Source organism: Lithobates pipiens, unplaced genomic scaffold (genome assembly GCF_037356315.1).
Source record: "Lithobates pipiens isolate NorthernLeopardFrog02 unplaced genomic scaffold, aLitPip1_a1.2 Scaffold_8, whole genome shotgun sequence".
Classification (NCBI taxonomy): domain Eukaryota; kingdom Metazoa; phylum Chordata; class Amphibia; order Anura; family Ranidae; genus Lithobates; species Lithobates pipiens.
This window is the reverse complement of record NW_027507903.1, coordinates 352,179,868-352,251,956: the sequence shown is the minus strand read 5'-3', so window position 1 is coordinate 352,251,956 and position 72,089 is coordinate 352,179,868.

Here is a 72,089-nt window from a genome sequence, read left to right as displayed (position 1 = left end):
TTCTGTACACACGATCAGACTTTACTCCATCTGACTTTTGTTGCCAGAAAGTTTGTCCGTTCGCACAGCCAACAAAAGTCAGATGAAAACCAAAATGTCCGATGGAGCGTACACACAGTCGGATGTTGCTCCAAAACAGCTAATTTGCATGTTTGTTGTCAAAAAGTCTGATCGTGTGTATGGGCCTTTAGAAACTTTATATCAGTGTGCCTAGTAGGGTTTTATAAACTAGATAATTATGGGAAGAGACAAGTTAATAGTAGTTTGTAGAGTATTTAATGTCCTTCACTCACAAAATGCACTCTATAATCAAGAGCACTGGATAGAAATTGCCTATTTAAAATCCAGATGGATTTCCCCCTTAAGCATGGACATCCAGGACAGATAAGTTAAAATGGCCACGCGCTGAAATCTGGGTGTGATGACGTCACATGGATACACCCACTGATGTGTTTCATCACATGATACAGTGACATCCTCATAGGGACACTGATCTTCCCAGTGAAGAGCTGTGCAGGAAGACATGTCATCAGGGGGAAGTGAAACAGTACACTGATCTTCCTATTGAAGAGATGAAGAGCTGTGCAGGGGGACATGTCAGCAGGGGACAGAGAAATAGCAGTACCCTGATCTTCCTAGTGAAGAGCTGTGCAATAGGACATGTCAGCAGTAGGCAGAGCAACAGCCATACATTGATCTTCCCAGTGAAGAGCTGTGCAGTTAGGTATGTAAGTAGAAGTCTGACCAATGGAGTACAGGCAGGCTATGCTCCCAAGTGGAATGCAAAGAAGCAAACCAACCACACTGGTATAGATGTACTTCTATGCCTAGCATGGTCAATTTGAAATAAAGAAGCAAGGGGACTGGCAGCATCACCAGGTACTTCACATGCAGGAAGCAATGCAAAGAGAAAGTGAGGCCCGGAGTGCATGGACTGCAAGGAAATTTAATGGAGGGCGGGGCATGACAGGGATGGATAAGGGCAGCATGGGGTTAAGTTGGAGTTGAGGCGAAGGCCGATAGGTGGAGCTGGGACAGTCTATGGTATGGAGGGGCGGGGCCATATAAAGGGTGGAGTGGGCGGAGCTGAAATCAGTCCGACGGAAGAGACACAGAGAGGAGGCAGTTTTTCTCGCTGCTCCTCTGAAGATGGCTGAAGTGGACCGGCTGTTGGCGGAGCTGCGGCGGCAGGCGGAGGAGCGTGGACCGGACTGGCTGCAGGCTCGGCTTGGAGGACTGGTGGGAGCGGACGGAGTGGACGGAGCGGACGTTCGGAGGGGTGAGGTGCTGCCGCGCGCGCGGAGGTCTAGGCCTCCGGCGCGTTTTTCTCCTGGGCCTGACCCTCGGCCGCCTCGTATGGTGCGCAGCCCCGGGGAGGATCGGTCCCTTCCGCCTGCAAAGAGGTCTCAGGGGACTTCGGGGGGTGCTGAGCGGTCTTCACGCCACGGCCCGGGGGGGGGGGAGGGGCGGACGGGCCTCGTGGATGGCGGGCGGCCATCTTGTCTGCGGGGGGGGGAAGGGGAACTTGCTGCTGGACGCTCTGCAGTGGGGGGAGGGCGGCTAGGGATGGCTCTGCTGGGGATCCAGGTGCTCCGGACGGGGGGTAATGTCGCCAGGCCCAGGCAGGTACGAGGATCGCCTGCGGGCTGCTCTGCCCAACATGGATCTAGGAGCGTCCGGGGGTCTGCTGCTCCGGGGGCTGGCAGGGCTGGTCCTCATCGCCAGGCTGCCGTGGATGGATCGGCTGTGGGAGTGGCTGCTCCCCTGCGGGCTGCAACGTCGGCCTCCGGGGTCTCTTCCCCCGGGGGGCTTACACCCCCGCCTACTTGGGGTCCTGATGATCGTTCGGAAGGGGAGGTCTCGGACGATGACGACCTGCCGGGTCCTAGCGGTTCTGTCGCCGGTCCGGCCGTGAGGAATGCCCCTGGGCCGCCAGGTGAGTCCCCTGATGCGTCGTCCTTGTCGCATGCATTGCAGGGTTTGTTGGGGGTGGTGCAGGTGGGCACGGAGCGGCCAGTGCCGACGGTGGGGGGGGGGAATCGGGGGGGGCGGGCGTCTCAGACGGGGGGGGTGCCGGGGGGGGACTCTGCCGTGGGTTTTGAGGGAACTAATGGATGGGTTGCGGGCGTTGGTTGGCCGTTTCGACCGGGGACAGGCCACGCCGCCCGTGGCCCCGTGGGTGGCTCCCCCGGCGGGGGAGCCGGGGGCGGCCCTGGGGGCAGCCGGGGCAGCTTCCCCGGCGGCTCAGGTGGTGCCCGCGCCGACGGTGGTGGCGACTGCGGTAGCGGACGGAGGGAAGAAAGATGCGGTTGTGCGGGAGGACATCGTGCGGTTGGCCGACGCGGCGCGGTGCGAGGTTTACGTGTGTTTTGAGGGCCCGCTGGGGGCCCATTTCAAACAGGAGGTTCGGGATAAGATCTGGAAGGGGGAGTTTGTGGAGATTTTCTCGCTTCTCCCGTTGGAGAAGTTTAACTTGGATAGGGTCAAGCCCGACGATTCCAAGAAGGAGGACGAGGAGAAGCGGCGGTATCGGTTGATTCCACGCACGTTCTCCAACTGGCTCCAGGCGTTTGCCATCTTGGCGAGTGTCATCGGCGAGAAAAGCCCCGAGCATTGCTCGGCTCTTTTCTGTTACATGGATGCGATCGGCGAGGCCCATAGGGCGTATGGGGGGATTGCGTGGCTCCGGTACGACGAGCAGTTTCGGCAGCGTAAGGCGGTGCGGCCGGAACTGCGATGGGACCATAAGGACATCAGCCTCTGGATGAGGCTGATGTCTTCGGCAAGGGCTGCGCCTCCGTTTTTTCAGGGGGGGGCCGGGAGTGCGCCTACCTCGGGACTGTCGGCCGGAAAGAAGTGGGGGGTTTGCTGGCCATACAACGAGGGTGCCTGCAAGTTCGGGGGCACGTGCAAGTTTAAGCACGAGTGTTCCGGTTGCGGCGGGGCCCACACGTTGTCCCGCTGTTTCCGTAAGGGGAAACGGGCCGGGGATGCCGCTCAGAAGAGGGAGGACGCCGGTGATGCTGGCAAGGATGCTTCCTTTTCTAATGAGGTATCCGGATAGGGCGGCGGCTCGGTTGTTGGAGGCGGGGTTTCGGGATGGCTTTCCGATTCCGTGCTCGTTGCCAGGGGTGCCGCGGGTCGCTAAAAATTTGAAGTCGGCGTTGGAGCGTCCAGGGGTAGTGGACGAGAAGCTGCGGAAGGAGGTGGCGCTGGGGCGCATGGGGGGGGCGTTTGCGGTTAAGCCGTGGCCCGACTTGGTGGTTTCCCCGTTGGGGGTGGTCCCCAAGAAGGAGCCGGGGAAGTTTCGGCTCATTCATCACCTGTCCTTTCCGAAGGGGGGCTCGGTGAATGATTTCATCGACCCTGAGGTGTGTACAGTTTCTTACACGTCGTTTGACGCCGCTGTTCGGTGGTTGCGGCGTTACGGGCGTGGGGCACTGATGGCCAAAGCCGATGTGGAGTCGGCTTTTCGGCTGCTTCCGGTTCATCCTGATAGCTTTCGGCTGTTGGGGTGCTGCTGGCGCGACGAGTATTTTATCGACCTGTGCCTGCCAATGGGTTGTTCGATCTCTTGTGCGTACTTCGTTTAGCTCCTTTTTGGAATGGGTGGTGCGGGATGTGGCGGGTCTGGAGTCGGTCATTCATTATTTGGATGATTTTCTCTGCGTGGGCCCCCCTGCCTCCGCTGTGTGTGCGATTTTGTTGTCCACGTTGCAGCACATCGTGGGCAGGTTTGGGGTTCCCCTGGCGGCTGATAAGACGGAGGGTCCGACGTCTGAGCTGAGTTTCCTGGGGATCGTGATTGATTCCCGGGCGATGGAGTGCCGGCTGCCAGAGGCCAAGCTGTTGGATTTGCAGCGGGAGATTCGGGAGATTCAGGGTCGGTGTAAGGTCCAGTTGCGGACCTTGCAGTCGCTTTTGGGTAAACTGAATTTCGCCTGCAGGATTATTCCCATGGGGCGGATTTTTTGCCAGCGGCTGTCGGCGGCGACGGCGGGTGTCAGCATTCCCACTCACTTCGTGCGGCTGGGGAGTGAGCACCGAGCGGATTTGCGGGTCTGGCACGAGTTTTTGGCTTCTTACAATGGCAGGGCCATGTGGATGGCGGGCCCTGTCAGTAATTTTGATTTGGATTTGGTTACGGACGCTGCGGGTTCCTCGGGTTACGGGGCATTTTTCAAGGGCAGGTGGAGTGCGGAGCCTTGGCCGGAGTCTTGGCGGGCGGCGGGGTTCCTGGGCAACCTGGTCCTGTTGGAACTCTTTCCGATCGTGTTGGCTATGGAACTGTGGGGGGAGGAGTGTCGGAATCTGAAGTTGCGCATTAATTGCGACAACATGGGGGTGGTGCAGGTGGTGAATCGGGTGTTGGCTTCTTCCCCTCCGGTTATTCGATTGATGCGGCGGTTGGTCCTGCGTTGTTTACAGCTTAATGTCTTTGTTTACGCTGTCCACATTCCGGGCGTGGAAAACGAGTTGGCTGACTCCCTGTCTCGTTTTCAGTGGGACCGGTTCCGGGAGCTGGCGCCGGACGCGGAGGCGGACGGGGCGCCTTGCCCGGAGTGGATCTGGAAGCTGCCCTTGGAGTCGCTGCCGGATGGATTCGGCGGTCGGTGAGTGGGTCCACCTGGTTGGCCTATTCCAAGGTTTGGTCAGAATGGTCGGGGCTGGTTCGGGAGGCGGGGGTGGTCGATCGGGGCTCCGATTGGCGGTTGTTGGTGATCTATTTTGTGGCTCGGAATATGGAGTGTGGGGCGTCGGTGTCTGCAATCGGTCGGAAGTTGGCGGGTTTGGCGTTTCTGTTTAAGCTGTTGCGGGTAGAAGACTGGACTAAGGATTTTTGGGTGCGTCAGGCGTTGAAGGGTTATCGCAGGCACGAGGAGGCCGGTGACGTTTTCTACCTTGCAGGCAATTTGTGCTCAGTTGGGGGTGGTGTGTTCTTAGGATTATGAGGTGCGTTTGTTTCGGGCGGCCTTTTCCTTGGCTTTCTATGGGGCTTTTCGCGTTGGGGAGTTGGTTAGCCCGTCCAAGCGCGTGGCCGGGGGGTTGTTGGATGGGGAGGTTCGCTTGGGGGCGGACAGGGTTGGCCTCTGGCTGTGTAGGTCCAAAACGGATCAGCTGGGCAAGGGGGTTCTAGTGTCGCTGTTTTCTTTGCCGGGATCCGGGGTGTGCCCGGTGTCGGCGGTACGGGACTTTCACGCTGTCCGATGTGGGGGGGAGGGTCCGTTCTTGTGTCACGCAGATGGGTCCTTCTTGTCGAGATACCAGTTTGTTTCGGTTTTTCGTAAGTGTTTGCGGGCGGTGGGTTTGGATGGGAGAGAATTTGCGTCCCATTCGTTCCGGATCGGGGCAGCCACGGAGGCGGCCCGGTGCGGTCTGTATGAGGCGGCGGTTCGCAGGATTGGGAGGTGGGAGTCGCGGCGTTCCGTTCTTACGTCAGGCCGCACTTGGTATTGCTTTAATGGCAGCGCTGTGGCCTCTTTCAAAAAAAAAAAAAAAGGGTAATTTTATTGCACTACCTGTACTGAGGGTTACATGCGTTGTTCTGATTTCATACACGTCTGTTCATATGTGGGGTTTTTTGTTCTGCTTGCTGCCTTCGTTCCCTCCCTTGGGGCTTTTTCTCTGTGGGTTGTTGGGGGGATTGAGGTTGTGTTAAGTTCGCTGGGGTGGCACTGTGCCTGGGGTTGGGGTGCTTTTTACACTGTTGGTTTTTCTTTCAGATGGAGGTCCGGCTCGCCTCGTCTGGATCGTGGGCCACTCATACGTGTGTTGGGGGGCCAGGAGAGGAGATCAGCATCCGGAGGGCAGGCAACTTGGGATTTCTAGGGGGGAGGCGTGTTTACGGTGGTTGGGTGTCCCTGGGATGCGCTGGGGTAGTTTGGTGGAGGAGGTTGAGAGACATGTGTCTCGGGGGGGTCCCCCGGCGGTGCTGGTGATTCACGCGGGGGGGAATGACCTGGGGGTCAGGAAGATCCGGGATTTACTTGCGGACATCAAGTCTGACTTCCTGCGGCTGCATTTCCGCTTTCCGGGTACGGTACTGGTATGGTCGGACATCGTGGCGCGGACGACCTGGCGTTGGGCCCGTTCAGTGGTGAGCATTCAGAAGACCCGTATTAGGGTTAACAAGGTGATTGGGCGATTCGTGGCCGCTCAGGGCGGGATTGTGGTTCGCCACCGGGAACTAGAATGCAATGTGGGCATGTACCTTAGGCGGGATGGGGTGCATTTGTCCGATGTGGGGATTGATTTATGGTCCTTGGGTTTGCAGGAGGGTATCCGAAGGGCTTTGCGGGTGTGGGGTGGCCCGCAAGGGTAAGGGTGTCACCCTTTTGGGCTGTGGCGGTGTGTGTCTGGTGGTCTTTGACGGTTGGCGGTAAAAATCAGAAGTCATCTGATATGGGGTGGGGGGCCCATTGCTAAGATGGGTCCCTCCAGTGTATTCCTGAACGTTGGAGGGAATACCGGTATGGTTGTCACTGCGGAGGTTGTCTCCGAGCGGTCACAGCTGGAGGCCTGGAGAAGTGGGAAGTGGGTACCGCAGTGACTTGTTGGGTTGGTAAAGTTATTGGGTCACCGTCAGAGATCACCAGACCGGGCATGTTAGCTATATGCTATTCGTTACCAGATGTGTGTTATTGGTTATATGTTTATGTTTATAAGTATATTTTATATTGTACATGGTTTCGGTTATATATATATTTATGGAGATATATATTTATATATTTTGGTTGGAGTATTTTGAGGATTGTTGAAAGACATTATGTGCTCTACAAACTATTACTACCTTGTCTCTTCCCATAATTATCTAATTTATAAAACCCTACTAAGCACACTGATATAAAGTTACTTATGAAAACACACACATTGCTGCTAGTAAAACACTATCTTATTTATTTCCCATTAAATTAGGAAAGCTAACATAAAGTAATAAAAGGACATTACAATATCACGCAGCTTACATTCAGAACATACAATACAATAATATGAAAGATACTTTCGGTATCCTCTGCGAGGCTTTGCTGCATCAGCTAGGCTCAGACCAGGACAGGGCCTTCACCATTAGGTTTAGGCCGGAGCCATCTCCCAAAGTAGGCCGAGTCACCACATGGCAGGGTCCCACAGCAAACAGGAAAACATTGTCTGTGTGTGAGCCTTTTCATACAAACATACACACCCACTCGTAGCCACCCCCATTTGCCTTCCATCCAATAGATTTCGCCAAGAGGCATTCCTTCACATGTATGTCCATTCTTCAGGAAGCATGCTGTATTGTATTTTACTCCCTTTGAAGCCTGCAACCACACACACATCACAGCAGGGGGGGTCCGAGTCCAGCTATTGTTCTTCTGATTACAAAGCTTTCATGTGCTTCATTCATTTGAGGCTAAGTGGCTACCTCAACAATGAACAGATAACATAAGTATTATATGAATTCAATCCCACATATGCCGCTTTGCGCCTGACAGGCGCATACCACCCCTCTTCAGAGACGGTTCCTATTAAACAGTCCATAACTGTCCTAACGTGTGAACCAGTACCTATGGAACAGTCCTTAGCTGTGTAATGTGTTGTGGTTTTCAACATGTGCTTCAGAAACAGCTCCCGTGGAACAGTCCATAATGGTCTTACCGTATTGTGTTTTTCAACATGTGCAGAAACAGGTTCTATGGAGCAGTCCATAATTGTGTTACCGTGTGGTGCTTCCCAACACGTGCCGCTTTGCCACTGAGTGATACACCACCATCATTCTTCAGCGACAGCTTCCATGCCACCATTCTGGATCTTCGGTATCTTCAGGACGGCAATACGGGCAGGGGGTGTCCATTCACTCACCAGCACACATTCAGAGTAACAGATCAACCAGCTTTCAAATACCGAGTCTTGAGGAGGGCCTTTCTTGCCCATATTACTAGCCTACAATACCCATAGGTCACACTCTACCACAAAAATAAATCAACTTATTACCATAATATATACATATGTATGTATTACGCACCCCGCTCCCAACCTCCTATAACCTTTTACTGTAAATACGGGTCGGGATTAGGCAGGCTTGCTCGCAGCGGCGTTGCAGGGCTCTGACTTGGCAGCAACGTCTCCACTTTGTACACAGAGAGCTCACCGTCAAATCGTCCCTCAACTTGCATAGACAAATGGGAGACCCTTCTAGATAAATATCGCTTAACTACACATATAAGTTTACAACAATTACCAAACCCACACAATTACACCCCTGTGCCTGGATTTCAGAGATCATGCCCATTGTATACCATGCACCTCTACCTACGGTTAGGTTCAAGGAACCCTCTAGTCCCTTGACTAACACTACACCGGTATTCTTTAGGACAAAGAAACAAAAACTCGCCTATGTCCTAAATAATACCTGGGTGCCTTCTTCCCAGCAATGACTTCTCCATCCAGAATACAGAGAGAAATAACTTCCCAACATTATTCGTTCATCCCCATGTATTGACCTGGCCTACAAAGGACATCATGGTCATGCTTCCGACAAAGGGAAATATCAACCTGCCTCCAGCGTTCATCTTCTCTGATCACATGTGTGATATAGCCTCAATTGCAACAAGATAGAGTCCCCAGTCAGTAAGCCCATTGATGCCACCAAATATACAGACCAAGTCTGCACTTCTGTATATGAGAACATACAGCATAACACCTTTCACAATCCAACTTAGTACCACCCATACAGGCATTCGACCACTACTTTGGATTAGTATAAGCAACGTGTTTTGGCAAAATCTTACTGAGCGGTGATGCTAACTCATCAGGCCACTGCCCCTCATACAGAGACGGTACAATCAGCTTGATGTTGGCTGATATTTCCCCCTGCCACCGAGTGCACGCCAGAGCCAATGACAGGTTTCTGTCCTCTCTACCAACCTCTCAACATGGTTGACAAAATCCGGAGCCACTCTAACCTGAGTGTTTCTGTAACTTCATTGAATGTTATCAAGGATGCCACCAATCTCCCGGGGTAACAAAGTCACGCTCCTTCTCTGAAGCTATGGCTGTGAGTTTGTTCCTCAGGAGGCTGATGTCCCCTCCATTAACACCACCCATCCCAGCTATGGTTCCCCCCCCAATATAGTGCTGAATACATCCCTCCTCTTTCGGGTTACTCCTCAGCAATAAGCATCCTGCATGGACCTCATTCTCATCTCTGGGAGTAAGCCACTGGTACAATAACCGCACCTGATTCAGTGTATACTCAGCACATATAGGGTGCTAGGTTTTTGTCAACCACCATGAGATGTTGCAGCACCATGTGGTGAAGTCCTACGGTACCCTGGTAGCCAGCGTTTGTTCCCTTTATTTTAACAGAGCATGCTCCTGTGTGTATTCACTGGCATTATCTGTGCAGGGTTTCAACCTCTCAGGTGAGACACCAACCGGGCGTATCTTCCTCGTGTCTAGTTCTGGTGTCCCGCATGTCCTGTAACCGAAAGCTTCTCTCTGGGACCACTAGGATTGAGACACCACCCCTACGAGGAAGTTTTCACCCCATTGATGTATCACCTGGCACCCTTTAGTCTGACCAACAGCCACCTTATTATGCATAAGCGCCAGTATACCTCCTGGGTACCTGCACCATATTGTCTCCGTTACATTAATACATGTAATACATTAAAACCTTTCTTCTTTCAATTCCTCCTTCCAACAAAAAAAAAAACACATATTTTACATTTTCATGTTTTGACGGATTGGATGTGTCATAATTCTTTCCCAACCTCCAACCCATTGCACATGTATAAATAACATGTTTGCATTCATCAGGAGAGACTTCAGCAAAAATATTTCACAAGTTCTCTTGCTAGGCACAGTCTTTCAGATTCAGCATTAGCACCAAATTGTCCATACGAAAAAAACAGGTATTAATCTGAATCTTTCAGTTTTCCTTCTCTCCTGATGTTTATCGGAACTAATTTGTGGTATGGTGTGGCACAGACAAACTGCCAACCAGATGATCATCTGTCATCCATGTTCCAGAAGCCTCTCCAATTCTCGCTCCACTTGGATTCTGTAAATGAAAAACAAGAGCAGTATCAAATTCTTATCCACAATATCTGATCGCTTACCATGTTTACTTATAGTTCCCTCCTTGGAGCCCAGGACCTCAGTATTCCTGGCTCCTGCAACTCTGACCAAACTATCCAAACAACCATGACCTCTTTAGGCTACACCCACTGTAGAATGGATCCCCATGGTATGATCAAAAAACGTTTAAAACTGAACGTCAGTGTTGCTTCTCAAAAACTTCAAATTTTACAAACTAAAAAAACAATGCATCTATCTGTATCTTTACGATGTATGCACTACCCCTTTTCAGGTGACTGGTTCTAACTGAGGGCATTGTCAATTCCCCCCCTTTCAGGTGGATTAGACCTGCTACTTTTCCACCTGAATAAAAATATAACTAACATAGAGGATTAAACCAATATCAAAAAAAAAAATTTTAGAAGAGAAAAAAAAAAAAAAATAATAAAAAAAAAAAGTAAAAAAATTAAAAATCTGGCCATGATCACACAAACAACATGACAAGACAACCACCATAAAACAGTGACAAACACTCAACTTTTAGTTAAGATCCATGGACTTTTCTCCTGCAAAGAGTGCTTATTCCCATCTGAAATACAATTAGTTAATGGGGGAAAACGAAAAACAAACACAAAACAAAGCATATGTATCATCACAACATTTTAGCTTCATTTGTAACTCTTTTTAGCACTATTTATTTTTCATTGTTTGCAAACAATTACTAACTACTGAGCTCATGGTACCATGTGATAATCGATTATGCATTTACAATAACCTAACCCATGTTCTGCTATATTTTACCACTGTTGTTTTCACTTTGACAGACCTGCAAACAAATGCAAATGTTAGTATCTAAAGCCATTTAACTTCTTCCATGGTCTGTGGAAAAAAAACACAACGACAGTGATTACACACAATTATCATGACAATTGACTTTTTAAGTCCCCAAAGCCTTTCCCATTAATGCAATATAGTTGCCATACCTTTCTATACTACGCAGTGGTATTGGAAACCTTTGCCATATTACCCAAGAAAAATGTCAATGCCATTTGTGTCCAATTACATACAAGCCAAAATGGTAGATTAGCCCAGGGCGCAAATACTGGAATGTTCATCCAGTCTTGTTGCTGGCTGTGCTTAGGGTGTGAACTGTCATTTCTTATCTTTCCTTCAGAACTGTGTAATCTGTCCTGGCTGCTATCTTTCATATCAGGCCTTTGAGTTACGCTGTCCCTGTCCTGGGTGCAGGTTTTCATTGTAGGTACCTGTATTGCTGGGATTTCCTGTTCCATGCTAGCAATTTTAAGGACTTTATGAAATCTATGTCTATGCCTATTCCATTTCCTATGTCTGAACTTTCTCTGCCTTCCTGTACCTCTGCTTATTACGGATACATCTGCCTTTGACCCATACTCCCTTTCCCTGGACTCTTGACAGAAGTCTCTGAGAATATTGACAAAATTTTGGTAGGATCTAGCATTCCTCAGAGCCATTCTAGTTGGATAGCTTACATAACACTTATTGGCCATTGAGTATATGAAACTTGCATCGTCCTCCAATAAGTCAGGACAGTTGAACACTTTCATATACAATGCAAGATACTCACTGCAGAACAAAATTGGGTCATCTCCTCTCCTAAATTTCATTCGTTGCAAATCACTCATACCATTATCACGACTGTCCACAATATGCTGCAACTCTTTCCTCCGCACCTCTGCATCTGCTACGTTATCATTAACTTGTGCCGATAACTGACCTACCAAAGGTCCTGGTAGCCATGCTTTCAGAAGAGAGCATGCATCCTCATTACTCAAATGGAATTTAACTACTAGAGCTTCAAATTTATTGGACAGACTCATTGGTGATTCCAGGGCATTAAATTCACCCAAAATCTGGCACAAAGTAAGTCTCTCTTGGATTGTAATCAAACTCTCATTCTGCCTTGAAGCTATAGGTGCCATAGCAGACTGTGTTTCATCACGGCCCTTCTCCTCATTGATCGTGCAGATATCGGCCAATTGGCATGTTCCTTTGTGCTCATTGAGCGATACCATAACTTTCTCTGTAGTAAGAAGCTGGGAGCGTACATTTGCTAATTCTCTTTCTAAAGACATAACCAACTCTTCCATCTCTGACAATTTCTTTCGCAATGACTCTACAACTTTGCTCTTCATATTACAGTCCATCCTGTAACTGTGGAGCTGTTCTTGTAGTTCACCGTTTCTCTCTGACAAATCTCTTGCTTTTGCCTGCAATTCATCCATCTCATCACTGGAGGCTGTTGCAATCTTTAGAAGGTTTTCACTGACTTCCGCTATGTCCTCACCCAGATGCCTCCTCTCTACTTCCCACTTCCCCCCCATTTGCTCAGATATAACTTTAATTCTGAGCAAAACTGCAATTTCATTAGCCAACTTTTCTTTCTTAACTTTTTTTAGCTGTTTGCCCGATACTCTGCTATTATGTTGCTGACACTGAGATAATAGAATCTTATACTGGCTTTCAAGAGTTTCATCTGCACATGAATGGTAACTGGCAGAGGCATACTTTTTAACATATGTATACACAAGTTCCATTTCACAACCATACAATCCACACAATACACACTTCTATTTGTACTGACGTACCAACACTGCATTGAGTACTAAATCAAACTCAATTATCGCTAGCTCTTACAACTCACACAAAACAAAAACAAATCGTTCTTCTAGCATTCACTATTCTTAATTCGTTACCACTTTTACCTGATATCATTCAAAACCATTCAATTTTTGCCTATCCATAGTACAGATTTACCACACTTAATGTGGCATTATCAGCTGCCTGGTATCCGAGCACTTCTGTCCTGTAAGTTCTATGCAGCTTTTAGGATTGCCACATGTTATCTGGGGTGCCAAATGAAAGACATTATGTGCTCTACAAACTATTACTACCTTGTCTCTTCCCATAATTATCTAATTTATAAAACCCTACTAAGCACACTGATATAAAGTTACTTATGAAAACACACACATTGCTGCTAGTAAAACACTATCTTATTTATTTCCCATTAAATTAGGAAAGCTAACATAAAGTAATAAAAGGACATTACAATATCACGCAGCTTACATTCAGAACATACAATACAATAATATGAAAGATACTTATCACACAGTCCTCTGCGAGGCTTTGCTGCATCAGCTAGGCTCAGACCAGGACAGGGCCTTCACCATGAGGTTTAGGCCGGAGCCATCTCCCAAAGTAGGCCGAGTCACCACATGGCAGGGTCTCACAGCAAACAGGAAAACATTGTCTGTGTGTGAGCCTTTTCATACAAACATACACACCCACTCGTAGCCACCCCCATTTGCCTTCCATCCAATAGATTTCGCCAAGAGGCATTCCTTCACATGTATGTCCATTCTTCAGGAAGCATGCTGTATTGTATTTTACTCCCTTTGAAGCCTGCAACCACACACACATCACAGCAGGGGGGGTCCGAGTCCAGATATTGTTCTTCTGATTACAAAGCTTTCATGTGCTTCATTCATTTGAGGCTAAGTGGCTACCTCAACAATGAACAGATAACATAAGTATTATATGAATTCAATCCAACAATTGTAATAAAGGCTGTTATGGCCATTTTACTCCAAAGCAAGGTGTGGTCTCTTACTTTTGGGTAAAACATGGGGGGTGGAGGTTGGAGTGGAATGGGTAACAGGTAATAGTGGGGGGCCTTTAGACTACCCTGGTCAAGTGAGGCCCGGAGTGCATGGACTGCAAGGAAATTTAATGGAGGGCCGGGCATGACAGGGATGGATAAGGGCAGCATGGGGTTAAGTTGGAGTTGAGGCGAAGGCCGATAGGTGGAGCTGGGACAGTCTATGGTATGGAGGGGCGGAGCCATATAAAGGGTGGAGTGGGCGGAGCTGAAATCAGTCCGACGGAAGACACACAGAGAGGAGGCAGTTGTCCCACCCTCCCTCCCTACTTTTATGAGTTTTAGGTGTTTGGTGTTGTTGTTGTGCTTTTTCTTTCAGGTGCCGTTGATCGGATGTCATGACAGCTGTACGGTCGGAGTTGGACGTTGGCGGTGTGTGTCTGGTGGTCTTTGACGGTTGGCGGTAAAAATCAGAAGTCAGCTGATATGGGGTGGGGGGCCCATTGCTAAGATGGGTCCCTCCGGTGTATTCCTGAACGTTGGAGGGAATACCGGTATGGTTGTCACTGCGGAGGTTGTCTCCGAGCGGTCACAGCTGGAGGCCTGGAGAAGTGGGAAGTGGGTACCGCAGTGACTTGTTGGGTTGGTAAAGTTATTGGGTCACCGTCAGAGATCACCAGACCGGGCATGTTAGCTATATGCTATTCGTTACCAGATGTGTGTTATTGGTTATATGTTTATGTTTATAAGTATATTTTATATTGTACATGGTTTCGGTTATATATATATATATGGAGATATATATTTATATATTTTGGTTGGAGTATTTTGAGGATTGTAATAAAGGCTGTTATGGCCATTTTACTCCAAAGCAAGGTGTGGTCTCTTACTTATGGGTAAAACATGGGGGGTGGAGGTTGGAGTGGAATGGGTAACAGGTAATAGTGGGGGGCCTTTAGACTACCCTGGTCATGGGTTACTTTCTATCTTTGGAGCCACATGCATATATTAGAAATCTGAAATGTTGGGGTAACATACTTTGGGTACTGTGCATCATTGGTTTTTGAACTACAGTTTTTGGAAAAAAAAAACCCTTGGTAATTTTTCCAGGAACATATTGTGTTAATGGACCCCCAATGATACACATGGTACTATTTATTTTTTCTATCCAGAAAAATACCTGCCTTAATGTTCTCTTTATTGTTGATTTAATATATATTTTACTTCATGGTTTGTTGATTGGAAAATGACAAATGGACACACAACCTAAAATCTATGTAGCTTCTGTCTTTGTTCACCTATCTTTGCTTAATCCTGATGTTTCCTCTCTAGTAATGTTTTCTACAATACTGTTTTTCCACAAAGCCATTTACTGTCCTGTGGTCATGAATTGCAGGCCATGAACACAATAATCCACCCACCTTCCCTACCAGATTGGTAACAGTTTCTACCAACATACTTTATTTTCTCTGACTTTCATGGAAAGTTTAAGGTTTTCAACCATGGTTCCTGGAAATCTAACTGGCCCTGACCAAGTGCATGAACAATGCTGTACTTTTTCTAGCCATCTTGTGTTATTTTGTAGTGTTTTTACATAAACATTTCACACGTTACCCATAAGCAATAAAATAAATAGAATTTTTTTTTAACAGGAACATGCATGCACTTCATGTACTTTATTTTTTGTGACATAAATAAACAGTGTTTGACTTTTGTTCCTGGACAGCATTAAAGAGCCTTGTTCTCACACCACAGTGGCCCTTAAAGCGGTTCTTCACCCTAAAGCGGAAGTTCCGCTAATCTGATCCCTCCCCCCCTCCGGTGCCACAATCGGCACCTTTCAGGGGGGAGGGGGGTGCAGTTACCTGGATAATCCAGGTATCTGCACCCACTGCCGGCCAGACCGCCGCAGACCCCCGCAGACGCCCCCCCCCCCCATTGTGTTCTGGGAAACACACAGTTCCCAGAGACACAGCGGGGGACCATAAGAGATGCGCAGCGCGACTCGCGCATGCGCAGTAGGGAACCGGGCAGTGAAGCTGTAATACTTCACTTCCCGATTCCCTGACAGAGGATGGTGGCGGGGGCAGCAGCGAGACGAGCGATCGCTCGTCATCTGCCGCCGACATCGCTGGACCCTGGGACAGGTAAGTGTGATTTTATTAAAAGTCAGCAGCTGCAATATTAGTAGCTGCTAGCTTTTAATATTTTTATTTTAGGTGCAGAACCGCTTTAATTTTGGAATTTAAAAAAACAAACAAAAAAAAAAAACAGAACAAAAACCCCAAACATGGTAGCTACTGTATTAACCAGAAAGCAACTTGAGTGGTTTTGCTTATCTCATAGGATGGAACAATGCGTTTGTCAAAGGGACTTATGCTGAGTGAAATTCATACAGTGTCGCAATGTTTTATCCATTTTCAGATGTGTTTCCATTTCGCCATATGGCAAACAGTTCAAACACTGATGAGCTACATGTTTTCCTTAGCAATATGTTGTACTTTGCTTTTTGTAGAAAATACTAACATTGTGCAAGAATGTTGAATAAACGTTTTCAGTTTATAGATTATTGAATGACTCCATTTTTATTTGGACTGCTACATTCAGTTCTTAATTTTTATTGATACTGTGAAGTGGCTTTAAGTTTTTGAATTATACATCTAAACTTGCAGTACATAAAAAGCTAATTAAACCTAACTTGAAGATAAAAGAAAATGACTTTAGGCCCAGGCCAGCAGGCCTCTTTATTACTTTCATTTATCAATAAATCACGTTTAAAAATCTGAATTTCCTATATTTCTACCTGGGCAGCTATTCATTAGAGGCAATGAATACATTAATGCAGGACTACAAAATACAGAACTCGTCTATAGATGCAGTAGAGTAGAAAAATATCAGATAAGCAGAGGCTAGTTAGGACCAAGACAGAGCGATTCCAGCTGAGTAAGTAATTCATGTAATGCTTATTTTATGGAGGTAGAAAGAGGGGTATTAGGTTTGCTTTAATATGGAATGTTGGGACAGAAGGACCCATGGTCATCTGAAATACAAATGTGAATAAACTGCTCAGATACAACACTATAGCAGTAAACAGTTCCAGCAAATGATTGAAAATGCAGAGGTTGCTTGGAACAATGAGGCCTTGGTGGCTGTTTCTCATGGTCTCTTGGATACCATCAAGGATGAGATTGCAGCCTGAGATATGCCCATTGAGCTGGAGAAGTTGATCACGTTTGCCATCCTCATTGACTTCAGACAGAGAAAGACTCTATTTTAAAGAGGAAGCAAACCCTGATGGGTTTACTTTTTCTTTGTCTCCCTGCAAAGGTAAAGCATAATGGGCTACTATGCATCGCATAGTAGCCCATTATGTGTCACTTACCTGACACAGGAGCCAGTGATGTCATTGCTGTCCTCTGTAGCACAGAGCGTCCATCTTCTTCTGGGTAACGCTGTTCCGGCCACTCACAGCGCTGGAGCAGCGATGACGTCACTCCCGCGCATGCGCATGGGAGCTGGCACTAACGACATATCGCCGTTAGCAGTGGAATGCTGATAATGGCGATAGTGTGCCTGTGTGCCACTGTCTACGGCGCATGCGCTGTAGACAGCGATGCCTGTCTTTTTGTAAATGTCTCCTAAACCGTGTAGGTTTAGGAGCTATTTCTTGGACCTACAGGTAAGCCTTAATCTAGGCTTACCTGTTGGTCAAAGTGGTTTGTAAGGGTTTACAACCAATTTAAGGAGCATTTGCGGATGCCTCCTATACATTTGTACCGAGCTTTTCAGTCCCGCCCTTGCCTCTCTCTCCTCCCATGCCTCCTGGTACTGAATCGTGTGTCAGTCAGTGAAGTGGAAATCAGGCAGTTGGGCTTCACATGTCTCTCTGCAGATGAGAGAACCCTTAGGAGGAGGAAGAGATCGTGCCTTTATTGTGGCCAGGCAGGTCACTTTTTGAAGTCTTGTCCTACTCATCCAGGGAGCGCCCAATCCTTGAGGTCCTGTGACAGACAGATCTTAGGTGGCGTTGTTTCATCCCCAGTTATCCAGAAGAACAAGCCCCTGGTTTTGGTTACGCTTTCTTGGGCTGAGTCGTCCGTTGAAATACAGGCTCTAATTGACTCTGGGGCTGCAGGCCTGTTCATTAATGCTGCATTTGTTTCGAAGCACTCGGTTCCGCTGCAGCTGCATGACACTCCACTTGCCATTAAGGCTCTTGATGGGAGACCTCTACAACCTGCCCATGTGACTCATGAGACTGTTCCATTGTTCATGACCGTTGGGGCTTTTCACCATGAGATAATCCAATTCCAAGTTATTTCCTCACTTAAGTTTCTGCTGGTTATTGGTTATCCTTGGTTACAGAAGCACAACCCCTCTTTTTATTGGCTCCGTGCTGACGTTCTCTCCTGGTCACCACAATGCAGTAAGATATGCTTCCAGACTGTAGCCAAGGTCCTGTGCATCTCTTCACTCTCCTCCCTGCCGGAGGAGTACCGTAATTTTAGCGATGTCTTTGACAAAGGTCAAGCTGATAGTTTGCCTCCACACCGGTCATATGATTGCGCAATTGACCTTCAACCTGGTGCCATACCCCCTTGTGGCCAGTTTTACACTTTGCCGGTGTTGGAGGATAAGGCCATGGAGGAGTATGTTGCAGACTGTCACATACCTGGTTGTTGAGCCCGATATGTAGAGGGAGGTCTCTCTTATGTTCCTGGCTCATGGCCCCTGGTAGAGCAGACAGGAAGCACAGGAGTACAGGACAGCAAGAGTGCCTGGCAGGATAAACAGCTGGTGGGCATATCTGAAGCTCCGGAAGTTGCTGAGACAACTGGAACAGCAGGTGGGGTACAGCAGACTGGAGGCTGAAGCAGGCAGGCAGAAACTCACAGGATGCAGGAGGATGGTCCCAGGGATTGGAACACAGGAAGGTCAGACAGGCCAGGTCATACACCGATGAGCAGTAAAGGAGCAGATACAGGAGGCTGAAGGAGAGTCACAGAACAACCAGGGTCGGCAACAGACTGGTGCAGATGAGCCAGAGGATCAGACAGGAGCGAGGTTGTGAACAGGCCAATGTCAGGTGCAGGCGAATGGCAAAGGATAGTCACAAGGCAAGCATAATACAGGAATGGATCAGGAATACAGATAACTCTCAGGGAACGCTGTAGATCAGACAGATTCTCTTGTCATGGCAGAGTTTAAATAGTGCACCTGGCACCGGTAATCATGCTTGCACACGCTCGCGCAAGTACATATGCGCATAGGTGAGCATTTGCGCATATGCACAGGCACCTGCAAGCGCGTACACACTTGCATAGCGCTGATGCTCCCAGCAAGCCTTTCCTGACACAGACGCACTTTCTCGAGGTTTCATCCGCAAAACCTCATCTCCTGGTGGTGCTGGTTTCTTTTTTATGAAGAAGAGTAGTGGTGAACGGAGTCCTTGTATTGATTAAAGGGGTCTCAATCGTTTCATGTTTAAGAATGCCTATCTGATTCCGTTGATTGTGGAGTTATTTGACCGCCTCAAGGGAGCAACGGTTTTCAAAAAGCTTAATTTGAGAGGGGCATACAATCTTGTGAGGATTAAGGAGGACGAAGAGCGGAAAACTGCATTTAATACCAGTTTAATACCATAACAGGCCATTATGAGTACCTCGTAATGCCTTTTGGCCTTTGTAACGCTTCGGCAGTTTTCCAGGAATTTATTAATGATGTCCTTCAAGATTTGTTGCAGTTATGTGTGGTGGTTTGCCTCGACGATATCCTCATATTTTCCAAGTCCTCTAGAGCCACCACACAGATGTCTTTTGTGTGCTTCAAAAACTAAGGGAGAACCATCTCTATTGTAAACTGGAGAAGTGTGAATTCTATCGTGAAAAGGTTAAAGTCCAGGGTTATGTCATTTCCACTGCTGGTTATTCGATGGGCTGAGAGAAACTTTTAGCAGTCCTACAGTGGCCCCCACCCGTGGGTTTATGTCCTATGCATCATTTTCTTGGCTCTGCCAACTATTATCAGAAGTTTACCGTATATACTAGAGTATAAGCCGAGATTTTCAGCCTCTTTTTTGAGGCTGAAAGTGCCCCCCTCGGCTTATACTCGAGTCATCGCTGTCTGCCTGCTCGATCAGCGTGTCGAGCAGACAGACAGCGGACATTCTAAAATTCAAAAGCCGCGCCTCCGCCTCCGCCTTCGCCTGTGATAGGCGGAACACTGAATTTCCCAGCAGTCAGTGTTCCGCCTATCACGGACATCCGCTCATCCTCGTACTACGGACGAGGATGAGACGATGTCCGTGATAGGCGGAACACAGGCTGCTGGGAAATTCAGTGTTCCGCCTATCACAGGCGAAGGCGGAGGCGCGGCTTTTGAATTTTAGAATGGCCGCCGAGGCGCCGACGAAGAGCGGCGATCCTGGCAAGGCACGGGACGGAGGCAAGGCAAGGCACGGCACGGGACGGGACGGGACGGAGGCAAGGCACGACACGGGACGGAGGCAAGGAGGCAAGGCACGGCACGGGACGGAGGCAAGGAGGCAAGGCACGGCACGGGACGGAGGCAAGGAGGCAAGGCACGGGACGGAGGCTCGGGACACAGGCTCGGGACACAGGTAGGCTGGACACACACACACACACACACACACACATGGACACACACACACACACACATGGACACACACACACAGGGATGGATGGATGGAGACACACACACACAGGGATGGATGGATACACACACACACAGGGATGGATGGATGGAGACACACACACACACAGGGATGGATGGATGGATGGAGACACACACACACAGGGATGGATGGATGGATGGACACACACACACACAGGGATGGATGGATGGATGGACACACACACACACAGGGATGGATGGATGGATGGACACACACACAGGGATGGATGGACGGACACACAGGGATGGACGGACACACAGGGATGGACGGACACACAGGGATGGACGGACACACACACAGGGATGGACAGGCATGTCTCACCCTCGGCTTATACACGAGTCAATAAGTTTGCCAGTTTTTTTGGGGGTAAATTGGGGGCCTCGGCTTATATTCGGGTCGGCCTATACTCGAGTATATACGGTATTTGCATCTTCTCATCTCTGGTCAAGCCCCTGACTGATGGTCTCCGGCGTCCATTAAGGCCTTAGGGAGTCTCAAAACTGCCTTTGTTTCTGCTCCTGTGTTGGCACATCCTGATTTTACATTACCTTTTATCCTTGAGGTTGATGCTTCTGAGACTGGAGTTGGTGCCCTTCTGTCTCAACGTCCTACCTCTGAGAGTACTATGCATCCTTGTGTCTACTTTTCCAAAAAATTGTCACATGCGGTGTGCAATTACAAGATTGGTGACAGAGAGCTGTTAGCGATAATTTTAGCCCTGAAAGAATGGAGACATCTCCACGAAGGTACCACTGTGCCGGTTCTCATTCTTACTGACCATAAGAATATCACATTCTTGTCTGAGGCTAAACATCTCTCTCCCAGAAGGGTGCAATAGGCTCTTTTCTTGTAAAGTTTCAATTACATTGTCTCTTTCTTACCCGGTACTAAGAATGTAAGGGCTGACGCTTTGTCACAACAATTTTCCTCCACTTCTAAGATGGACTTGGTTCCAGTTCCTGTGATTCCTCCTGATTGTATCCTGGCTATGGTTTGCACCAGTGGCGGTCCGTCCATAGGGGCCCTCCCTCCTGTAGTGTAAAAAAAAAAAAACGGGCCCTTTAAGACGATAAAAAAAAAAAGTAATTTAACATAGTGTACTGTTTTTTTAAAAGAAACTGTGGAAAAAAAAGAAGACATTTTTTTTTTTAAAGCACCCAATCCCAACGAGCTTGCATGCAGAAGCGGACGCATACGTGAGTACTGCGCCGTCTCCTGACACTATGGGTGTAAGGAAGCGTAATACAGGGGACGGATTGGGTGTATTATATTAGGGGCGTGGTTTATGAGAAGTGAGAGGGGCCAAAAAGGATGGGCGAAGTCTGACGCCCCCCCATCCAAAGACTTTAACCAGCCGCCACTGGTTTGCACCAGTCTCGCTTCTCCTTTGAGTGACAAAATTCTTGCTGCTCAGGTCCATGCTCCTCCTCGTGACCTCTGCTTTGTCCCAGAGAGTCTCCATACTGCCGTGCTCTAGACTTACCATACTCCCAAGGCTTCTGGCCACCCTGGGAAGAATCAACTCTTTTAGGCCATTTCCCAACAATTCTGGTGGCCTAGTCTACGTGCTGATGTAACGTATCGTAGCTGCCCGTTCCGTGTGTGCGCAGAGTAAGGCCGCGTACACACGGGCGGGCTGTTCGCCCAACTTAGTTTGTCAAACAATCCGACAAACAGTCCGCTCAAAATTTGCATGAGCGGACTTGACCACACACGATGAACGAACAGTCCGCTGAAAGCGTGCACGATGATGTGAACGGCACGTACGACGGGACTAGAAAAACGACGTCCTATACACTGCAATGCAACCTTCGGCGTGTAAATCCTTTCTGAGCATGCGCGGAACTTAGTTTGACGAACAAGCCTACACACGAGCGGACTGTCCGCTCAAACCAAGTTTCAGCGGACTGTCTTACAGGAATTCCGAAAAACTTTGTTCGTCAGACTGTCCGCTGAAACTGTCCGCTGAAGCCCACACACGAGTGGACTGTCCGCTGAAACACTGTTCAGCGGACAAAGTTGGGCGAACAGTCCGCCCGTGTGTACGCGGCCTAAGTATCAGGGAATTAGTATACCAGACTGTGTGTACTACACAGAGGAAACCCAAAATGCATGTAGGTGAAATAACAATAGTATTTAGTATAATAAGTGACAAGAAAGTGAAAACAAACAGTGCACTACCAACCACAAACAACAAGTAATATATGCAATAAATTTGAAATACCAGAATCCTAAACAAAAGCCAGGCTGAGGTCATACACCTGGGAATCAGTAGATGGGTAAGGATGGGAAACCAGCAGGAGAGGGAGAGGACGGATGGATGGGCTGCAGAGCAGGGATCTTTAGGTAACAGGAGACAAGAGGGACAGGACCAGGATGGGCTCAGGATCGGGAGGGATCAGGTCAGGTAGATGCAGGCTCAAGGTCCGAGTACAGGCAACAAGGTCAGGGCACATGGAGAGAGCGATACCAAGGCAAGCATGTGAGGGCTTGCCGGGTATTTATAAGACTGCCAATGATTAACCTCATGTAACAGCTGAGCGCAGAAGGTGCTGTCTGCTCCACACTACTGGAGTACATCCACTGGTGGACACCGGTACTACAGCCCAAGGATCGCACAGTGCCATCAGGAGGTAGGTCCTCTTATTACAGGCCCTGGGTGTTAGAAGACACCCGCTGTGGACACTGGTACTGCAATCCAAGAGACCAACAGCGCCACCAATGGGTGGACCTTTTCATGACATTAAGACTCCAGGACACCTTCCAGTGGGCCTCTTACAACCCATACCCAATGGAGAGAGGTCTTGGACTCACCTGTCTATGGATTTCATTGTGGAGTTACCCAACACCCAGGGCAACACAGTTATCCTTATGGTGGTTGACTGGTTCTCGAAAATCTCTCATTGTATTCCACTTAAGAAGTTGCCCACTTCTAAGGAACTGGCTTCCATTTTTGCTCAGGAAATCTTTTGCTTACATGGGCTACGAAAGGTTATTATCTCGGATGGGGTAGTCAGTTTGTGTCCCGTTCTGGTGAGCCTTTTGTGCACAGTTGGGAATTCAGCTTGCTTTCTCCTCTGCGTATCATCCACAGTCTAATGGGGCCGCAGAATAAGCCAATCAGTCCTTGGAGCAATTCCTACGTTGTTATATTTCTGACCATAACAACTGGTCAGACCTCTTACCGTGGGTGGAGTTTGCTCATAATAGTGCCTTGAATTCTGCTTCCTGATTGTCCCCATATGGTGAACTATGGTTTCCAACCTCCCATGTTGCCTGACTAATTTGTTCCACAGAGTATTCCTGTGTTAAAGGAGCATCTACGTGGTCTTCGTTCCACTTGGGCACAAGTCCAGGAGGCTTTGCGACAAGCTAATGATAGGTACAGACTACATTCTGACCGCAGACGCCTGCCTGCGCCTTCCTAGCAGGTTGGGGACAGGGTCTGGCTGTCATCTCGCAACCTCCAACTTCATGTTCCCTCTCTGAAGTCCACACTTCGGTTTATTGGGCCTTTCTATATTCTTCACAGGATTAACCCAGTGGCTTACGCGTTAGACCTTCCTTCTAATATGCATATCTCAAATGTATTTCATGTCTCCTTATTAAAACCTTTGGTCTGCAACCACTTTTCAACCTCGGTGCCACGTCCTCACCCTGTACAGGTTGAGAACCATGAGGAGTATGAAGTACAGTCCATTGTTGACTCTCGTAGGTTCCGTGGGCACATACAGTACCTGGTGGATTGGAAAGGGTACGGTCCGGAGGAATGCTCTTGGGTCTCATCCTCGGATGTACATGCTCCTGTCTTCCGTGATTTCCATAGACGTTTTCCCCTCAAGCATGGTGGTCCTTTCAAGGGGGAGGGGGTCATTGAGGAGGGGCTACTGTTAGGGCTAGGCTCAGCCCTTCCTTCTCTGAGCTGGCTGCTCAGCTGTTGGCTAATTGCCAGCTCCTATCTCTCCACAGTGATTCACCTGTTGATGATATCCTGCTCGTCAGTCCTGCCTACTTAAGCTGTCCAGCTCAGATAATCTCTGCCTTCGCCTTGGACAACATCACAGAGGCTAGCTTCTGCGTTCTTGTTAAAGACTTGCTTGGCTGACATTCCTTCTGGCTCCAGATCCTGCTTGCTGTTCCACTACATTCATCTCTGGCTTGCTGATTTTCTGTCTTTTCTGACTACCTGTCCTGGTTACTGAACTTTGGCTGTTTTGACTGCGTTTGTTCTATTTACTTTTATTATTATACAAGTGTGATTTAACTGTACTTCTGTCTCGGTCTGAGTCATGGTTTCTGACATAAACAGAAGCTGTAACACACAGGTTAAAATGGCAATTAAAGGTTATTTTCTCACATTTGTGGCTTTGTAAATCACAATTAGTGTATGTGTATAAATGGTCAATGAGTTTGTTAGCTCTCACTTGGATGCCCTAAGCAGGCTAGACACTGAGCCATGAGGAGGTAGAAAGGAACAGTCAAAAAACCTGTGTAACAAAGTAATAGAACTTTATAAAGATGGAAAAGAATAAAAAAGGTACCCAAAACTTTGGATATGCCAGTCAGTACTGTTTAATTGCTTATTAGGAAGTGGAAAATTCTGGGCTCTTTTGATACCAAGCCAAGGTCAGGTAGGCCAAGAAAGATTGCAGACACAACTGGAGGAAGAATTGCTCAGGATACAAAGAAAAACCTACAGGTAACCTCAAGAGAAATACAGGCTTCTCTGGAAAAAGATGGTGTGGTTGTTTTCCAGAGCAGCCTGTATTTCTCCTGAGGTTACCTGTGGGTGTTTCTTTGTATTCCAAACAATTCCTGTGGCAGTCGTGGCTGAAATCTTTCTTGATCTACCTGACCTTAGCTTGGTATCAAGAGATGCCCAATTTTCCCACTTCTTATTAAATGAATGAACAGTACTGACTGGCATATTCAAGGTTTTGGGTATATTTTATATCCCTTTCCATCTTTTTAAAGTTTCATTACCTTGTTACACAGGTCTTTTGGCAGTTTTTTTCTGCTCCCCATGGCTTAGTATCTAGCCTGCTTAGTGCATCCATGCGAGAGCTAACAAACTCAATGACTATTTATACACAGACACTTATTGTGATTTAAAAAGCCACAAATGTGGGAAATTAACCTTTAACCAGTTGCCGACCGCCGCACGCCGATGTACGTCGGCAGAATGGCACGGGCAGGCATAAGGGCTTACATGTACGTCCCTTGCCTCCCGCGGGTCGGGGGCCCGATCGGGCCCCCGCCCGGTGCCTGCGGCGGTCGGTTTTCGTCCGGGAGCGATCCGGGACGAGGGGGCGGCCATTCATTCATGGCCACCCCCTCGCGATCGCTCCCGACGAATAGAAATCCCCCGTGACATCACTTCCTCTCCTGTAATGTAAACACAGGAGAGGAAGTGATGTATTCTCTCCTCCGTGTCGGTATTTTTCGTTCCGGAGGAGAGCGGATCGGTGAGTTGCACCAACACTCTACACACACAGTAGAACATGCCAGGCACACTCACACCCCCCCGATCACCCCCCCAATTACCCCTGCCCCCCAGTCACAGTGACACCAATGTCATTTTTTTTTTTTTTTTGCATTGGTGTCATTTGTGACTGTAATAACTGTTAGGGCAGTTAGGGTTAGCCCCCTTTAGTTCTAATGTACCCCCTAACCCCCCCAATAAAGGTTTAACCCCGTGATCACCCCCCGTTGCCACTGTCACTAAGGCTGGGTTCACATTGCAGCGGTTTATGAGAACGAATGTGATTCGCACCGCACTGCAGTGCAAATCACATCCGATCTCTGTGCGATTCGAGTTCAGCCATTCGCCGCACCCGCCGCACCCGCCACATCCGCCGCACCCGCCGCAAATTCGCACGGGACCCTTTTTTTGGCCGGCAGCAGAATCGGATCGCATGGGTGTTCACACCATGCGATCCGAGTTTGCAGATCGCACTGCGATATGCGAACTGATCTGGGGGTGTCAGTAACATTTCACTGACACTCCCAGCAGTTCGCATAGGGCAGTGTCAACTGCCGCCAGGAGGCATGCGATGCGGGAACCCGCCGCGGATTCGCGGCGTTTCCGCATCGCTCCAGTGTGAACCCAGCCTAATAAGCGATCATTTTTCTGATCGCCGTATTAGTGTCACAGGTGACGCTAGTTAGGCAGGTAGGTATTTAGGTTCGCCGCAGCTTTTTATAGCGCCAGGGACCCCCATATACTACCGCATAAAGCCCCCTGATTGCCCCCTAGTTAACCCTTTCACCAGTGATCACCATATAACTGTTACAGGTGACGCTGGTTGGTTAGTTATTTTTTTATAGTTTCAGGGCACCCGCCATTTATTACCTAATAAAGGTTTAACCCCCTGATCACCCGGCGGGTGTCATTTGTGACTAATAACTGTTAGGGCAGTTAGGGTTAGCCCCCTTTAGTTCTAAGGTACCCCCCTAACCCCCCCAATAAAGGTTTAACCCCGTGATCACCCCCCGTCACCAGTGTCACTAAGGCTGGGTTCACATTGCAGCGGTTTATGAGAACGAATGTGATTCGCACCACACTGCAGTGCAAATCACATCCGATCTCTGTGCGATTCGAGTTCAGCTATACAGATAGTATGGCTGAATTCGTGTCGCACCCGCCGCACCCGCCGCAAACTCGCACGGGACCCTTTTTTTGGTCCGCAGCAGAATCGGATCGCATGGGTGTTCACACCATGCGATCCAAGTTTGCAGATCGCACTGCGATATGCGAACTGATCTGGGGGTGTCATTAACATTTCACTGACACTCCCAGCAGTTCGCATAGGGCAGTGTCAACTGCCGCCGGGAGGCATGCGATGCGGGAACCCGCCGCGCATTCGTGGCGTTCCCGCATCGCTCCAGTGTGAACCCAGCCTAATAAGCGATCGTTTTTCTGATCGCTGTATTAGTGTCACAGGTGACGCTAGTTAGGCAGGTAGGTATTTAGGTTCGCCGCAGCTTTTTATAGCGCCAGGGACCCCCATATACTACCGCATAAAGCCCCCTGATTGCCCCCTAGTTAACCCTTTCACCAGTGATCACCATATAACTGTTACAGGTGACGCTGGTTGGTTAGTTATTTTTTTATAGTTTCAGGGCACCCGCCATTTATTACCTAGTCTCACTAGTGTACCCCTAAATTTAGGGGTGTCTACTTTCCAAAATGGGGTCATTTGGGGGGGGTTTGTGCCATCTTGGCATTTTATGGCCTTCAAAACTGTAACGCCCTTAGAAAGCCTGAAGGCGGTGCTTGGTTTTCGGGGCCCCGTACGCGGCTAGGCTCCCAAAAAGTCCCACATATGTGGTATCCCCGTACTCAGGAGAAGCAGCAGAATTTATTTTGGGGTGTCATTTCACATATGCCCATGGCATGCGTGAGCAATATATCATTTAGTGACAACTTTGTGAAAAAAAAAAAAAAAAAAAAGTTTGTAATTTTCCCGCAACTTGTGGCAAAATATAAAATATTCCATGGACTCAACATGCCTCTCAGCAAATAGCTTGGGGTGTCTACTTTCTAAAATGGGGTCATTTGTGGGGGTTTTGTGCCATCTTGGCATTTTATGGCCTTCAAAACTGTAATAGGTAGTGAGAAGTGAACTCAAAAATTTACGCCCTTAGAAAGCCTGAAGGCGGTGCTTGGTTTTCGGGGCCCCGTACGCGGCTAGGCTCCCAAAAAGTCCCACATATGTGGTATCCCCGTACTCAGGAGAAGCAGCAGAATTTATTTTGGGGTGTCATTTCACATATGCCCATGGCATGCATAAGCAATATATCATTTAGTGACAACTTTGTGAAAAAAAAAAAAAAAAAAAAGTTTGTAATTTTCCCGCAACTTGTGGCAAAATATAAAATATTCCATGAACTCAACATGCCTCTCAGCAAATAGCTTGGGGTGTCTACTTTCTAAAATGGGGTCATTTGTGGGGGTTTTGTGCCATCTTGGCATTTTATGGCCTTCAAAACTGTAATAGGTAGTGAGAAGTGAACTCAAAAATTTACGCCCTTAGAAAGCCTGAAGGCGGTGCTTGGTTTTCGGGGCCCCGTACGCGGCTAGGCTCCCAAAAAGTCCCACATATGTGGTATCCCCGTACTCAGGAGAAGCAGCAGAATTTATTTTGGGGTGTCATTTCACATACGCCCATAGCATGTGTGAGCAATATATCATTTAGTGACAACTTTGTGTAAAAAAAAAAAAAAATATTTTTTTTTGTCATTATTCAATCGCTTGAGGCAAAAAAATAAAATATTCAATGGGCTCAACATGCCTCTTATCAATTTCCTTAGGGGGTCTACTTTCCAAAATGGGGTCATTTGGGGGGGTTTTGTACTGCCCTGCCATTTTAGCACCTCAAGAAATGAGATAGGCAGTCGTAAACTAAAAGCTGCGTAAATTCCAGAAAACGTACCTTAGTTTGTAGATGTGACAACTTTTGCGCAAACCAATAAATATACAATTATTGACTTTTTTTTACCAAAGACATGTGGCTGAATACATTTTGGCCTAAATGTATGACTAAAATTGAGTTTATTGGATTTTTCTAATAACAAAAAGTAGAAAATATCATTTTTTTTCAAAATTTGCGGTCTTTTTACGTTTATATCGCAAAAAATAAAAATCGCAGAGGCAATCAAATACCATCAAAAGAAAGCTCTATTTGTGGGAAGAAAAGGACGCAAATTTTGTTTGGGTACAACATTGCATGACCGCGCAATTACCAGTTAAAGCAGCGCAGTGCCAAAGTGTAAAAAGACCTCTGGTCATTTACCAGCAAAATGGTCCGGTCTGAAAGTGGTTAATACCCAATTTAACCTGTGTGTGCCTCCTTCTGTGTCTTTACCAAGGCCAAACATTCCAGGGTATGTAAGCTTTTCACCAGGGCCATTTGGGTGATTTCTGTTATCATTATGATCATTATGATTTTAAAAGGATCCAAAAAACTATGTGATAATAAATGGCTTCATGTGATCACGATCCTTGAATAAAAGAACGTTTTTTGGCATGATTAGTCAGGGTGTGCAAACTTTTGAGCACAACTGCATATATATATATATATATATATATATATATATATATATATATATATATATATATATATATATATATATAAAATAAATCAGATACTTTAAAAATGTGTTGCACTGAATGTAAACCTCCAAAGTGCAACTCTTTCTTACTATAAACAATTTAGATCCAAAGGGAGAAGAACTGAATGGAGCAGCTGCCAGAACAAGTGGAATCTGCTTATCAGAGAGTGATTATTTGTTAAATGTTACATGAATAAAAACTATCCTGTACATAAATAGACCATATGTTCAATTTATTTTCCCAGAAACGGTAAGGAAAACAAAAGAGCACTCAAAGCAGAAATGCAATAATGAAACCATGAAACGTCTTGGGAATAAAGAGTGACCATAACAAAGTTGTACAATAAAATAGCAAGCAAAGAAATCAAATAATTACAACGCTGTAACAATATTTAATGTATGAACTTTATTTGACATTGCTTTATTTTAAATTTTATACAATTTTATACGTGTTAAACATTTTCAAGGGAAGTCACGTGGATTACTGCAAGATATGGTAAAGCACTACAGTGCCTTGTGGTGACCCGTGTTACAATAAAAAAGGTGAATCTTTTTCTGTCCATTGCGATGCTTTGGCCATCCATTTAAAGTGGGTGTAAAAACTGAAGGTTTTTATACTTTCATGCATTCTATGCAAAAAATCTTCTGTGTTCCCTAAGCCCCCGTGATCTAGTGATGTTCATGAAAGACTTGGTTGGATGAGTATTCTCCCTCTTCATTGGCTGAGAAAGCAGCGGAAGCCCATTGGCTCTCACCTTTTGTCAATCACAGCCAGTGAGCCAATCAGGAGAGAGCTGGGTGCGGCCGAGACAAAGCTCTATGTGTCTTATACCAATCGGATTTTCCATTGGGAAATGTTGGATGTCAGGCTGTTGCCGGAAAATTTGACTGTGTGCATGCTCCATTGGACAATTGTTGTCGGACTTTCCGCCAACAAATGTTGGCTAGCAAATTTTACATAAACAAATGTGTGTTGTTGGACTTTCTGTTCGTGTGTACACAAGTCCATTGGACAAAAGTCCAAAGTTATGGAAAATTATGAAATCTTTAAATGAAGCACATTCTCTTCTTCTTTATGATATACTAATGATGCTGCTTTGTTGCTGATATTCACAGAGTTCTGACAAACATATTTTTTTTTTTGTGATCTCCAGAAAAATATGTTTTTTTGTGGGGGTTTTTTCTAGTGATCTCCAGAATATATATTTTTTTTGTGATCTCCAGAATAATATATATATATATTTTTCTATTGATCTCCAGAATAATATGTTTTTTAGTTTTTTGTGTCAAGTTACCACAACACCATTATTAGCTTGTATTTTTTAACCTCAAAAATACAACTGGTTGATGTCCCCAAACTGTCCTTTTGTAAAACATATAGCTAAGTATTTGTCAAAACAAACATTTTTAATTCAATAGGGAGCACAGGTTCCTATCAAAATAAAGAGGAGAGCAACCATGGAAAAATGGTTGGAGTTGGTGAAGCCTTTGTACCCCGAGGCAGCTACTATTTTACTGTCCAAATTGGTAACCTGAGGCATCCATTTAATAAGGAGCACAATACGGTCCAGGATTCCGAGAGATCGGGAGCAGTAGCAGATGACATATATGTCCCAAGGCTGTGGTCTTCCAACAGCCTGCGTTTTTTACCAGACCACACCGAACCCAGGCCATTACTCTCAACACTTCCTTCCAGACTTCCGTCCATACTGCTGTGGTGGGTAGAGTGGCTGTGTTGTTGGTGGAGTTGGTGGATGAGCATGGTCCAACTCACAGAGGTGCGTTTGACGTCCCCTTGTTTAGGGCCTGAAGAATTATTTCCTTGCATATAGTGTGCTGGTACTCCTCCATCTGTTTTAATTCATTACCCGTCAGGGATCCAAATGCCTCCTGGCCATCAGGGGCCATGCTAATTGCCGCTGTAGCATGGCAAAGAAAAATAGCCATGGCCTCCTCCAGGTTCCTGGACTTCCTGGCCCTTTTGGTTGGAGGACAGAAGAGAGGAACCTGTGATTCTTTCAGGCTGCTTTCCACTGCCTCCTCTTGGCTGAGGCTGAGACTTTCCTGTGTATGAAAATGGTACACAGTGGTTTTGGTCATCAATCACACACAATTTTTAGCTCATGACTGTTGCAAATTGAATGTTAACAAATAGAAAAGACTATCATTCTGACCCCAGCATTTTTCATTCTTGTCCCAATCATTTTTGACTACTAATGTCTATTGATATGTAAACCACTTTGTTAAATCAGAAATTTGTGATCAATAAATTCTAGTTCAATTTTTGACAAGAAATATGTTCAAAAATGCTATACCTGGGTCAAGCTGGGCTCCTCCACATCTTTCTGGGTGTAAGGCCTAGGGTGGACCTCAGGAGCCTCAGCTGATGTTGAAGGAAGTGTTGAGAGTGATGGCCTGGGTTCCATCTGGTCAGACAGAAAATGCAGGCTTTTTTAGTACCACAGCCTGGGGACATATACATCATCTGCTGCTCCAGATCTCTGGGAATCCTGGACTTTCTTGCGCTCCTTATTATATGTCCTCCTCAAGCTACCAATTTTGCACTTTAAATAGTTAATGTCTGCCATGGGATACACAGGCTTCACTAATTCCTACAGTTTCTCCATCGCTCCCTTCCTCTTTATCTTGTTTCAATAGTCCTTGCATTTTACTTGCTAGAGACATGGCAGCTCCCTATATTTTTCTATAAACTCTATGAAATCTGGGGCCGTAAATTTATCAATAGGGATGAGCTTCGAGTTCGAGTCGAACGTAAGTTAGACTCGAACATGGGCTGTTCAATCATTTGACAAAGATCAAACATTATGGGCCGTTCGTGCCAAATTCGAGTGGCGCGTCACGGCCCATAATGCATTGCGTCATCGCAGTGCATTGCTGGCTGGTGATTGGCCAAGAATGCACTTATGCACTATGACCCGCATGCTTTGGCCAATTACAGTGCTGTCATTGAAGAGAGACATAATTGGCCACAGGCAGGGTGCCTGTGGCCAATTATGACTCAGGGGGTTAAGTACACGCCCCACACTATATAAGGCATGTCAGCCGTGTGTAGTGTGTTGGTGGCATTTGTTAAAGAGAGAGACAGAGAGACTGTCATTTAATTTAGTTTCAGCAGGCAGGCAATTCCTTCCTGGTGTTCTATTGCTAATATACTTCAGGCAAGCAGGCGGGACAGTTAGATAGCTGCAGTGTATTGTGTATATATATGCATGGTTTTGTATATATATATATATATATATATATATATATATATATATATATATATATATATAGCACTAACCCCCGCAGGAGTTGCTGGTTATTTTTGTGCTTACCTTTACCTTTCGTTCTCCTTGTGACACGTCTAGGGGATGTCCCGTGGTAGATGCCCCAGTAAATTGAGACTGACAATAGATCCAGTTGAATGGATTTTGTTTGCAAAAGTCAACCATTGAACAGTCTTTTAACTTGGGATCAGAGGGCTGGAAAGGAAAACTCAGGTACTCTCAATGTCAAAGTCTATAAACATTAAGGAACTTGCTTACTTTGACTGCATCCAGAGAATAGCCATTCGCAGCTAGATGAGCACTAAGATTGGACAGTCCCTCTCTCACAAGGCCTAGCAGCCAACAAGGTGCTTACTCAGGAACAAAGTCTTTATCACCGACGTTGTAGCAGAACACGTAGGGAAACTAAGCTGTAGAACACTTGTAGGATACCTGGATCTTTCAGCCTGCTTGGCGATATCCACAAGACTGGATTCTCTCAGTTACTTCAGCTCTTCCAGGCTATTGTTAAGAAAACCAACCCATACGTGGTCTTCTTCTAAAGAGTCCTCCCCTGGAGTGCTTGAAGTTCAATGGGTCTTTCCCGAACCGGAGACAGCACCCATCCACCTTGGAATCCTTCCTTATGCCGCGTACACACGACCGGACTTAGGTCTGACAGACTTTCGACGGAGTTCTGACAGAGTTCTGACGGACTTTCCGAATGAACGGACTTGGCCACACACAATCACACCAAAGTCCGACGGATTCGAATGTGATGACGTACGACCGGACTAGAATAAGGAAGTTCATAGCCAGTAGCCAATAGCTGCCCTAGCGTCGGTTTTTGTCCATCTGGCGGAAAAATTTGAAACATGTTCCTTTTCTAAAGTCTGTCAGACTTTTGCAAATCAAAAGTCCGCTGCAGCCCACACACGATCGAATAGTCTGCCGGAATTGTTCCGTCGGACCTTTGATGTTGAAAAGTCCGGTCGTGTGTATGCGGCATTCGTTCCCTTGCCTTGGGCTAGCCAGCCCCGAGGCATTAAAGTTGGGTGGATCCGCACCTCAGGCCATAGCCTTCCTGGGGGCTGGTCAGGAGGACTAGGACCATGTAATCAGCACAGCATACTGGACCGGAACCCCGAACCACGTGACGTCCCTGTCTTAAATACCCTCTCCTAGAGGGCACAGCGCGAGGGCCACTCCCACTCACCTGACTCTGAGAGGGAATAATTTAAGCGCCTAACCAGACCCTAGTTCCACGCCTGCCACCAGAGACAGTGCCCCCTGTGGCCAGGCTGAACATCCCACAGTCCAGTCAGACTGACACAGAGCCAAATTTAGTCAAATAGACCCAAACCAAACTGTGGTTTGGGTAAAGCTTTTAACTTTGAAAAACATAGCACGTGCTCTTCAGGAGCCCACCGATATATATATATATATATATATATATATATATATATATATATATATATATATATATATACGCTGTATACATTTAAGCTTCATCTCACTGCAGACCGTTCCTGGTGTACTGTCGCTAATATACTTCAGGCGGGCGGGCGAGACAGCTGTAGTGTATTTACTATATATATAAATATATATACATCCCATCTTTGTATTGGGCACCACATGCTTGACCAGACATATGTCGACCTGCCATGCAGTCCGTGGCAAGCATACATAAAATACCCACAACAAAGAACAAACCTCTCTCCTCCACCCCCTCCTCTTCTTCTTCCTCCATGGCCTCTTCCTGTGTTTTGTCCTCGGAACCAGCGGTGCTCCGTAGGCATTCAAGGGGTTACGCAAGTACGCAGGCAAAAAGATGCCATGCGGTGCTTGTGCTGGTATGCTTGGGGGACAGGAGCCACACTGGGGAAGAGATTCTGTCAGCTCTGCAGGGGCAGGTTGAGAGGTCGTTGATGCCACGCCAGCTTAAACATAGTCTAGCTATTCAGACTTACATATCTCTCGCAGACCTGAGAACTGAGCTTATCTGGTGTTGTCAGCCATTGGATTCCACTCATTACAGGCATTCTCCAAACAGTTTAGTTTCCAAGATATTCTTTTTATTTTTGTTAAGACAAATTCTGTTAAGACAGCAAAGTTGGGACCCTTGAAGAAAGCACAACAGTTCCCAGCAGACAAGAGGTTAACTTGTGCAATTTTATTATCTTACCAGACCCACTGCGTCCTCCTCTGGACCTCCAGACATGTGCTTAGGGTCAGTTCAATCCTCAGACAGGGATAGGAATTGTGGAGATATTTCTCTTTCAATCCCCCTGAAACAGTCCCTCCTTTCCTTCCTAACAAGCGGTAAGAGCACTTTCCGGTACAGTCTGATCTTACCAGGCATCTAAATCACACCTCACACCCTCCCAGGGAGAAGGTTCTCACCCGATTGTGGTCAGCTACAGCAGGAAACCATTTAGCCAACAGCACCAGCTTAGTATTTTCCCTACACACCTACATATTTCAAGGCAGTCCTCAGCAGACTGCAGACCCCCTTATCCTTGCTTTGTTGCAGCAATCAACCACCACCTTATGTAATTAAATCAGACCCAATCAAAATGGCTGCCCTCTACACTGGAGACATTCCACAGCTGAGCATTGTAAAGTATCTCCTTAAAGATGGCTGCTGCACTACTGCATTAAAGAATATTCAGTTTAACCCTGTGCATACTGCAAAAGGATAATACAACAGCAACAAAGGAAGAAGTTCAGCAGCAGTTATCAACTACAGTCCAGGGTATATTAGTAACAGGGAACAGGGATGAAAGGAGTAATAGGTAAGAACATTTGACTTAAATTGTTTTTAATTGCTTCCTACCTGCCATATAGTCAAATGACGGATGGGTGGGAGCACTCCCGTTCTGGTAGGAAGTCATATGCCATAGGCTCTTTACTTTGTGTTTAGCTGTTTCCAATCACAGCTGATCACAGTTTAAACAGAAAATTCCAGTTATCAGCATTCCTCTCCTCACATACTGCCAGTAAGCAGCACTCCTTAGTAGGGACAACTGCACTGACAAATCAGGGCACTGATCAGCAATGTCCTGCTCATCAGTGCAGACCCAACACCGGTTCTGCCAATCAGCGTCCACCAGTGCTGCCAATCGGTGCCTATAAGTGCTGCCAATCGGTGCCTATAAGTGCTGCAAATCAGTGCCCACCAGTGTTGCCTTTCAGTGCTCATCAGTGCCATCTATCAGTGCCCACCAGTGCCTCCTATCAGTACCTATCTGTGCTGCCTATCAGTGTCCATAAGTGGTGCCTATCAGTGTCACCTATCAGTGCCCATCAGTGCAGCCTATCAGTCCCCGTCAGTGCAGCCTCATCAGTACACATCAGTGAAAGAGAAAAATTACTTATTTACAAAATTTTATAACTAAGAAAAACATAAAAAAATTGGTCTTTTTTCATTTGCTTAGCAAAAATGCAAAAAACCCAGTGGTGAGTAAATACCACAAAAAGAAAACTCTATCGATTTCAAAAAAATGATAAAGATTTTGTTTGGGTATAGCATTGTATGACCGCGCAATCATTATTCAAAATGTGACTGCACTGAAAGCTGAAAATTGGCCTGGGCAGGAAGTTCCCTGTAGGCAAGTGGTTAAATTATTTTCTACTTAAAGCGGACCTTCAGTAGTTTTCATCTTTCCCTCTATTAAAGTGGTTGTAAACCCTTACAAACCACTTTGACCTACAGCTAAGCCTAGATTAAGGCTTACCTGTAGGTCCAAGAAATATCTCCTAAACCTATACGGTTTAGAAGATATTTACCTGAAGACAGCCACTGGGTAAGCTTCAGATCGCGGCGATATACCGTGAGTGTCGGCTCCCGTGCACATGCGCGGGAGTGACGTCATCGCTGCTCTGGCGAATCACAGCGCCGGAGCAGCGAGACCCACGGAGACCCACCAAGAAGATGGACGCTCGGAACTACGGGGGACAGCGGTGACTTCGCTGGCTCCTGTGTCAGGTAAGTGACACATAATGGACTACTATGCGATGCATAGTAGTCCATTATGCTTTACCTTTGCAGGGAATCAAAGAGGAAGTAAACCCATCAGGGTTTGCTTCCTCTTGAAATCTTCTGCCCTTGTTGTTTTAACTTCAGATAGCAATATATATTTTTTTCTGCAAGTAAATGCCTTATACAGCCCACTTCCTCTTTCTTGTCTGGTCATTAGCCTAGGCTTATGACATCACACACAGCTGTCTCTCTCTAACTCTTTTGAGAGTTTACCAGGAAGGGAGGGGGTGAGTCATACGAGGGCCAATGAGAGCTGCAGGGCTGCAGAGCTGGAAGTGTGCCTCAGTGAGTCTGTGTAAATCCAGGAAGTGAACAGGCAGCAGCTTCAGCTGCCAACAGTTAAAATGGATGCAGTCAGACTCAGTGGAAGGAGATTTCTGCAGAATATTTGGCAAGTACAGAATCTCAGTATATATAAAATAATATGCAATGTGGTTGGGGGAAGCTTAAGAATGGTAAAGATGTTTTTATTACAAATTATGGGAACAGACTGCAGTTCCTTATTAACCACTTTCAGACCGGACCATTTTGCTGGTAAATGACCAGAGGTCTTTTTACACTTTGGCACTGCGCTGCTTTAACTGGTAATTGCGCGGTCATGCAATGTTGTACCCAAACAAAATTTGCGTCCTTTTCTTCCCACAAATAGAGCTTTCTTTTGATGGTATTTGATTGCCTCTGCGATTTTTATTTTTTGCGATATAAACGTAAAAAGACCGCAAATTTTGAAAAAAAATGATATTTTCTACTTTTTGTTATTAGAAAAATCCAATAAACTCAATTTTAGTCATACATTTAGGCCAAAATGTATTCAGCCACATGTCTTTGGTAAAAAAAAAGTCAATAATTGTATATTTATTGGTTTGCGCAAAAGTTGTCACATCTACAAACTAAGGTACGTTTTCTGCAATTTACGCAGCTTTTAGTTTACGACTGCCTATCTCATTTCTTGAGGTGCTAAAATGGCAGGGCAGTACAAAACCCCCCCAAATGACCCCATTTTGGAAAGTAGACCCCCTAAGGAAATTGATAAGAGGCATGTTGAGCCCATTGAATATTTTATTTTTTTGCCTCAAGCGATTGAATAATGACAAAAAAAAAATTTTTTTTTTTTTTTTACACAAAGTTGTCACTAAATGATATATTGCTCACACATGCTATGGGCGTATGTGAAATAACACCCCAAAATAAATTCTGCTGCTTCTCCTGAGTACGGGGATACCACATATGTGGGACTTTTTGGGAGCCTAGCCGCGTACGGGGCCCCGAAAACCAAGCACCGCCTTCAGGCTTTCTAAGGGCGTACATTTTTGAGTTCACTTCTCACTACCTATTACAGTTTTGAAGGCCATAAAATGCCAAGATGGCACAAAACCCCCACAAATGACCCCATTTTAGAAAGTAGACACCCCAAGCTATTTGCTGAGAGGCATGTTGAGTTCATGGAATATTTTATATTTTGCCACAAGTTGCGGGAAAATTACAAACTTTTTTTTTTTTTTTTTTTTTTTCACAAAGTTGTCACTAAATGATATATTGCTCACACATGCCATGGGCATATGTGAAATGACACCCCAAAATAAATTCTGCTGCTTCTCCTGAGTACGGGGATACCACATATGTGGGACTTTTTGGGAGCCTAGCCGCGTACGGGGCCCCGAAAACCAAGCACCGCCTTCAGGCTTTCTAAGGGCGTAAATTTTTGAGTTCACTTCTCACTACCTATTACAGTTTTGAAGGCCATAAAATGCCAAGATGGCACAAAACCCCCACAAATGACCCCATTTTAGAAAGTAGACACCCCAAGCTATTTGCTGAGAGGCATGTTGAGTCCATGGAATATTTTATATTTTGCCACAAGTTGCGGGAAAATTACAAACTTTTTTTTTTTTTTTTTTTTTTTCACAAAGTTGTCACTAAATGATATATTGCTCACGCATGCCATGGGCATATGTGAAATGACACCCCAAAATAAATTCTGCTGCTTCTCCTGAGTACGGGGATACCACATATGTGGGACTTTTTGGGAGCCTAGCCGCGTACGGGGCCCCGAAAACCAAGCACCGCCTTCAGGCTTTCTAAGGGCGTTACAGTTTTGAAGGCCATAAAATGCCAAGATGGCACAAACCCCCCCCAAATGACCCCATTTTGGAAAGTAGACACCCCTAAATTTAGGGGTACACTAGTGAGACTAGGTAATAAATGGCGGGTGCCCTGAAACTATAAAAAAATAACTAACCAACCAGCGTCACCTGTAACAGTTATATGGTGATCACTGGTGAAAGGGTTAACTAGGGGGCAATCAGGGGGCTTTATGCGGTAGTATATGGGGGTCCCTGGCGCTATAAAAAGCTGCGGCGAACCTAAATACCTACCTGCCTAACTAGCGTCACCTGTGACACTAATACAGCGATCAGAAAAACGATCGCTTATTAGGCTGGGTTCACACTGGAGCGATGCGGGAACGCCACGAATGCGCGGCGGGTTCCCGCATCGCATGCCTCCCGGCGGCAGTTCACACTGCCCTATGCGAACTGCTGGGAGTGTCAGTGAAATGTTACTGACACCCCCAGATCAGTTCGCATATCGCAGTGCGATCTGCAAACTCGGATCGCATGGTGTGAACACCCATGCGATCCGATTCTGCTGCGGGCCAAAAAAAGGGTCCCGTGCGAATTTGCGGCGGGTGTGGCGGGTGCGGCGGGTGCGGCGAATGGCTGAACTCGAATCGCACAGAGATCGGATGTGATTTGCACTGCAGTGCGGTGCGAATCACATCCGTTCTCATAAACCGCTGCAATGTGAACCCAGCCTTAGTGACACTGGCGACGGGGGGTGATCACGGGGTTAAACCTTTATTGGGGGGGTTAGGGGGGTACCTTAGAACTAAAGGGGGCTAACCCTAACTGCCCTAACAGTTATTAGTCACAAATGACACCCGCCGGGTGATCAGGGGGTTAAACCTTTATTAGGTAATAAATGGTGGGTGCCCTGAAACTATAAAAAATAACTAACCAACCAGCGTCACCTGTAACAGTTATATGGTGATCACTGGTGAAAGGGTTAACTAGGGGGCAATCAGGGGGCTTTATGCGGTAGTATATGGGGGTCCCTGGCGCTATAAAAAGCTGCGGCGAACCTAAATACCTACCTGCCTAACTAGCGTCACCTGTGACACTAATACGGCGATCAGAAAAATGATCGCTTATTAGGCTGGGTTCACACTGGAGCGATGCGGAAACGCCGCAAATCCGCGGCGGGTTCCCGCATCGCATGCCTCCCGGCGGCAGTTCACACTGCCCTATGCGAACTGCTGGGAGTGTCAGTGAAATGTTACTGACACCCCCAGATCAGTTCGCATATCGCAGTGCGATCTGCAAACTCGGATCGCATGGTGTGAACACCCATGCGATCCGATTCTGCTGCGGGCCAAAAAAAGGGTCCCGTGCGAATTTGCGGTGGGTGCGGCGGGTGTGGCGGGTGCGGCGGGTGCGGCGAATGGCTGAACTCGAATCGCACAGAGATCGGATGTGATTTGCACTGCAGTGCGGTGCGAATCACATTCGTTCTCATAAACCGCTGCAATGTGAACCCAGCCTTAGTGACACTGGCGACGGGGGGTGATCACGGGGTTAAACCTTTATTGGGGGGGTTAGGGGGGTACATTAGAACTAAAGGGGGCTAACTCTAACTGCCCTAACAGTTATTACAGTCACAAATGACACCAATGCAAAAAAAAAAAAAAAAAAAAAAAAATGACATTGGTGTCACTGTGACTGGGGGGCAGGGGTAATTGGGGGGGTGATCGGGGGGTAAAGGGGGGGTGTGAGTGTGCCTGGCATGTTCTACTGTGTGTGTAGAGTGTTGGTGCAACTCACCGATCCGCTCTCCTCCGTGTCGGAACGGAAAATACCGACACGGAGGAGAGAATACATCACTTCCTCTCCTGTGTTTACATTACAGGAGAGGAAGTGATGTCACGGGGGATTCCTATTCGTCGGGAGCGATCGCGAGGGGGTGGCCATGAACGAATGGCCGTCCCCTCGTCCGGGATCGCTCCCGCACGAATACCGACCGCCGCAGGCACCGGGCGGGGGCCCGATCGGGCCCCCGACCCGCGGGAGGCAAGGGACGTACATGTACGCCAATATGCCTGCCCGTGCCATGCTATCGACGTACATCGTCGTGCGGCGGTCGGCAACTGGTTAAGATCCCTTTTACATTTCATTAACCACTTCAATACAGGGCATTTTCACCCCCTTCCTGCCCAGGCCAATTTTCAGTTTTCAGAGCTGTAACATTTTGAAACATTTTGAATGGCAATTCTGTGACAGTTTTTTTATTTTTGTTTATTGAGAGATAATAACTTGGATAAAGATGGGAGATTATGGGATGCCCACTTGACTTCAATAGTAGCCAATAGCTGCCCTGGCGTCGGTTTTTGTCCGTCGGACTAGCATACACACTAATGGATTTCTCAATAGGAACTGGGTCCGGCGGAGTTCCGGCCGAAAATTTGTTCTATTTCTAAAGTTGTCAGATTTTTGGATAGCAAAGGTCTGACGGAGCCCACACATGATCGAATTGTCCGACGGAACGAATCTGTCAGACCTTTGCTGTCAAAAAGTCTGGTCGTGTGTACATGGCAAAAGAACTAGATATATGAAATTACTACTGATTCTGCAAATTTAAGGGAAAGTACAGTTACCCTTCTAAATCCAGCAATCAGGCAAGACAAATGGCTGTTTGAGCAGATATTTTTGTTTATTTGCTTATCCTCATGTTAGTAAATTAGGTATTCTTTTTAGGAAAACTGCTGGAGATTACATGTTTTTTTAAATTCATGGTAACTTGTAAAAGTCACACTTATATCTTGCTGTTTTGAGGCAATGCAGTTTTTTTTTTTTTTACATGCCTGAACAAAGTGCAAGTCGATGCTAGTAACTAAAACAGAGTCTCCCATGTAGACAGAATGTAGCTTTAGCACAGCAGGGAAAGCGTCTGGGAATCAATGAAAGACAAACTCAGAATCCTTAAAAGGTGCATTTACTTTTAGGTATTAAAGTGGACATAAAGCACATAATGACCACAGGCGGTATGACATCTTATAGTTCTAAAAAGCTATACTGAGTAAACTAAGTTTTTATTTAGTTTTGGCTCACTACTAAAAACATATTCACACTGTGATAATAATGAATGGCCCCATATGTCTTTTGTGTCCTCTTAGAAAAACGAATGCTATTTCCCACTTTATTTGTACGCAGTAAGTTTACATTGCTCATTTCAATTTTTCAATATTTCTTCCCTGATACACTTCATGTTTTCCTTCCTTACCTCTTAGCAGTGAATTTTGTATTTTTTTAACACTTTGGATGGATAACCTTTTGTATCACTTGACCTTCTCTCTTAGATTGCAAGCTCTAACGAGCAGGGCCCTCTCATTCCGCCTGTATTTTTTTTTTAAATACAAATGATTTTATTGAAGAATTTCAGCAAATACAAAAAGGAGATACATCGGATATAGTATAATAAGGAGTATAAATACCTGTAGAACTAGCACAAGTACAAAGTACAATTCCTCCTGTATTTTATTGTAACTGTACTGTCTTCCCTCATGTTGTAAAGCACTGCGTTAACTGTTGGTGATCTATAAATCCTGTATAATAATAATAATCTTCCCATTGTTCCACACAAGGCCAGTAGATCGGCCGCTGTAAGTCCACGTGGCCTTCATGAGATATGTGACACAAAACTATATAAACAATGCCACTATACAAATGATCACATTAAATTATCAAGACCGTGCTTATAGAACAGTGCAATGTGTTCTTAATGAACTGTGCATAAACTGCAAACAAGTGTCTATGTGCCTTTAAATAGTGTTCTAAGTTCACCGCTATAGTGAGCCAATCACAAATGTGCAATTTGTGTTGCCGGTCACAACAAAAAGTGCAACGTCGATCTGTCAACATAAGTGCCATGTAGACCAGTGCCCTACACAGATATGCACTTACCAGATGGATATGACCCTTATGGCATAAAAGGGTCAAAACACGTTTTACTTGTTCTTCTGCTCATTCACCCTCATTCACCCTGGAGATACCACAAGCCAAAGCATCTGTTGCACAATAATGTTTTGCCTTGTGGTTTCTCCATCCCTGTATTTAAACAATATGGTTTGAGCCTACTGGAGGAGTGATGACCTTTCCTACTGGAGAGTGAATGAACAGAGTAACAGATAAAGCATGTTTTGACCTGTTTATGCCATAAGGGTCATAGCCATCAGGTGAGTGCATATCTGTGTGGAGCACTGTTTTACACAACACTGATTTTAACAGATTTTAACTGATTTTGTGTTGTAAACAGGGACACAAACTGCACATTTGTGATTGTCTCACCATAGTTGTGAACTTGGAACACTATTTAAAGCAGATCTTCACTACATCTGAGCACCACAAACCAAAAATACTATTTAATTCATTTTTAATATTCAAAGCGAACTCCCCCATACATCCATGTCTCCATGCTTTATTTTGTTGAGAAATCATTTTAAAAAACACCCCCTACCATTTCTGGCTATGACCATCTTGATTAAGGGAAGATGATTCATATAGCATTTACTTCCTTAAAAATCCATCTGCCCTTAGCTCAGGCACGCATGCAAGAGAGTGTGCTTAGTTGAGAAAACCCCTCCTCCTCTCCTCCCCTACTGAAGACTCCTGGGATGTATGACATAGTTTGCCTAGGCCAGAAACCAGGAAGTAACTGAAGAAATGTAAAAAAATAAAAGTTTAAAACAAGTACGATATACTTTCCTATCTATTCACTAATGCTAGAAGCATGAGGAATAAAAATAATCAATGTTGACTGGGGCAGTGAAGTTTCACTTTAAACATACACATACACTTGCTTGCAATTTATGCAGTTTATTAATGGCACCTTTGGTGTTCTATAAGCACATAAATGATAATTTCATATGATAATTTGTATAGTGGCACTGTTTATATAGTTTACATTTATTTTGTGTTTTTATGTTATCTTTTTGTGATTTTGGCACAATATAATTCAATAGGGAGCACTGCTTTATAAGTATATATATTTTTTCCCCCAAATACTTGCCGATCTCGATCCAAGTATTGTGCCCCAGGGCAGTGGCGCTGCTCTCTCTCCCTCCTCACTGGACTCCTCATTGGCTCCTGATGCTGTCAATCAAATCCAGTGGGGTGGGGTTGAGCCACACTGTGTGTCAATGGACACACATAGCACGGCTGGGAATCAAGTATGAATGTGTGCCACCATAGGAAGCCAACTCCAGAGTGCTGGCAGGGACCCCACAAGAGGAGGATTGGGGCTGCTCTGTGCAAAACCACTGCACAGATCACGTAAGTATGACAAATTTGTTATTTAAAAAAAAAAAAACTTTTTACAATCACTTTAATCAACACTGATAAGGATTAGCAGAATAGCAATGTGAATAAATGATGAAAACCTTGCATATGATTTTGTTTACTTTTGCCTGGAGAAACACTTTAAAATGAGAGTGTATGCAGAATACAAAATAATATAAATATAAATAATAAATGCTGGTATTGAATAACTGGAGGTCTTGCAGTTCAAGCTTGTGAGTTTTTATTTGGTCCAGATGACATTGTTTTCCATTGTAAGAAATGCAGACCGGGAAACCAGATTCTTTGTGTTTATGAGTTAAAGAATTAAAGTTCATAAGTATGAGATAGATAGCTGTTAAACACAACAGAGTGTGGGAAAACAGTAGTGTAATTCATTGGTTGGTGGACAGAGAAGAAGTACTTTTGAAAACTTTGAGCAGACAAAGGAACTGGAACCTTCCCAAACAGTGTAGGTTTGGGAAAAATTGCAGAGGTGGAGACAGCTGCAGCTGATGACAGTTAAATAAAAGCAGTGAGCTGAGTACTTCCGGAAATAAAAAAGCGTTTGATTTTTTTTTTTCTCCAGGCATCAAGAACTAATGCTGTCCATACAACTAGCTAGGGATGAGTAAATGCGTCTAGAGTCAGTTTATAGGGTGTTCATGCAATCAATCGTGAAATTCACAAATTGCATCTTGAATGATAATTGCGCAGTCATACAACACTGTATGCAAATGAAAATGTAATTTATTTATTTTTATTTTTTTAGACAGAACTTTCTTTTGGTGGTATTTAAACACCACAGTTTTTTTTAATGTTTTTGCTAAATAAATTAAATTCCTAAAATTTAGAAAAAAAGTCTCTTATTTTCTGTGTCTAAAAATTAGCAAATAAGTAATTTTTCTTCTTCACCGATGTGCGCTGATAAGGCTGCACTAATGGGCACTGATGAGGCTGCACTGATGGGCACTGATGAGGCTGCACTGATGGGCACTGATGAGACTGCACTGATAGGCACTGATGAGGATGCATGGATGGGCACTGAAGAGGCTGCACTAATTTGCATTGATGATGCTGCACCAATGGGCACTGATGAAGCTGCACTGTTGAGCAGTGCCCTGATTATCACTGTAAGCAGCGTATTCACTGTGTTCTGTCACATCAGCTCTCCTTTCTTTACATGCTGTCTCTGTGTTAGGAAAGGAGAGCTGATCACAGTTGATCACGTGTTAAAGGACTACTGTGATTGGCTATATCCAAATGACACAGTGCTCACAGAGCAAGCTTCGCGTGTGAGGTGCACACAGAACTGGAGGTCCAGGCTGTAGCTGTCTTTTGGCTGTTGTACGAGCAGAAAGGGGTTAAATCCTAACCCCAATGAAATGTATAGGGGAAAGAGAAATTAATTAGCATACAAGAGGAGATAGTTATCTGATCTCCTCCGGTATAAAGCAAAGGCAGTATTACAACAAGGAAGGAGGATAACATATGAATCCGGTGGCAAATTGTTAGCAAAAAAACTAAAAAAACAACAGACACAGTCATATATACCGTATATTAAAACAAAAAGTGGCCAAAAACTTTCAATGCCGAAAGATATTATAAAAATTCAGGGAGTATTATACTTCTCTATATAAGTTACCACTGGCTCCTTTGCCACCCTTGTCTCTGGAAGCATATTTATCCTCCTCACAATTAGTGCAATTACCATCCCCTGTCCAACAAGAATTGGAGACACGAATCACAATGGAGGAAGTGTTAGGCCGCATACACACGGGCGGACTGTTCGCCCAACTTTGTCCGTCCAACAGTTTCGGCAAACAGTCCGCTCAAAATTAGCATGGACGGACATGGCCACACACGACGAACGAACAGTTTGCTGAAACCGTGCGCGATGACGTGAACGGCACGTACGACGGGACGAAAAATACGACGTCCTATACACTGCATTATAACTTTCGGCGTGTAAATCCTTTCTGAGCATGCGCGGAACTTAGTTTGACGAACAAGCCTACACACGGGCGGACTGTTCGCTGAAACAAGGTTTCAGCGGACAGTTTTACGGAATTTCCGAAAAACCTTGTTCGTCAAACTGTCCGCTGAAACTGTCCGCTGAAAGCCCACACACGAGCGGACTGTCCGCCCAAACACTGTTCAGCGGACAAAGTTGGGCGAACAGTCCCCGTGTGTGTACGCGGCCTTACAGTAATAAAGACGTTCAAACATGGAAAGGCACCCGACCCAGATGGGTTTCTATACAATATTCTATACAATATTACAAAAGCTCACTATTGGGTCCACATATGGTAAAAATGTTCAATGAACTTGGACAAACAACTAACCCTCCACTTGATGCATTAAGAGCACAGAACGCAGTGATTCCGGAAGAAGGGAAGAATCGGTCGGTTTGCAGTAGCTATCGACCAATATCATTACTAAATGTGGACTTAAAAATATTCACAAAGACACTGGCATCGTGTTTACAGTCCCAGCTTTCTCAGTTGGTACACCTAGACCAAGTGGGGTTTATCCCTACACAGGAAGCAAGAGACAGTACTATCAAAGTACTGAATTTGGTCCACTATGCAAATCAAAAGAAGATGCCAAGTGTCTTTGTGAATGACCGGGTCAACTGGTCATTTATGCTGGGAGTATTAATACACATAGGCTTGGGAGATTAAATGATACATTGGGTAGCAGGAATATACTCTACACCGCAAGCTCTGGTTAAGGCAAATGGGGTACACTCAGAAAAATTTCCAATTTCAAATGGACCCGCCAGGGCTGCCCACTTTTGCCTCTTTTATTTGCATTGATGTTGGAGCCCTTGTTAAATAGAATTTGACAGAATCCCGATATCAAGGGCATACATCTGGGAGAACAGGAATATAAAGTCTCCGCCTATGTGGATGACTTACTTTTCTCACTCACCAGCCCACAAATATCATTACCAAATCTTATGAAGGAAGTGGACTGATATGGAATCCTGTCGAATTTTAAAATAAACTATAGCAAGTCAGAATAACTACAAGTTTAGGTGGACAACAACTGCACTAAAATATCTAGGAATACAGATCCCCCAAAGTTAACAGATACATACGTGTTGAATTTCCCACCACTACTTAGGGAAGTCAGAACACTATTAGTCAGATGGAATAGAGCTACACATTCTTGGTTTGGGAGATGCAATATTTTAAAAATGAACATAGTGCCAGAATTCTTGTACTTGTTCCAGGCATTACCCATCTCTATCCTCATGAGTTACTTCAGTCAAATTTGTGCTGAGTTTACAAAGTTTATTTGGGCGAGTAGGCACCCAAGGATTAATAGGAATTTGTTGACTATGCCGAAAAAGGCAGGAGGAATAGCAGCACCAGATTTATACAAATACTATCAGGCTGCTCAGCTCGGCAGAATAATTGATTGGGGTAGACATGGAGAATACAAACTTTGGATTGCTATTGAACAGCAAGTAACAGCCCAGTACCCCTAAACAGAGCTATATGGTGTTATGCAGCCCTACCATCTGAGCTAAAAACACACCCCACGATTGGCCCTACATTACAAATAGGCTTCAGGGCCATCCAGAACCCTAGATTTTCCACTCTTAACTAACCTCTTTTTCCCATTCTGGGAAATCCAGAATTCTCTCCGGGCCTAGAGCCACAAGTATTCCAGAAACTGAGGGAGAAAGGATGCTTTCAAGCCTCACATTTTTTGATAGCTAGTAGGTGGCCAACGATTGAGCTTCTGATGCAACAGGGTGGACAGTTTGAAATACCTTTCAGGCTGGCACGACAAGTATGACACTTTCTGAAAACGCTGGATTTGATTGATAGTTATAGGAGATCTCGTACAAAGTTTGAGACATATTGTGAGGAGAAGGAGCTCCTATCTCATGTTATTTCCAAGATGTACGCATTGCTGACAGCCCCTCCAGAGGACTTCACACTGTTGAGTCTGAGCAAATGGGAGAGAGACTTAGATCAAGTTTTTTCACCAGACCAACATCAGAAAATAATACACCTGACATTAAGACTTAGCCCTTGTACACATGGTCGGAGATTCCGATGACCAAATCCGTCTGAGTTATTCCGACGGATTAATTCCGGATCCGGTCCGGAAGTGATGTTGCATACACACGGTCGGACCAAGTTGTCGGAATTTGACTGATGACTCTGATAAGGGGACCTTAGACTTTAGGCTTTTTACTACTCAGTTCCCAAAATGTTTGACTAATTTAGACAAAAAATGTTGGTGTCTAATCTGCTTGCAATGTTGATTTGTCAAATTACAAATTTTGGGTCTTGTTTCACTCCACAGTGTCCTTCAACGCCACAGGAATGGCAGACTGTGGCCTCCCACTTTGCCAGTCGTTGGGACTTTCCCAATTGTGGAGGAGCAATAGATGGGAAGCACGTCTGCATCATCCCACCACCCAACTCAGGGTCGTACTATTATAATTATAAGGGATTTCATAGTATCGTGATGTTGGCGGTGGTGTCTGCGAAATAGTTTTTGTATGTGGACGTGGGGCAAAATGGACGGATGTTGGATGGTGGAGTCTTCGCATGGATGGAGTTCTACTGGCGTCTCCAGAGTGGCAGTCTGGGCTTGCCACCCCCAGAGGAGAAACAGGAAGGACTCCCATTCGTATTCGTCGTGGATGAGGCGTTTGCCCTGACGAACCATCTGATGCAGCCTTTCCCGATGAGGACCCTCACCCCAGACCAGAGGATTTTTAATTTCCGCCTGTCCAGAGCCCGAGAAGTGGTGGAGAACACTTTTGGTATACTGGCCAGCCGGTTCCGCCTTTTTCTTACGCCTATCCACATGGCGGAATACAAACTCAATCATATAGTGCTGGCGTGCTGTGTTCTACACAATTTTCTTAAAAAAGTTTCTGTGAACTATGCGGTCTCAGTTGGCCAACAAGAAGCAGACTTGCTGGAAAATGATGATAACCTCACGGGCCTTGAACCTGCTCATCCTGGCTTGCCCCCCCAAAGCGCCCCGTGAGGTTAGAACCCAATACATGGACTACTTTGTGGGTAGGGGGCCATTGATATGCCAGACAATGTCTGAGAGGAATTTTCACAATACATTTTTCTTTGAAACTCCTTCATTTACTGCTTGGCTTGGTTTTAGGTGTCTCCTAGGTATATTTAGTTTTTTTCAAGTTGTGCCTTTTTCACCAACAGTGCAAACCCAAGTTCAGAGTGAGATGAGGGGACAGTCTCTTCTTCAGATAATCTTATTATGTTGTGGGTCTGCTACACACACACCTTTTTTTGTTGGTAACTAATGTATGTAGTGCATTACTGACCAAAATCGTGCTCATTTTCAGCACCATGGCAGGAAAATGGCATGATTGTCCAAATTTACACTCACTGTGGGTGTTTTTTTACTAAAGGCACATCCACTATGCAATAAAAGTGCACTGCAAAAGTACACCAGGAACTGCACTTGGAGTGCAAAGTGGAGTTTCCTTTAGTAAATCACACACCTTCTCAGCACAAACTAAAATTTTACTACAAATAAATTTTTGGCGCAATGAAAAAGGAAGCCACACATTGTTGATAATTTAACTTTTTAATCCAAAAACATTCACATGTGCATTTAGAAAAGGTTTTTACAACAAACCAAGAAATTGTGTGTATCAAAAACAGAGTTTCTGCAAAATTTTGTTTACTTGGTGTTTTGGTGTAAACAGGCATGTATCAAAGCGAAAAATACAGAACACAGGAACTTACAAAGTTCAACTTTGAAAAGTGAAGACAATATCAGACATGAGTATGTACAAACTGGGCTGATATTGCCTTCATCACATGGGGTGTCACCCCTGGAAAATCCAAATTTGGAAGATGCACACAGTGTGTCAACATGTGCTATCTCCCATCATGGGGGATCAATGTACATGCTTTGGGGCTGCAACCCCTTCATCTCAGCCACTTTCCACAAAACACGTACATTGATCCCCCATGAGAGGAGATAGCGCATGTTTACCCACTCTGTGCATCTTCCAAATTTGTAATTTTGATAAATACAAAAGTTGTGTTTTAAAATAGCAAAACTAAAACCCTAGCTAGTTTTTTGTGTTTCACACTCTCCCCAAAACATCAATGATGTTCTTCATTTTATTTTTAACATCATTGATGTTTTGCTGTATATTTTCCAAATCCCGATTGCACCCCATTATCTCCCCAATCGGGATCTGGGCACTTTCACTGGTAAAACAGCAATCTTCTTCCACATCACCTACAAAACAAAGCAAAAAAAACACACCATGTAAGAACAATATGGTGAGATACATTGATGAGCTTACCGGAAGCTGTGTTCTCCGACACTCACCTGTTGTGGTGACAATTTGGCCAACCTCAACAATCTCTCCTTCCTCCTCCTCCTCCTGCTCCTCTGCTTCTGGTTTTAGAATTTGCCCTTCTTTGGGAGGGGTGTGGTCCCTGGTGTCCTCATACTTGCCGAGTCTTCTCTCTCTTATGAGAATGTAAAAAACTAAAAATTAGCACACAGAGGGCAGAATTAGGAATATGAAACATTGTTTGGAAGTGTTGTACAGTTGTTTATTTTGGCGGAGCTCCAAGGTCAGAACATTATTGGGGACACTGTGTTCAGCTGGAATACTTACCTGCAGAACGATGTTTCCTACGAACGAATGAAACCATGAACTTGAAAGTGGCCATTTTAAACTGCACAACATGAAATCAAAGCACATGGAGCAGTATGCAAGCAAGAATAATCAAATGAACACACGACAACTACTTACTTTTTCAAGAACACGCTTGATCCTTATGTACTGCTCATGCTCCCTCAGTTTCAGGTCTGACCAGTGTTTTCTCAGTTGATCCATGGATCGGCGTACCCCAAAATTCTTTTGAAGACTCTTCACAACTTTAGTCATGATCTTGGCCTTTCTGATATTTGAGTTTGGGTAAGGTCCATACTTCCCATCATAGTCGGTCCTGTTAAATATGTCCACCATCTTCAACATCTCTCCAAAAGACATATTTGAGGCCTTAAATCTTTTCTTCCTGTATTGGGACATTTCAGGCTCCGGGCTTTCCTCACCCTCCTCCTCGTAAGTGTAACTATTATTAGTGCGCACCTGCGTTCTCTCCACCATGTGCTCTCCCCACTGCGCCGAAAGCGAAGGGGTGGGGAATAGTCTAGAAAGAACGTCAGGGGCGGGCGGAGTTTCATGCATGCGCACTGTATATAAAAAAGTAACAGACAAAAGAGGCAGGCAGCAATGTTGAAACTGGTTGAGTTTGTGAAGCCGGTGGTCCCCAGGGCAGAAGTCACCTATTTAAAAAAGAAAATTGGTAGCCTCAGGAATACATATCTGAGGGAGAGGACCAAGGTTCTGAAGTCCATGCAATCTGGAACTGCAGCAGATGACGTTTATGTCCCCACCCTGTGGTATTATGACAGGATGCATTTTCTGTCAGACCAGGCTGAGGTCAGAGAATCCCTCTCTACTCTTCCTTCCACGCGTCCTATGCTCCATTCCACACCCGATGAGTCTTCCGACGCCCAACCTGGGCCTTCCACTCAGGAAGAACTGGGGGAGCCCAGCTTGAGCCAGGTATAGTATTACTGTACGTATTTTGGGAGTATAAATGCATTATGTTAACTTGATTTTTGCACACTAATTGCTGAGTTTAGAAAGTGTTTCACATATCAATAGAGAGTAGTGGCCAAAACCTTTGGGACAAGAAAGAAAAATGCTGCGCTCAGAATGATAGTCTTTTCTATTGGTTAACAATTTGCAACAGTGTTGATGTGAAAATTGTGTGTGTTTGATGAACAAAAAACTAAAACTATGTCCCTTTTTCATACACAGGAAGACATCAGCCAGGAACAGGAGGGTGTAGAATGCAGCAGCCAGGAGGTGGCTGTGGAAAGTGGCAGCCAGGCGGCGGGCGGCCAAAGGAGCCTCACTGAATGCCAGGTCCCTCCCCTCCGCCTTCCACGCAAAAGGGCGAGAAAGGGGGGGAATGTTGAGGAGTCGGCCCTGAGGCTGATTGGTGAGCCTTCTGGGGCCCTCCAAGCAAAACCCACCTACCAAGAGCCCTTTGCCTCCTTGGTTGCGTGCAAGCTTGATAAAATGGAGCAGGTGCAACAGCTCTTGTGTGAGGAGGTTATAATACAGACCCTCAACAAGGGTCTGTTGGGCCAAATGACACAAGAAACACACTTGTGTGGTTTGGCCCATGCCCCTGCTCCTCCTCCTCCTCCTCCTCCTTCTGCCACACCTCCAGCACCACAGCCACAGCCTGGAAGGAAGTGTGGAAGGAAGACCAGAGAGTGATGACCTGGGTTCAGTCCGATCTGACAGAAGATGCAGCCTGTTGTAGTACCACAGCCTGGGAACATAGATTTCATCTGCTGCTGTTCTGGGTTTCATGGACTTCAGGACCAGACTTCTCTCCCTCAGATATGTACTCCTCAGGCCACCAAGTTTTGCGCTGAAATAGTTGATGTGTGCCCTGGGGGCCAAAGGCTTCGCTAATCTCCCCAGTTTTGACATCGCTGCCTCCCTCTTTATCTGTTACTGACACCAAAATAAAGGTATTTTTTGTTTGAAGAAATACTTGTGTATGTGTTTTACTTCCGAAAGGCCAGTTTATTTGTGAGCGGGCAGGTACATTTCCCTCAAAAAAGTGACATGAATAACAAGGGTTACCAACAATAAACAACCTCCTGTAGATTAAAAAAGAAAAACAAAAGATAAAAAATATAATAATGTTGTTGTGGTAAGTTTACACACAAAACACACCCCAAAAAATGGAGAAATTAGCAAACTGTCAAAAAAGGAGATGTTTATGAACAAACAAAAAAAAATGCATCCAAAAAATAATAAACAAAATCTAAAATTGTGTAGATGTGACGAAATCCAAAACTGTATTGCCGAAATGGTTAAAAAAGAGTCATGAAATACGTTCGGGAGAAGTGTGTGTGACTATGAGCATCAAAAGAAGTTCCTTCTTGCAGCATTGTAAAGAACAAGAGAATGTGCTTCATGAAAGAATTTTTAACATTGCAGCGTGACGAATGTGCTATATCGATTACGAGCAGTAGTTTTACCTGAACGAGCGCTTCCATGTCGGAATTTGATCTGAGCATGCGTGGCACTTGGTCCGATCAAAATTCTCTACACATGATCGGAGTATGTCCGATCGGAGCAGTTTGTCGGAAAATATTTGTTCCGACGGATATTCCGACGGAAACAGTCCGATGCATACCACACACAGTCGGAATATCCGACAAAACGCTCCGATCGGACACATTCCGACGGAATCTCCGACCGTGTGTACAAGGGCTAAGAGCCTTGTAGATGAATAAAATATTCCCAGTTGGGTCGGGGAGTTGCTGGATTGGCTGTCAGGGACGAGGTACGTTGCTTCATACTTTTTGGTCATGCCCAGTAATTAAACAGTTTTGGCAAGATGTACAATCACCCAACTATTTACGGAATATCAGATCCCAGGGGACCTGGCATTTTTCTTATTACATTGCTCACAAATCCCTACTAAGATCTATAAAAACTCGATTGTGTGTCACCTGGTGAATGCAGCAAAAAGCTACATTCCCAGGTGTTGGAAGGAGTAACAAGCACCCCATATTTCCATGTGGCTTTATAAAGTCCGAAGAATTGGGATAATGGAAAGTTTGATATCTATGACCCCGGAAAGAAGGAATCACATTACACAGATATGGGCTCCCTGGGAGGAATATTTACAAATGGAGGAAGGGAAGAAGCTGATTGGAGAGGAATCGGGAGAACAGGACATGAAATCATAAACGGGGAGATATAGACAGATAGGGGAAGGACCCTGGCTTTGGAGCGGGGGGCAGCTAGGGGAGTAAGGGGGGTTTTCCTTTTTTTTGTTTGCTTGATTGTTTTTGAGGTGTCTCTCTGGACCCTTAGGACTTAGGGTCCACAGATTATCAGCAGGCAAAGGCAAACTGGTCATGTTCTGAATGTATAAAAAAGAGGAAAAAAAAAGGAACGCAGATCTGATTTAGAAACTGGGCTGAGGTTTGAATTTTATTTGTAATATGAATAGTTGAGATATGTGTGCTATGCCTGTATATATTACTGTATTCCTGTGGAGAAATAAAGAATAAAAAAAAAGAAATGTAAAGGGGTAATTATTAAAAATCAATACTGGAAATTTTTAAAGTGAGTGTACAAGCGATTGCAAAACAAAGGCATTGGGAACTGTTCACTGCCATTGAAGGCATGTACCAATGCAAAAAATTCAAAATTCAAAATAAATAAAAATATCATACACCAGGGAGATAGATGGTCTACATTGTAGTGCAGCTTCGAGCAATGATAAAGAAGCACTAATCCTCTCAATAAAATGCTTGGGAGATGCCTTTAAAGGGGTTGTAAACCCTCTTCTAAAATAAAAATAAAATAATAAACATGTCATACTTAACTCCACTGTGCAGTTCGTTTTGCACAGAGTGGCTCCGATCCTCTGCTTCTGGGGTCCCCCGGTGGTGCTGGTACCTCCTTCCCGCATTGATTGTCCACAATGGAGAAAGCTCTCCTAAAGTGGACACTCTTTCGGGAATGCAGGACTTGGCCCTGTCCCCTGGCGCATTGGATTTGATTGACAGCAGCATGAGCCAATGGTTGCATTGCTATTAATCTATCCAATCAAGAGCCAAGACATCAGGCAGAGAAGAAGAGTGTGTCTCTGCAGAGGGAATGAACAGGCTCAGGTGAGTAAAATGGGGGGGCTGGGAGGCCGGTCAGTGTCAAATGTTTTTTCACCTTAATCCATAGTATGCATTAAGAGTCCTTTCACACTCACAGCGCTCAGGCATGGGGGGTAAAGCTATTTCTAGCTGCGCTTTACCGTCATTTTAGCTGCCACTTCTGCTGCGCTGCCCATTGATACGCCGCTCCTAAAGCACCTCAGAGAAGCTGCTTTCAGGACTTTTTTGGATGTCCTGCCAGTGCACGGCTCCAATGTGAAAGCACTCCGGCTTTCACATTGGTGTGACAGTAGAGGTGCTTTACAGGCCCTTTGCAGGCCCTATTTTTAGCACTATAGCGCCTGTAAAGCGTCTCAATGTGAAAGGGGTCTAAGGTGCAAAAAACTTGAGGGTTTACAACATGTACACTGCTGCTGGTAAACAGATGTTCAGAGGCAGTTGGATGCTTTTTATAGCTGCCTCTGAACTCATCCAATGTTAGCTCATGTGTACATGTACACAGGGTCAACAAAATGTTTAGGCAGTTGCGTTTAGAGGCTTTTCTTTGAAGGCTAAAAATGTATTCAAACGGCGATGTTTTAGACATTTCAGGCGCTTGACAGGCCTAAACGCAGCTAAACACGGTACCAGCATTTAGGCACGTTTTCATTTAAACCGTTTTTAAAGGTGCCCAAACGTGGAAAAATGCAGCTAAACGCGACTAAACGCAGCATGAAAACATGGCTAAACTGAAGTTTTTAAGCGCCAGTTTCAAGCTGTCAAGAAAAACATTCAGAAGAGGTTGCCTGAGCGTCCTGTGTACATTAGGCCTTAAAGCTACATGTGTTGCTAAGGTGCAGTACAATTATCACAAACAGAATCAGCTACATTGTTTTCCAGAATTGCATATTTTGTAAGTCCTTATGTACACTGCTGGTAAACGGATGTTTTTATTAGCAGTTGGACATTTTTTTTCAGTAGCCCCTGAACTCTCCTCTATGTATAAGTACATGTACACAGGGTCGTTTATAGTAGTTTCTTGGAAGTTGAATTTAGAAGCATCTTTTGGAATGCAAAAAAATGTATTCAGGACCGATGTTCAGAGGCATTTGAAACTCCATATGCCTGTAACAGATTTTAAACACTGCTAAATGAGGTAACTCACATTTAGCAGCATTTTGTTTATTTTAACAAAAATATATATATATTTTTATATTTTTTTAAATGCTCCAAAACGCAAATGCGTCAAAATGCTGCTAAGCGAGGCATGTAAATGTGGCTGAATGGACCTTTTTAAATGTCGGATTCTAGCTGTCAAATTAAATTTCTCAGGAGAGGTTAAACAATGTCCCGTGTACATGAAGTGTAGCGATAACCTCTGGAGGGGCCAGTGGAAAACAGTTGGGTCCCCCTTACCTGTTCAGATGCTGTCCATCCTGTTTCCAATGCCAGACGCACACTGACAAATTAAGACTCAGTCTAGGGTGTCTTTTTAGAGTTTATTGAAGATCTTGGACATAAGGAAGGAAGGGGAGATGAGGGGGATGAGGGTTCAGGATATTCAAAAACACACACAGGTCTTGAAAGATAGATTGTCAAATAAAGTTGTGTTTCTGCAGTTTTGGGCCCTTAAGTAAAAGCCTCAGAAGTAATACTGGAAGCAGAAGGGACAGCCAGTTAGCCCAAAACTTTATATGAGCTTTTACAGTCCTTACAGCAAGCTCCACTGCAACAATCTTTAGTGAAAGGGTTCCTGCTCCATCCCAGCTTTCAGAGTCCTCCAGCATATCTCCTTCTATCTAGCTTCATTCAGGCCCTCAGTCATAGCATCTGCTGAGGTCTAACAGCAGTTGTACTTCTGTATCACACACAGATCCCAGAAGAGTGATCAGATCCCCGCACACATTTATCTTCTCCTGAGCCACACCTTCTTGACCAGCCTCCGAGGGATTGGTTAAAGGGGTTGTAAAGGTATTTTTTTTTTAAATAACAAACATGTTATACTTACCTCCACTGTGCAGCTGATTTTGCAGAGTGGCCCGAACCTACTCTTCTGAGGTCCCTTGGCAGCTGTCTCAGCTCCCCGCCGCAAGTACTTCTCACGTTCATGCAAGCTCCCTTGCATGGTGATGAGTGCTTGTGGGCGCACTCCCGTGATACAGTCGGCGGCCATAGCCGCTCACTGTATCACTCGCCGGCGCGCCACATCATTAGATGTGACTGACAGCAGCGCGAGCCAATGGCTGCGCTGCTTTCAATCCATCCACTGTAAATGATGAACGGCCAAGGCTGAGCGGCGAAGAGGATGTTGGGGGCGAGCGTGGGACTTTCGAGGGGTCAGGTAAGTAAAACGGGGGGCTGGGGGGGCGGCATTGTCTGATGTTTTTTCACCTTAATGAATTGAATGCATTGAAAAAACTTTTACCTTTACAACCCCTTTAAAGTCAGATAAATATTCATAATCCAGACAGCTCCTGAAGACGCACATTTGCTTAAAACATACGTACTGCTACACAGGTAGTGCCGCCATTCTCTTTAGGTTTGGTGGCCCCTTATTTAGGCTTGAAAGTGGTATTTGTTTTTATACTTGATGTTTTTAATGTATATTTGGAAATACTAAACTACTACACTATGAACAAAAATATTGTTTTTGGTTGGTGACTCCATGCTGATAACTCTGGTACTATATATATATATATATATATATATATATATATATATATATAGTAGAAGAACAGCTGGAGGCACTTTAAAATAAATTGGAGTACCCTAGTAGTAATTAGAGAATTGCTCTCCACAGAAACTGCTTTCCATTAAGCTCCTACCTGGCTGCCCCACAAGCTGTTCTGGCAGTGGAAGGCCTTTCATCTGGCTGCAGATCACTTATCCAGCTATCACTGCCTTCTCAAGTGTAGCTTCTTTGAGCTGCTAAGGGACAGAAGCTGAGAAATGTATAAGGTATTTCCAGGAACCCAGGGGCTTGAGGGTAAAGGAGATAGAGGAGACTGTGTCGGCATCTGAGCATGGTAAATAAATGGGCACTTCACTACAATTTCTGTCACAGATTTCCAGGACAAAGCAATGCTGTTATCATACAGTAAGTGCCACCTCGCACCAACCCTCCACATACCCTAAAAAATGTTTTATGTATGTAATCTTAACTCTTTGTTTGCATATTCACATCTCCTACAGTAAAGACTAACCCATCCAATATACGAGCACAGGAACTAACTGTTTAACGTTATTTGTGTACAGGATAGGGACTGTCTAAATAAACCCATTAAACAGTGTTAAAATGAGCAAAGTAGCACTTGATAAATAGCACTTATTCCAAAAGTGGTTGTTTATTCTTTTGACAACTTTTTAAGGATCCTATATTCTTTCAAAATTCTTATATGCCTTTATATGTCCTGTCTTCAAGGAAATCTGTACTGAGATAAACACGCAGGCTAATATTGCAAGCCTCTCCTTCTGAAAAGGATTAACTGTATTTATGACTCAAAATGTGAAAGAATTTCAGCCGCACTCTGCTTGGATTTTCTTACTGTATTATTTAAAAATCAAAAAGCTGACAGCATACAGCAATTTTTCCACCTAGGAACGATCCTTCCGTGACATGTTTCACCACTCCTGGCTTGCTCACAAAGATAGGAATAAGGCAGGAGTGGTGAAACACATCAAGGAGGTTTGGATCTTGGGTGGAGACATTGCTGTATGCAGTGATCTTTTTGACTTTTAAATAACACAGTAAGAGAAGCCAAACAGAGTGCGGCTGGTATTCTTTCACATTTTCAATGGAGAGTGGAGATGGACTATAATGCCATCATCCAGATTATCCATGTCATAGCTCCCAACTGTCCCTGATTTTGAGAGACTGTCCCTGATTTGGAACAATGTCTCTCTGTCCCTCTTTCCTCCTCATTTGTCCCTCATTGTGGTCTGATCTATATAGCTGTATAAAAAAATACACTTTTTATCTTTCAAAAGTCTTTCCCAGTGCTAAACCTTTCAAAAATGTCTAAATTGCTGCATTTGTAAATTCCAAAAGGCAGTATAAAGGAACAGTAGTGGTAAAAAAAAAAAAAAAAAAAGCATTTGTGGGTTTAACCACTTGCCGTATTGACAAATGACGGGCGGGCTCCGGCTCTACTGTTCTGGGATGATGTCATATGAAGCCCCACTTTCACCACAGCACAAAAGAATGACGATCGGAGGTACTGGTCCTGGTACACGGCGCATCACTAATCTCGGTAAAGAGACGATGACAAGGCTCTTTACCCATGTGATCAGCTGTGTCCAATTGGTTATCGGCATTCCTTTCCTCACACTGACAGCGTGTGAGGGGAGGAGAGCCGATCAACAGCATTTCCTCACAGGGGAGATCTGCACACAGCCCTGATTATTAGTGCAGCCCCAACAGTGCCCAGCAGTTATGCCAGTTAGTCAGTGCTGTCTTTCAGTGCCCATCAGTGTCGCCTATCCGTGACGCCTATCAGTGCCCATAAGTGCCACTTATTAGCGCCCATCAGTGCCACCTATCGATACTCTTCAGTGCAGCATATCAGTGCTGCCTTTCAGTACCCATCAGTGCTGCATATTAGCGCCTCCTCATCAGTGTCACCTCATTAGTACCCATCAGTGCAGCCTCATAAGCGCACATCAGTGAAGCAGAAAAATTACTTAGTTACTAAATTTTATAACGGAAACAAACACTTTTTTTCTTTTTTTTTTTTTGCAAAGAATAAAAATACCCAGTGGTGACTAAATACCACCAAAAGAAAGCTCTGTCTCAAAAAAATGATAACAATTTTGTACAGTGTTTTATGACCATGCAATTGTCATTCAAAGTGCAACAGTGCTGAAAGCTGAAAATTGGCCTGGACAAGAATGTGGTAAAAGTAGGCCAGTGGTTAACTCATTATTATTTTTTTGTATAATTCTCCTCTAAGGGGGCGTAGCAGGTGGTGTATCATATGCCTACATACATTTGCAAATAGATGTCCCTCATTCCCATCTCAAAAAGATGGGAGATATGCATGTATAAGCAAAGCCAGCCTTGAGCAGAACTATTGATCTGGTTATAAATGCAAGACTGCATCATACAATTCTTGATATGTTTTATTCAAGCAAACTAGAATTATGCCTCTTGATATATTTGCTGAAGAAATACATCACCAAGGTTTTATCTAACATTTTTGTACTTACCGAGTGCTACAGCTACACCTCAACTCAACTATAGGTATACCAGTCATTTTGATTCATGTAAACTTTTTCTTATGAAACATTCCAGTATTTTTCTTTCCGTAACCACTCATTATCACTATAGCAACACAAAGGCAGAGAACATGAGAGCGAAGCGAAGAATACATTCAGGGACTATACATGCTATATTTAAATTGATGGCAGCATAGATAGAATACACGAGTAGAACTGGTGATTTTTTTTTTTTATTCAATCAAGCCTACATTGTATCTTCCTATCTTTATATTATAGGTATTGAGACTATGACAAGGGGCTCTTATAAACTTTTTAATCTGAGGACCAAAATAAGGAAATTGTTATTGAATTATTACCAAAAGTCCATACAAAGACAAATAAGAAACAAGAAAACACACATACAGTAAACATTTCCATTCCAGTATTATTTTTTTTTCAATTTTTTTTTTGTTTTCATTTTTTTTAGGCCTTGCTTCCACTGTCCCTATTATGCCCTTCCTTCCCTTTCACTCCGTCTACACATGCTTACATGTAAACTCTTCTAGTAACTCTAGTTCTCCATAGGAATTTGTGCTGTCAATCAGTGCACAGTGCACTATTTCACCATAACATTACTATAGAAACAGCAAGCAGTGTTAAGCCCCATACACACTATCAGATTATCTGCTGAGTTTTTCTTTCAGATTTACCAAAACCATGTAGTAGAAGGGCCTGCCTGATTGCATACACATTGAAACTCCTAAGGTTTGTCCTCATATTATATGGTTTTGGTAAATCTGAAGGAAAAAGTCAGCAGATAATCTGATAGTGTGTATGGGGCTTAAGTGCAACCTCTTCACTAGAGGGTACATTTGCTATGGAAATCTAGTGCCATGCATTGAGCTGCAGTGTTGTCACCTACTCCCAGCAGTTTACTGTTAGCTGGTGTCTGCATACAGGTGGGACTGTGAGCCACCTGAAACCCAGAAAAAACATGGGCACAACCTAATTTGGGTCAAAGTTCATTCTTTAACCACTTCAGCCCCGGACCAATTAACAGCCTAAGGACCAGAGGTCTTTTTACAATTTCACACTGCACTGCTTTAACTGGTAATTGCGCGGTCATGCAAAATTGCACCCAAACGAAATTTGCATCCTTTTCTTCCCACAAATAGAGCTTTCTTTTGATGGTATTTGATTGCCTCTGCGATTTTTATTTTTTGCGATATAAATGGAAAAAGAGCGAAAATTTTGAAAAAAAATATATATTTTATTCTTTTTGTTATAAGAAAAATCGAATAAACTAAATTTTATTCATACATTGAGGGCAAAATGTATTCAGCCACATGTCTTTAGTAAAAAAAATGTCAATAAGCGTATATCTGTTGGTTTGCGCAAAAGTTATAGCGTCTACAAACTAGAGTACATTTTCTGGAATTTACACAGCATTTAATTTATGACTGCCTATCTCATTTCTTGAGGTGCTAAAATGGCAGGGCAGTACAAATCCCCCCAAATGACCCCATTTTGGAAAGTAGACACCCCAAGGAAATTGCTGAGGGGTATGTTGAGCCCATTGAATATTTATTTTTTTTGTCCTAAGGGATTGAATAATGACAAAAAAAATAAAATTACAAAAAGTTGTCACTAAATGATATATTGCTCACACATGCCATAGTTATATGTGGAATTGCACCCCAAAATATATTCCGCTACTTCTCCCCAGTATGGGGATACCACATGTGTGGGACTTTTTGGGAGTCTAGTCGCGCACGGCACCCAAAAAACCAATCACCACCTTCAGGATTTCTAAGGGTGCAAATTTTTGATTTCACTCCTCACTACCTATCACAGTTTCGAAGGCCATAAAATGCCAAAATAGCACAAAACCCCCCAAAATGACCCCATTTTGGAAAGTAGACACCCCAAGCTATTAACTGAGAGGCATGCTGAGTCCATGGAATATTTTATATTTTGCACAAGTTGCGGGAATATTACAAACTTTTTTTTTTTGCACAAAGTTGTCACTAAATGATATATTGCTCACACATGCTATGGGCATATGTGAAATGACACCCCAAAATACATTCTGCTGCTTCTCCTGAGTACAGGGATACCACATGTGTGGGACTTTTTGGGAGCCTAGCCGCGTACGGGACCCCGAAATCCAAGCACCGCCTTCAGGATTTCTAAGGGCATACATTTTTTATTTTACTCCTCACTACCTATCACTACCTATCACAGTTTTGAAGGCCATAAAATGCCAAGATGGCACAAACCCCCCCCAAAATGACCCCATTTTGGAAAGTAGACACCCCAAGCTATTTGCTGAGGGGCATGTTGAGACCATTGAATATTTTTTTTTTTTTTGGTTCCAAGGGATTGAATAATGACAAAAAATAAAAATATTTTTTTTTTACAAAAAGTTTTCACTAAATTATATATTGCTCACACATGCCATGGTTATATGTGGAATTGCACCCCAAAATACATTTTGCTGCTTCTCCTGAGTACGGGGATACCACATGTGTGGGACTTTCAGGGAGCCTAGCTGCGTACGGGGCCCCAAAAACCAATCGCCACCTTCTGGATTTCTAAGGGCGCAAATTTTTGATTTCACTCCTCACTACCTATTACAGTTTCGAAGGCCATAAAATGCCAAAATAGCACAAACCCCCCCCCCCCCCAAATTACCCCATTTTGGAAAGTAGACACCCCAAGCTATTTGCTGAGAGTCATGTTGGCTGAACGAAAAAAAAGAGATTGATCGGTGGGTATGCCTACCATTAGAATACCTCCCTTCATCCACCCACTTCTAATGATGGACATACATGCACCATTTATATATGCCGAAGCATGGGGGCATCCTCCCGCAAAAAAGTTATGCCACGTACACACGGTCAAACTTTTCCATGGGCAAGCCCTCCGTCGGAATTTCGACCGTATGTACGCGGCATTAGGAGCAAAATCGCTCCTCCACCCCTTATGCCCCCATGCTTCAGCATATATGCTCTTTTTTTATCTGTAGTGGTGAAATCACCTCCTACAGCACTGGAGTCACGGCTTTATGTATCGTGGGAGCAAACGCTGTTGCTGTCAAGATAAATAAATCCACGCTGCAGCTGAATGGCGTACCTGAAAACAAGAAAAATGGTTAACAATAAAACACAGTAAACAGTAAAGTATAAAAAATTAGAGAGAAGAGAGAGAGAGAGAGAGAGAGAGAGAGAGAACAATAAAACGACAACTATTTTTTTTGTTTTCAAAAAAGTTTATTAAAGCGATAAATAGAAAACAGTGTCAGCAAAAAGGATCAGATGACATATACATCATAAGCAGTTGGATGACAAGATTGTAATAAAGTGGTAAACAGACCATAGGACTCTACAGACCAAACAAAAAATATAAACATTAGTGTAGATCTTACATCCAACAAAAGACTGCAAGAAAGAGAAAAGATAAAATATTCAATGTTCTGACCTTCATATCTAAAATGTATAAGAATAGACTATACAAAGAAAGAGAGGAGAAAAGTTCAGAAAGGAAATAAAAAAAATAAAAAATTGCAGATAGCCAAGAGAAAAAACCCAAGGTATGATCATTTTAGTAATCGGAATAGGAACCATGGGTTCCACTTTAGGTCATATATATGAGTCGTGTCCTGCAGAGTATGGAAAATCTTTTCAGTCAGCATTACTTGATCAATGCGTGAGAGAACTTGAGATAAAGGGATCGACGGGGACTTCCAATGAAGTGCTATAGTCCATAGCATAGAGACACATATGGAGTGAATGAGCCTTACTAAGTGTTTTGGGGTGTCAGGCGGGGTTTTTGGAAGAGAAGACAGTGGTGGTAAGTGAGGGACAATGCCCGACCAGCGAGCTTGTCCATCAGTCTTAAAACCTCTTGCCAAACTGGACGAATTAAACCACAGTCCCAAAAGATGTGAACAAAGGTGCCCAGGTGATTGCAACCTCTAAAACAATTGGGGGATGTATGGACATAAATCTGGTGCAAACGTACCGGAGTGTAGTACCATCTGGTGATTACTTTAATAGCCGTTTCCCTGATTGTTAAGGATCTAGTGCATTTACGCATATTGTCCCATTCCTCTTCCCAGTCTACAACACCGGTCCCCAGCGCCATCTCCTTTTCCCATTGTGATCTATACCGCAGAGTCTGATCCACAGTATGTCCTTCAAGAGCTTTGTAGATCAGGGAAATCAGGCCTTTTTGGCGTGGGAAGTTAAAACATAAATCCTCAAAGATGGTGAGTTGGCTCTGGGACCGGAGTCTGTAATGGGAGAGAAAGAAGTGGCGGATTTGTAGGTATCTGAAACGTTCTCCGTCCAGGAGTTGGTGCTGGGTCTGTAATATCGAGAAGGGAATGAAGTCAGAACCCGTCACAAAGTCCTTTAACTGAGTAAGTTTACATTAAAACCCACAATCCGAAAGATTCAGTATGGAGATAGGCTGGGGGGAACCTAGGATCACCCAGGAAAGAGGCGCCTATAGAGCTCTCCGAGGTGAGGTTGTATTTGTGTTTGTAGCGGTGCCACAGTAGTAGACTGTCCGCAACTATAATATTAAGCGTGTATAAAGTAGAGTGAGGTCGATGCGTTGACCACATAAGGCCAGGGAGATAAAAGGGCGTTATCGAATCACTTTCAAACCTCACCCAAGGGACTCTGGAGTTAGGGATCGACCACTGTGCTTGTTGCGTAAATCTGCAGGTAAGATAATACAACCAAATTTGAGGAACCCCCAGGCCTCCACTTCTCATAGAGCTGTACAGGACCCCCTTAGCAAACCTGGGCGATCGATTATTCCAAATGAATCTGTTAAAATGGGATTGAAGGTTGAGGAGAAAAGATTTGGAGAGCTTAACCGGTAGGGAGCGAAACAGATATAACAGCCTGGGGAGGATGACCATTTTGAGCGCTGTGATTCTTCCTATAAAGGGGATATGTAAAGAGAGCCAGCTTTTAATAGTATTTTTAAGTTTACTAATCAATGGGGGGTAATTAATCCCAAAGAGATCACGGAAATTCCCGGGCAGTCCTACTCCCAAGTAGGGAATGTGGGAAGTGGCCCAAGTAAAGGAGTAGTTTTGTTTAATAAGGGCTAAATCGGTGGGAGCAAAACCTATAGGAAGGGCCACAGATTTGGAGACATTAATGGAAAGACCAGAGACCTTCGCAAAGTGCGACAGTGTTAGAAAAAGGTTGGGAAGTGAAACATGAGGATTGGTTATAAACATCAGAACATCATCCGCATACATGCAAAATTTGTACATTTCGTCACCCTTAGTGTAACCAGCAATGTCAGGATGTCTCAAAAGAGCAATCGCGAGGGGTTCTAGGGCTAAAGCGAAGATTAAAGGGGAAAGGGGACACCCTTGTCTAGTGCCTCTACCTATTGGGAAGAATTCGGAGCAACAGCCAGGTAGCTTAATGCGGGTCATAGGGTTATCGTAAAGGGCTTTGAAACCTACTAGGAATTTACCTTGAAATCCCATGCGTGGCAGAAGTGTGTTGATGTAATCCCATGTAACACTGTCAAACGCCTTCTGTATGTCTAGGCTTAACAGGAGGAGCTTGCGGGAAAATAGGTTGGCGTCTTGGATAACGTCTGTTGCTAAGCGGATGTTGTCTGTTATGAAGCGATGTGGGATAAATCCAGATTGGAAGGGGGAAATCAAGGAGGGGATAAAAAACGACAACTATTTTTGGTTTTTTTATTTTACTTTTTTTTTTTTATACACTTTTTTTTTGAACTGTAAACTGTAACAACTGTAACATTTCAGGTCTCTCAAAATGTGATGGCATCTTGGGAGACCCTGTGTTAGTGTGCCTAGCCTGTGAAATGCTGTACCCTACGTTAATACTTCACTAGTGTGTGGTAGCGTTCAAAACACTCACCAAGGCAAAGACCAGGATTGCCAGGACAGCATGGACAATAACAACGGGTGTCACGCCTATATCCGCGCTTGGTACAGACACGACATCTTTTTTGGGGGGCTCGTTGGGTAGGGGTACTCGGGATGGCATAAGAATAATGCCTCTCATGCAGCCGGCTTACTGCATTTGGTTGGGAATGGTGAGGTGCAGAACCGTCTGGATACAGAAGCTCTGCGACAACCTCTCTTTGGAAGAAAAGAAAGGTTAAAGTCCCGCCTGAAGTTTTGTATAGCACAAAAGCATTCAGCAAAGCCAATTGAAATAAGTAAGCAGACACTTTTTTGTACCAGCCTCTGGCCTTACGGGAAACTAGATACGGCGCCAACAACTGGTCATTGAGGTCCACCCCTCCCATATTTTTGTTATGATCGTGGACACAGAGGGGTTTCTCCGCAATACCAGTCGCCGTAGGAATTTGGACCGTCGTGTCTGCATGAAGAGAGGTAAGAAAGAAAACATTCTTATTATCCCTCCACTTCATAGCGAGCAAATTATTACACCGATAGCAGGCTCTATCCCCCAGCCTAAGACGGGAATCTACAAGCCGCTGGGGAAAGCCCCGGCGATTAGGTCGCACGGTGCCACATGCTCCAATCTGATTATCAAACAAGTGACTAAACAGTGGCACGCTGGTGTAATAATTGTCCACGTACAAGTGGTACCCCTTTCCGAATAAGGGTGACACCAAGTTCCACACTATCTTGCCAGCGATTCCTATGTAGTCAGGGCAGTTCTCCGGCTCTACGTAACTAACTTTACCCTCATAAACCATAAAGCTCCATGCATAGCCTGTGGCCCTGTCACAGCACTTATAGAGCTTGACCCCGTATCTGGTACGCTTGTTGGAAATGTACTGTTTGAATGACAAGCGACCATGAAACTTAATCAGGGACTCATCAACGCAGACAACTTGTTGGGGAGCAAACAAGTCTGCAAAACATTGGTTGAAGTGGTTTATGAGGGGCCGAATTTTGTAAAGCCGATCGTATTCAGGGTCTCCACGATGACGACAAAGTTCATTGTCACTGAAGTGCATGAACCGCAAGATCTGCTCGTATCGTTTCCTGGACATGGAGTTAGAGAACACGGGCATGTGGTCAGTCGGATGCGTGGACCAATAAGCCCGCAACGTCATGAATTTATGTGTGCCCATGTTGAGGGAAAGGCCCAGAAAGGTCTTAAATTCAGAAACCGTAACTGGTTTCCAATCTCTGGCAAGGGAAGGCAACTGGGGATTAGCGGCGATGTGTTGACCAGCATATAAATTGGTTTGGTCCACAATAGATCTATAGAGATCTTCCGTGAAATACAGAGAATAAAAATCAAGTGGCGTAAAATCATCTGTATCCACCTGAATACCGGGTTGGGCAGTGAATGGGGGAAGTACTGGTGCTGCAGAAGTTGTGGGCACCCAATCAGGATTGGCGAATTCTGCAGGAAGGGCACTATGGGAACGACGGGCCTGCCTTCATCTTCTTCTTGGTGGCAGCGGGACACTACTTGTGCTTGCCACCTCGCCAGCTTGAACTGCACTTATGGGACTCGCCACGTCACCACGTGATACTGCAGTGCTGGATGTACGTCCAGGGTGTACTAGGCCGCTGGTGCTTGCCAGTTCACCAAAAGGATGAGTGGCGCTAGTACTGGCTCTATGCTCCATACGAGGGACTTGCGGTTCCTGCACCTCAACAACATCAGAAGATCGGGGTCGGGTACGTCTGACGTTAGCAGGGACCTCATCTTCGTCGTCAGAGCTATCTGTCATGGAGGCGCTGTCCTCTACAGGTTCGTATTCTGAGCCTGAATCTGACAGATCAGTGTCTTCCTCTTCACTATCTGTCATGCTCAGAAACGTGTAGGCCTCTTCACTAGTGTACCTTCGCTTTGCCATTTTGGGCTCTAAATTTAGGGGTACACTAGTGAGACTCACAGGTAAAAAAGCACCTAGCCTGTCAGCGACTGTATAAAAATGCTACGAAAAAAACTGTTAGCCATCGCAGGGATCAAGCCTGACTCTGCGAACGCTGCAGTTATGTGTGTTGTGTTTTGTAAGTGACAGTGATCGATCGATACTGCACTTGGGTGGGCTGGGCTGGGCAGAGGGGCAAAACGCAGGTGCTAGCAGGTATCTGGATTGATCCTGCTAACAATGTGTTTTTTCAGAACCCTAAACTTTTGGGCACGCTAGTATAGATCTGATCAGATCAGATATTGATCTGTTCAGATTCTATACCACTAAGGGAGGTGTATGTTTTGCGCGTGGGTGTTAGCGGTACTGGCACTAACCTAGCACTGCCTGGGGCGACGCAGACCCTTTCTGACCCTAAAACCGAATTGATATCACCCGCCGGGTGATCAGGTGGTTAAACCTTTATTAGGTAATAAATGGCGGGTGCCCTGATACTATAAAAAGCAAACTACCTAACCAGCGTCACCTGTAACACTTATACGGTGATCACTGGTGAAAGGGTTAACTAAGGGCAATCAGGGGGTTAAAACCTTTATTGGGTATTTATATGGGGGTGCCTGACGCTATATAAAAACCTGACGGGGAACCTAAATAACTAACTGGCTAACCAGCGTCACCAGTGACACTTATACAGCGATCGCTGGTGAAAGGGTTAACTCTAGGGGCAATCAAGGGGTTAAAACCTTTATTAGGTTATATATCGGGGTACCTAACGCTATAAAAACCTGGCGTTGAACCTAAAAAAAACTAGCTTCCTAGCGGGACCAGTGACACTAATGCAGCGATCAGAAAAACGATCGCTTAGTGACACTGAAAAGGGGGTGAAAGGATTAACTGGGAGGGCAATCAAGGAGTTAAACCTTTATTAGGGGGGGGTAGGGGGCTACCCTGGACCTAAAGGGGCCTAACACTAGCTGCCCTGACACTTTTTACAGTCACAACTGACACTAAATGCAGTGATCCGTAAATAAATGACCACTGCAATTAGTGACACTGTGACTGGGGGGGGGGGGGGGGTGATCGGGGGGTGACTGGGGTGAAAAGTGTGCCTATGTGTACCTATGTGTCAGTGGACTGTTGGTGCACTTACTTGGATGTCTTCACTCCCTGCCGTCCGGTCAAAAAGACCGACACGAGGAGTGTGACATCACTTCCTCCTTCCTGTGTTTACAGTTACACAGGGAATGAAGCTTCTCATTAGCCAGGAGCGATCGAGAGGGGATAGCCAGAAACCAAAGGCCATCCCCTCATCCCGGATCGCTCCTGAAGCGAATCGGACCGCCGCATCCAGCGGGAGGGGGTCCGATCGGACCCCCCACCCGCTGGAAGCCAAGAACGTACATGTACGTGCTTGTGCCTGTACATGCCATTGCAATGACGTACATTGGCATGCGGCGGTCCTTAAGTGGTTAAGAAACTTTGAACTGAGGCAATAAAGACATATATTGTTTTACAGAGGTTAATGTATCCCATTACATTTTCATGGCTTTTGAGCCAGTGCAAACTGTTCTATTTTTATTATTTTTATCAAACAAGATTTATATAGCGCTAACAGTTTGCGCATAGCTTTACAATGTTATGGCAGACAGTACAATTACGATACAATTCAATACAGGAGGAATCAGAGGGCCCTGCTCGTTAGAGCTTACAATCTAGGAGGGAGGGTCAAGTGATACAAAATGGTAAAAAACTGTGGGAGATATGGGAGATGATCTAATGAAGAAAATTTAATTACAGTTGTTACGTGCAGGCAGGATAGGCTTCTCTGAAGAGAAAAGAAAAGCTTTCAGGGATCGTCTAAAAATGGATAGATTTGGAGATAGTCTGACAGATTGGGGTAAGGAATTCCAGAGAATGGAAGAGGCTGGGGAGAAGTCATGGAGGAAAGTATGGGGGGAGGTGATGAGGGCGCTTGAGAGCAGGAGGTCGAGGCGGAAGAGGTGTGGATGGTTTTGTAAGTTATTGTAAGTATACTGAATTGAATTTGTCGGGTGGGTGGCAGCCAGGGGAGGGATTGGGAGAGAGGGGTAGCAGACACTGAGTCGTTTGTAAGGTGGATGAGTCTGGTAGCAGCATTCATGATGGACTGAAATGGGTTATAGCCTATTTAAATGTAAGCCAATGAGGAGGGAGTTGCAGTAGTTGAGGCGAAAGATAACCTGGGAGTGAATCAGGAGCTTTGTAGTTTCATTGGTTAAAAAGGGACGTAGTTTTGAGATGTTGCGGAGGTTGAGGCTGCAAGCTTTGGAAAGGTATTGGATGTGGTGCCAAAGGGAGAGTTCAGAATCCAGGATAACACCTAGCACCCTGGCATGTGGGGATGGGTGGATGGTTGTGCTCTTGACAGAGAAGCCAGGGGAAGGGGCATGTGGGGGAGGAAATATTATGAGCTCAGTTTTGGACAAGTTGAGTTTGAAGAAGTGGTGTGACATCCATACAGATATAAAAGTAGCAAAAGGTTTCACCAGCACTAAAATGTGGATCATGGGCAGATAAGAGGAATTGTACGGTGGGTGGAATATGAGAATCGAACTTAGTGCCGCTAGGCAGCAAACATAACTGGAAGATATGGTATACAGCAACAGAAATAAACAATGTCAGCGCTCAATGGGTTAAATGAAGATAATTCTCTTAATATATATACCAACACCTTCAATAGATACTTACAGTATATCACAAAAGTGACATTTTTGAAAATATTTTATTATATCTTTTCATGTGACAACACTGAAGAAATTACACTTTGCTACAATGTAAAGTAGTGAGTGTACAGCTTGTAGAACAGTGTAAATTTGCTGTCCTCTCAAAATAACTCAACACACAGCCATTAACGTCTAAACCGCTGTCATCAAATGTGAGTACACCCTACGTGAAAATGTCCAAATTGGGCCTAAATAGCCATATGACTATTTAGTGTTACAAGGTCTCAGGTGTGAATGGGGAGCAGGTGTGTTCAATTTGGTGTTATCACTCTCACTCTTTCATACTGGTCACTGGAAGTTCAACATGGCACCTCGTGGCAAAGAACTCTCTGAGGATCTAAAAAAAAAGAATTGTTGCTCTACATAAAGATGGCCTAGGCTATAAAAAGATTGCCAAGACCCTGAAAGTGAGCTGCAGTACAGTGGCCAATACCATACAATGGTTTAACCGGCCAGGTTCCACTCATAACACTCATAACAGGCCTCACCATGGTCGACCATAGAAGTTGAGTGCACTTGCTCAGCATCATAGCCAGAGGTTGTCTTTGGGAAATAGACGTATGAGTGCTACCAGGAGATTGCTGCAGAGGTTGAAGAGGTGGGGGGGGTCAACCTATCAGTTCTCAGACCATACACCGCACACTGCATCAAATTGGTCTGCATGGCTATTGTCCCAGAAGGAAGCCTCTTTTAAAGATGATGCACAAGAAAGCCTACAAACAATTTGCTAAAGACAAGCAGACTAAGCACATGGATTACTGGAACCATGTCCTTTGGTCTGATGAGACCAAGATGAACGTATTTGGTTCAGATGGTGTCAAGCTTTTTTGGCAGCAACCAGGTAAGGAGTACAAAGACAAATGTGTCTTGCTTACAGTCAAGCATGGAGGTGGGAGTGTCATGGTCTAGGGCTGCATGAGTGCTGCCAGCACTGGGGAGCTACAGTTCATTGAGGAAACTGTGAATACCACCATGTACTGTGACATACTAAAGCAGAGATGATTCCCTCCCTTCAGAGACTGGGCCACAGAGCAGTATTCCAACTTGATAACGACCCCAAAAACACCTCTAAGATGACCACTGCTTTGCTAAAAAAGATGAGGGTAAAGGTGATGGACTGGCCAAGCATGTCTCCAGACTTAAACCCTATTGAGCATCTGTGAGGCATCCTCAAATGGAAGGTGGAGGAGCGCAAGGTCTCTACCATCCACCAGCTCCATTATGTCATCATGGAGGAGTGAAAGAGGACTCCAATGGCAACCTGTGAAGCTCTGGTGAACTTCATGCTCAAGGGGGTTAAGGAAGTGCTGGAAAATAATGGTGTCCAC